This window comes from Citrus sinensis, chromosome 2 (genome assembly GCF_022201045.2).
Source record: "Citrus sinensis cultivar Valencia sweet orange chromosome 2, DVS_A1.0, whole genome shotgun sequence".
Taxonomy (NCBI): domain Eukaryota; kingdom Viridiplantae; phylum Streptophyta; class Magnoliopsida; order Sapindales; family Rutaceae; genus Citrus; species Citrus sinensis.
Window position 1 is genome coordinate 18,308,741 of NC_068557.1, and position 72,089 is coordinate 18,380,829.

At 34.1% G+C, this 72,089-nt stretch overlaps 2 protein-coding genes and 1 non-coding gene across 7 annotated transcripts; 2 read left to right on the top strand and 1 right to left on the bottom strand.

The window, feature by feature from the left end:
- Positions 1–8,807: 8,807 nt before the first annotated feature.
- On the top strand, positions 8,808–11,992 carry LOC102619457 (peroxisome biogenesis protein 22). 2 transcript variants are annotated; one of them, XM_006469655.4, is made up of 9 exons: positions 8,808–9,185; positions 10,123–10,356; positions 10,459–10,506; positions 10,576–10,632; positions 10,715–10,816; positions 11,066–11,131; positions 11,345–11,446; positions 11,559–11,674; positions 11,766–11,992. In XM_006469655.4, exons 1-8 carry the CDS (start codon positions 9,063–9,065, stop codon positions 11,661–11,663), a joined length of 837 nt encoding a protein of 278 aa, XP_006469718.1. In that variant the 5' UTR covers positions 8,808–9,062; the 3' UTR covers positions 11,664–11,674; positions 11,766–11,992. The 2 variants fall into 2 exon arrangements, with proteins under 2 accessions (XP_006469718.1, XP_015382927.1); XM_015527441.3 differs by having other exon boundaries at positions 8,809–9,185; positions 11,559–11,992.
- Positions 11,993–13,074: 1,082 nt separating this feature from the next.
- Positions 13,075–17,961, top strand: LOC102618964 (histone-lysine N-methyltransferase ATXR2). Of its 4 annotated transcripts, XM_015527533.3 has the most exons (16): positions 13,075–13,175; positions 13,224–13,334; positions 13,418–13,493; positions 13,623–13,708; positions 13,804–14,171; positions 14,339–14,451; positions 14,569–14,600; positions 14,713–14,858; positions 15,128–15,245; positions 15,808–15,856; positions 15,960–16,014; positions 16,237–16,306; positions 16,380–16,449; positions 16,957–17,033; positions 17,289–17,345; positions 17,493–17,961. In XM_015527533.3, exons 2-16 carry the CDS (start codon positions 13,251–13,253, stop codon positions 17,601–17,603), a joined length of 1,512 nt encoding a protein of 503 aa, XP_015383019.1. In that variant the 5' UTR covers positions 13,075–13,175; positions 13,224–13,250; the 3' UTR covers positions 17,604–17,961. The 4 variants fall into 4 exon arrangements, 3 of the variants coding, with proteins under 3 accessions (XP_015383019.1, XP_015383018.1, XP_015383020.1); XR_008052431.1 differs by having other exon boundaries at positions 13,097–13,334; positions 16,980–17,033; positions 17,493–17,585; XM_015527532.3 differs by having other exon boundaries at positions 13,100–13,334.
- Positions 17,962–60,177: 42,216 nt separating this feature from the next.
- Positions 60,178–60,281, bottom strand: LOC127900499 (small nucleolar RNA R71). Its single transcript, XR_008052682.1, has one exon. It is a non-coding gene; the product is annotated as a small nucleolar RNA R71 (small nucleolar RNA).
- Positions 60,282–72,089: the final 11,808 nt, after the last annotated feature.

The window sequence follows — 72,089 nt, forward strand, 5'->3', positions numbered from 1 at the left end:
CCCCATATGTTAGAATAGCCCAATTGTGTTTGTCTCGTCTCTATATGTTAAGAAGATTTTTTTTTTAGTATTTTTTTGATATTGTCAAATTAATAGATATCTTAGATTATACTTACAATAGGAAAGCTTATTTTTTAGGCCACTTTTTAATTAATAATTATCCTATAATTAAGAATTTTTACACAAATTCAATATTTGATAGCATTATTGCTAAAGAGCTATAGTTAATAATGTTTTTCGTTATTAGTTATTTCAAGAAAAACCATAACATTTTTGTGAGTTTAAAAAAAATTATTATTTAACATATAAAATTCCTTGCGCCTTTCTCTATAAGGAAATTTATTATGTTTATTTGCTCATTTTTTAAGTAAAATAAAATATTTTCTTCAAATAATAATTTTGAAACAAGTAAAAACAAAAATATTTTCTTGACTATTTTTCTTTTTGAAATTTCTTACTGCCTGGTTGACTATTAGTACTCAAGTTGTCAAAATTTGATTGCATTTTAAGATATTTTATGTTTCTTTAATTGTTAAAACTGAAAGGCCTCGTAAAAAAATTTTTGCCCAAGGCCCCAAGTAATTTAAAACCTACTCTGCGTAGCATAAAGCTAGTAATGTTATCAATAAATCAAAATTGAGATTGTATAAGTCTTATTGATTTTGTTCAATGCTCTGGGTGGCTCGGTTTTCACAGTGTTGCTCACATCGAGCATATTTGCTACCTTGGCAATAGCTCAAGTGGGCAAAAAGGAAATTCATCAGTACGCTAGCTACTAGTTTGCCTCCAAGTCCCCCACTGCTGAGATCAAATTATGGGAGCATTAACTGCTGGCTTCATTGGACTCATTATCTATTTGCTATTGCTTCTCTATTCAATCTACACAAGAGTGCTTAATCCCTTACTTGTTCAAATGACTAGATTCATTGTCTCATGTCATTTTGGTCGCCTAGTTTGAGAATTTGTTTCTTCTTTTTATGATGCTTCCTATACGATAAAAGTGTGTGATTGGGAACTTGTATTTTCAAGAGCCTTACAGAACAAAGACAAACCAAGAAAAGATAAAAACTAATGACATTGATTAAAATTCTGTGTGCTAATTAATCCTACATGTTATTCTTAGTGGTAACTACATTCGGGTCTTGAACTTTGTAGGAGCTAAGATCATGCAGTCTTTATTTTGCATCATCAAATGATTAATCTTAATTGCTATCTTTAATTTCATTATTTTCTTATCAAAAAAAATTTTCTTACCTTACTAATTAGCTGCATAAAAATTAACAAACTAATACATTATCATTTTTAAGTCATCAATTAAGTAAGAATTTTAGATTATTAAGCCAAATAACAAAAATAAAGAAATATCTAAATTTCAGTTAAAAAAACGTATGTTAAATTAAAGCCAAACTTGCCATCTCAAATACATAAAAGAATATATATTTGCATTTAAAAACAATTGATTTAAACCATTTTGAGATTTAAAAAAAATTAAAATGAAATAAAACAATTTAAAATAGAAGAAAGTAAAAAGCCAATATTTTTATTTTCAAGTGACAAACTAAAAATTCTAATTACTGTGATAGTGTGATTTACATTAATTTTGGTTCAGAAGATGAACGTAAATAGCGGGCACGTTCATAAATTTTCTATTCATTTTCTTACCAGTAAATGAGGGTACGTTGATGTTTTCACATTTTTTAGGGGTAAATTAAAGATTCACGGGGCATAAATTGAAGTTTACCCTACAAATAAATTCAAACAGTTTTGTAATATAAGATTTCGATAAAACATAAAAGTTCAATTTTTTTTTTTGGTTCGGATGCAATTAGCCTCACCCTAAAAGAAAATTGACTTAAAATTCAAATATCACAAATGTACTAAGATAGTAATAATGATTGCTTGATCATTATTAGTATTTCAATAGATTGTCTTCTTGTAGATTGATTCAACGACATGTATACAACAAAACAAAGCCAATTCACACACCAAAAACACATGACATAACATTACGTACTCATAATGAATTAATTTCTTATTTTATTAAAACACAGTTTCAATTTCACTGCAATTGATTATTGTTGCAAAAGCACTCATAAAAGATAAACGAAATAACTGAGTATCAAAATCATTTGCATCCCCCCAGGGGACAGTAGTAGATATAGTCTGCAAGAGCTTTCTTTAACTTCTCGATCAAACACTCTTCCCTTGTAAGCCCTGAGCAATCAACAATTTCAGGTGATGCTGCGGGATTATTAGAAAATGAAGCATCTGGGTGATATCCTTGGCTAAAACGACTGGCTGTAATAAGTGTGCTTTTAGTGTTTGCCACTACAAGCAAAGCCAAGATGATGAAACTAAGACTCTTCGACATTTTCTATTTATTAAGTGAATTGTATGCAACTTAATAAGAATTAAAGGAGATGTGTGAAATTCAGAAAGTCATGAGCCTCTATTTATATGAATGAATATTGAGAATCTCGCTACAATGACTTTAATGGAATTGAAAGATTCCTTAAATAAGGAAAATAAAACATGTTGCGTTTGTTTGCATTAACTGTTGATTTTAATATCGTGCCGCATTATGAAGGCAATTTCAGTATACATTTAATTAATGTTATCGTTTTTAGTGTGATTATTTTGTTTAGTTTATTATTAGATTTTTTTCTCTTTATATCAATTGTGAAGCTATTTTCTAATATAAAGACCCTCTACAAGTCTACATTGCCCTTCATTTGGTTTCATTGGGTGATTCGTGCATAAGATTATCTCATTAAATTGCAAGGAAATTATTAAAGAAAACAAAAATCAATTATTTACACTTGGTCAAGTTGGCTTGTATGAATGAGGAGGTTGAGATAATGATAGATCAGCCCTCATGATCCATTAGTAAGATTGCCCTTCATTTGGTTTCATTGGGTGATTCATGCATAAGATTATTTTATTAAATTGCAAGGAAATTATTAAACAAAACAAAAATCAATTATTTACACTTGGTCAAGTTGGCTTGTATGAACGAGGAGGTTGAGATAATGATAGATCAGCCCTCATGATCCATTAGTAAGATTCATTCAACAACTCTAAATAGATCAGCAATGCTCCTTACCGTTTATAGGATTTGATTTTATCATTCCATTAGATTGATTCAGTTTGTTTCCCTATTGTGTCAAATTACTGATAGAGCTGACCAAAAAAGAAAAAAGGCTTGCACATATTGGGTAATCAAAAGTCTATACATAGCTAAAAGAATTGAAAACTTGTAGTGAATGGTGGTGGTGATAGTTGAGCATTTCAACTAACAAATTATCGCAACATACGTGTTCATCTGCCTTCATAACTCTATGTACTCCTGTGTTTTCCATTAGCTAATTAACCTTAAACTTTTTCCTATAGTTTATATAACCCTCATTTGCCAACTCATCAAGTTTGTCACCATAAGTAATTGTGCTATCAAATGCTCATCACGAGGCTATACACTTTTCTACTGAAGCTAATGGCCTTTAGGGCAACTGAAATATAAGTGTGCAACCCAAGAGGGGGGGTGAATTGGAAATTTAAAAATTATCCTAGTAAATCCACACAACAAGCAATCTAATGTCTTAATAAAAATTGAAAGCAATAAGTTTAATAAAAGCACAATAACAAATGAGTAAGGGAGAAGAGAAACAAACACGAATTTTTACGTGGTTCGGCAATCCCCGCCTACGTCCACGCTTCCAAGCGATCCAAACTTGAGGATTTCACTATCCGAGCCTTTCCAAGGCTTCAACCGTTTACAATTGACTTCAAGGTGTCAATGAACCTTTACAACAAAGAGATTATCTCCCAATCTCTTCACTCAAGTGTCTCATACACTCAAACTCTTACAATTAAGATGAAGAAATGAAGATTACAACAAAACTCACTCAAAGAGTAGATATTCAAAAATAAAGAAAAAGAGATGATTCAATGTTTTGTGATTTGCAAATTTAAAGCTCAAGATATCTCGTGTGCTTTTTGTTTATGCTTGCTAGAGAGCTTGAAAATGAGTTGGATTTGAGTTTATATAGTTTGAGCTAAAAAACTAGCCGTTATGCACATTTTAATCATAACTGGCTTGCCGTTTAGGAATCCGGTAAGCCACTTTTATGTTACCGTTAAGGTAAGAATTTGAATTTTAGAATATCCGGCATGCCGTTTTTCATATTCGGTAAGCCGCTTTTGAAATCCGGATTGCTGCTTTGCGAAATCTGGATAGCCGTTTATGCTCCAGAAGCTTACTGCCCAAAATTTAGTTTGTCGTTTACCATATCCGACTAGGCGCTTGCTACAGTAACTGCTACAGTGAAATATTTTCTAAATTTATAGTTTGACCTCAAAACTTTATAAAACTGTAGTATGACCCAAAACGTTATGAAAGCTTTCAAATAGGTCCAATTTCAAAATTTTAAATAATGCTTTGTCAATCCCAAAAATTTTTGAAATTATGATTTCACCCAAACTATGTGAAATTATAGAATGACCCAAAATATTTAAATAGTTTCAAATAGGTCCAAATCCGAAATTTAAAACCCTATCAAAGATTTAAAAATACTTTCATTTTAATCCAAAACTCTTTAATTCCATAACATCATTTTCTTATTATAAAAGCACAATTCATAAATCTTTGCTTAATCAATACATGTGGTTTGTTATCATCAAAATCAACATCTATAGCTACATAGGCTAACAACAACACCTTCTCTGCTACAATTGTCGTGGCTACAAGCCATGAGGCAGCTACCTTCTTTGTAGTGTCATCATTTTAAGCTAAGTATGGTGCCATGTCGCCATTTAAGTGAGTTATATAATTAAATTCAATGTCATGCATGCTTTATAAATTATGATCAGGTTTTTTAACTTGCGTTTTTTAATAGCAAATGAAGTTGTAAGCATCTACGGCTTTATGGTTCTGTTTATTCTTTTCAGATAGTATGATTTGGCAATTAGTTAATCCTTTGTATGTGGTAAGAGCCTATTGCCCATCTTACAGGGGTGGCTTTAAACATAGGTGAACCAGGTTGCTGTCTAGGGCCCCATATGTTATAATAGCCCAATTGTGGTTGTCTCGTCTCTATATGTTAAGAAGATTTTTTTTTTTAGTATTTTTTTGATATGGTCAAATTAATAGATATCTTAGATTATACTTACAATAGGAAAGCTTATTTTTTAGGCCACTTTTTAATTAATAATTATCCTATAATTAAGAATTTTTACACAAATTCAATATTTGATAGCATTATTGCTAAAGAGCTATAGTTAATAATGTTTTTCGTTATTAGTTATTTCAAGAAAAACCATAACATTTTTGTGAGTTTAAAAAAATTTATTATTTAACATATAAAATTCCTTGCGCCTTTCTCTATAAGAAAAATTATTATGTTTATTTGCTCATTTTTTAAGTAAAATAAAATATTTTCTTCAAATAATAATTTTGAAACAAGTAAAAACAAAAATATTTTCTTGACTATTTTTCTTTTTGAAATTTCTTACTGCCTTGTTGATTATTAGTACTCAAGTTGTCAAAATATTTTTTGCCCAAGGCCCCAAGTAATTTAGAACCTACTCTGCGTAGCATAAAGCTAGTAACGTTATCAATAAATCAAAATTGAGATTGTATAAGTCTTATTGATTTTGTTCAATGCTCTGGGTGGCTCGGTTTTCACAGTGTTGCTCACATCGAGCATATTTGCTACCTTGGCAATAGCTCAAGTGGGCAAAAAGGAAATTCATCAGTACGCTAGCTACTAGTTTGCCTCCAAGTCCCCCACTGCTGAGATCAAATTATGGGAGCATTAACTGCTGGCTTCATTGGACTCATTATCTATTTGCTATTGCTTCTCTATTCAATCTACACAAGAGTGCTTAATCCCTTACTTGTTCAAATGACTAGATTCATTGTCTCATGTCATTTTGGTCGCCTAGTTTGAGAATTTGTTTCTTCTTTTTATGATGCTTCCTATACGATAAAAGTGTGTGATTGGGAACTTGTATTTTCAAGAGCCTTACAGAACAAAGACAAACCAAGAAAAGATAAAAACTAATGACATTGATTAAAATTCTGTGTGCTAATTAATCCTACATGTTATTCTTAGTGGTAACTACATTCGGGTCTTGAACTTTGTAGGAGCTAAGATCATGCAGTCTTTATTTTGCATCATCAAATGATTAATCTTAATTGCTATCTTTAATTTCATTATTTTCTTATCAAAAAAAATTTCTTATCTTACTAATTAGCTACATAAAAATTAACAAATTAATACATTATCATTTTTAAGTCATCAATTAAGTAAGAATTTTAGATTATTCAGCCAAATAACAAAAATAAAGAAATATCTAACTTTCAGTTACAAAAACGTATATTAAATTAAAGCCAAACTAGCCATCTCAAATAAGTAAAAGAATATATATTTGCATTTAAAAACAATTGATTTAAACCATTTTGTGATTTTAAAAAAATTAAAATGAAATAAAACAATTTAAAATAGAAGAAAGTAAAAAGCCAATATTTTTATTTTCAAGTGACAAACTAAAAATTATAATTACTGTGACAGTGTGACTTGTGTTGTGCTGCCCAATAATTGTAACTAGCCAACAAATTGTCGATTTCCTTATATAATTTTTTTTTCCTTTTTGAATGTGATTTGTAAATAGACCTTTACAGCATCACCGCAATATTCATCTAATTAAAGAAAGATTTTTGTTTGTTTAGTATATGGGACAAATAAGTGTCAAAAAAAAAAAGAAAAAATTTTATTAATTGGGGGTAAACTTCAATTCATCCCCATCTCAATAAAAATCTTCAATTTACCCTCCAAAAGTTTGAAAATCTTAATTTACATTAATTTTGGTTCAGAAGATGAACGTAAATAGCGGGCACATTTATAAATTTTCTATTCATTTTCTTACCAGTAAATAAGGGTACGTTGATGTTTTCACATTTTTTAGGGGTAAATTAAAGATTCACGGGGCATAAATTGAAGTTTACCCTACAAATAAATTCAGACAGTTTTGTAATATAAGATTTCAATAAAACATAAAAGTTCAATTTTTTTTTTTGGTTCGGATGCAATTAGCCTCACCCTAAAAGAAAATTGACTTAAAATTCAAATATCACAAATGTACTAAGATAGTAATAATGATCGCTTGATCATTATTAGTATTTCAATAGATTGCCTTCTCGTAGATTGATTCAATGATATGTATACAACAAAACAAAGCCAATTCACACACCAAAAACACATGACATAACATTACGTACTCATAATGAATTAATTTCTTATTTTATTAAAACACAGTTTCAATTTCACTGCAATTGATTATTGTTGCAAAAGCACTCATAAAAGATAAACGAAATAACTGATTATCAAAATCATTTGCATCCCCCCGGGGGACAGTAGTAGATATAGTCTGCAAGAGCTTTCTTTAACTTCTCGATCAAACACTCTTCCCTTGTAAGCCCTGAGCAATCAACAATTTCAAGTGATGCTGCGGGATTATTAGAAAATGAAGCATCTGGGTGATATCCTTGGCTAAAACAACTGGCTGTAATAAGTGTGCTTTTAGTGTTTGCCACTACAAGCAAAGCCAAGATGATGAAACTAAGACTCTTCGACATTTTCTGTTTATTAAATGAATTGTATGCAACTTAATAAGAATTAAAGGAGATGTGTGAAATTCAGACGTCATGAGCCTCTATTTATATGAATGAATATTGAGAATCTCGCTACAATAACTTTAATGGAATTGAAAGATTCCATAAATAAGGAAAATAAAACATGTTGCGTTTGTTTGCATTAACTGTTGATTTTAATATCGTGACGCATTATGAAGGCAATTTCAGTATATATTTAATTAATGTTATCGTTTTTAGTGTGATTATTTTGTTTAGTTTATTATTAAATTTTTCTCTTACTGTCAATTGTGAAGCTATTTTCTAATATAAAGACCCTCTACAAATCTACATTGCCTTTCAATTGGTTTCATTGGGTGATTCGTGCATAAGACTATCTCATTAAATTGCCAGGAAATTATTAAAGAAAACAAAAATCAATTACGTACACGCCGGACAATTGCTTGCTCAGAGATCTCGGAGAATGAATCTATCTTTGAGTGGTTGAGCTTGAGCAAGAGTAATTTTCTACCTCTCTGGGTCACTTTCAGTTTCCTTGTTGGAAACTCAGTTTTTTTGTGATAAATATGAAGGTTATGTTTTCATGGAGAGCCAAAAACAAATTAAGGCACTACTTTATGGATTTACGTTGACGTCCATTTGATTTAGAGATTTTGAGTAATTACAGAGGGCTCATTCCAACTCTACTTCACTCTCATCTAACAATAAATAAAAATTGAACTAATAATAAAATTGTTTATAAATTTTATTGCGTTTATGAATTTTGCCTATCCATAAATTTAGTTACCTTAGTTGTATTTGTAATTTGGGTGATGGTTGTGTTATGATCCTAATTGTCCCACGAAAATCAAACCATGAATATACTCATTTGGATGAGCATAAAACTTGGCAACACATAGTGGGATTTCGATAGAATTGAATATTGAAAACAAAAAAAAAAAAAGTGTTGTACGTAATACAGGTGACTATTATTCAAAAGTAAGACGCAGCGTTTTGAATGAGCCGTAGTACTATACATAGCGCTCTGTCGATCACAATCCTGATTAACAAACCATATCGATCCACGCAATCATACAACAGACTGACACCTAACGCAACCAATTAAAATCCGTACCGAAAATTACTAAAACATACCGACTCCAGCAAATAAAACTACAACAAAAATAAGCACTTGAAAATTATACGCACTCTCTCGATAGTTGACGCAAAACAACCTGCATATTTTCTTTTCTATCTAAAAATCAAATAAAATTCACAAATGGCTGTTCTAGGTCTCTGAATATTTTAAAAGCAAATGAAACAGTTGAAAGGAAGAATCTGAAATCCCCAAGCCTCAAGCAAAGCCCTTTTTTATTGTTTTTTTCTTTTTTTGTGGGGGGTTAAACGACGTCGCGTTTGGTATACCATACAAGCCATGGCGGAGTCGTCATCGCCATCTTTATCATCAAAGGAAGACCTAATTCAGCTGATCAAGCGGTTCGGGGCTTATCTCACGGTCAAGATGTCCAATCTCTTCTCGATCTCTTTCCACAACTTGGTACTTTTGTCTCTTGCTTGGCATTGCCGTGAAATTTTTTTTGTGTTTATGGCGGATCTGAGACTGTTTGATTGATAGAAATTTATGGGAGTATGAATTAGTGTAGTGATTTTAGTGAACGTTGTTTAGTTGGTGCGTCAGTGGCTTTGCTACTAGTAATTAGATATTGCCCAAATAAATAGGGATAGCAAAATTAGAATTTGCTTCTTGTTTTGTTTAAATTGGATTAACATATGCGATTAAGTAAAATATATATTGGAAAGATTGATACTGGATTGGTGCTACATTGGAGAGTATTAAGCATATACATGAATTGGATGGAACTATATTGCCGGTTGAATGGCAAGCGAAATTTAATGGAACTGCTGTTGTCTTTTGATATCCTTATGTATATATGTGGTATTTTAGGTCAGAAAAAGAAAAAAAAAAAATTCACCCTCTAGACCATTATAACTATATTCTTCACTGATTCTTAGATGAGGAAAGCGTTTTTCTCTATGGAAAGTTTGTATTTTGCATGATTTGGAACTAGACTTAAGTCCAAGTTGGGATGGGGTTGCTGTGTCTCTAACCACTAATATATAATGTATGTTGGATATGACCAAGTATTGTCATCTGTCCTCATTCGGTATTAGTCCAGTATAGCTTTCTGTAAAAAGAATAGTTATATATTCTTAATAAAGGGTTCCTTCAGTTTTTGGCTTTTGCATTAAGGTTATTGGCAATACAAACCAGCCTGGTGTATCTCGCCCAGCCCAAGACCACTCCACTTGACCTGAGCACAGGAAATCTGGGTCAATCTACGATTGGCTTCAGATGCATAGCCTGAAGCTCAGATTGATCTCCCCAAGTTTTAGTTTTTATTTTTTGAGAATAAAAGAAAAAGTTCTATGTTTTCATTATGTTTTGGGTTCTGACACTTTTATCTTGGTATCAGGATTCACGGTCTGTTGGAGCTATTGCAGGCCTTGCTCTTGCGATTGTCTTTACGTGGAGGATGTTCAGATCTCCAGGTGCTCCTCAAAGAAGGCAGCCGAAAAGACAAGCTCCTTCAACTAGTAATTCTGTTGGCAGCACTCAAGCTAACGCGACTTCGACGCCTTTTGGAGCTAGTTCATCATCAGAAGATTTAAGAACACAAATTGCTGATGCATTATTTCAACCAGTAAAGGTAAGCATGTGTCTTACTTTCCGACATTTGAGTATGTTGTGCATATTTACCTTGTCCATCATTAATTTGCTGCCTCTTCTCATTTTTTCATTTCATTTTCAGCCAACTTTGGGACAAGTAGTTAGGCAGAAACTGAGTGAAGGAAGAAAGGTAACATTCTTGTCCTCTCTGATCTGCTAAACCTAATGGTTTTATGATTTAATGACTCATCTTCTGTAGGTGACATGCCGTTTGCTTGGAGTTGTCCTGGAGGAAAGTTGTCCTGAGGAGCTCCAGGTGATTATTTTATTTTCCTGTGGAGTTCTGTGTTTGAATTAGAATTCAAAATGATTAATTCAATTAATTTTCTTCTTCACAGAAACAAGTAACCGTGAAGTCCTCTGTGCTGGAGGCGCTATTGGAGATCACTAAGTTTTGTGATCTCTATCTCATGGAAAGAGTTCTTGACGATGAAAGCGAAGTGCGTTAAAAACCTTTTTCTTACCGCGTGTCCATTCTTCAGTTCTGTCAATGTTGCTAAATGTGTGGTTTCATAAGTAACACACTTCATTATCAATATTAGCATGTTGGGACTTTCTGTTTCCTTGTTGATTGCTACTGACTTAGAATGAAGCTTACCTTTTAAGCTGTCTTATTGCAGTGTATCCTTATCGTTTATAATTTCCATCTTAGTTTTCTGAGTAAGCACTTGTGGCTTGTTTGTTTGCAGAAAAAGGTTCTTCTGGCTCTGGAAACTGCGGGAGTTTTCACTTCAGGTGGTTTGGTAAAAGACAAGGTAAATCTTAACATCGGGTTGTTGCTTTGGAAAAATTTAATGATGGAGTTCTAGTTAGACTAAATAAGTAAATTGTGCCTAGTACTCTGTGTTGTTTTTGATAGAAATTACTATGGATATTACTGCTGTTGATAGAACCTTGACTAAAGAATTTCAATTAATTTCCATGGCATATGTCTAAATGTCTTTACTTTGTGTGAACTGTGTGTACAGGTTCTATTTTGTAGTACAGAAATCGGGCGGACATCTTTTGTGCGGCAATTGGAACCAGATTGGCATATCGACACTAATCCCGAAATTGTTTCTCAATTAGCTGTACATCTTTTATGAGTAGCTGTGTTTTAATAAATTTGGTTCTGATTTCTAAATTCATTATATTCTGCTTGTTATGATGCCTGTCATCTGAGCTCACTTATTTTTGTTACAGAGGTTTATCAAATATCAGCTTCACATTTCTCCCAACAGACCTGAACGAAGTGCAGCCAACGTGTTCAGTTCTCCATCCTTGGAACAATTCTTTGGATGTGTTTGACTCAAGAACAAGTAAAAGAAAAGAGTTTTTTAATCTTATTTTTATCCCCGTCTGGTTCTTGTGTGTTGCAGCTCGATACATGAAAAAAGTCTTTTTTGGCAGTCGTCTACAATTTGCTTGTTCTCGGAGGAAGGGAGAAGCTTCATTTGTTTGATTAAAATTTGTGAAACAGCGTCGTCTGTCTGTCTGCTGGAATATTTTGAAAGTCTGTAATTGGTGTCGGCAGTCGGTTTAATGATTATGCAATCATGAACAATAATTTTGTTTCACTATTACAACCAACAATCTTTCTTCTACATTCTAGTATAATCCACTATTGGCATTTCCGATCTTCTTCTTCCTTATTCCCTCATTTTTCTGATGCGATTTCAAGCAAGGATTGAATTTCGAATAGAGGCGTGATCTCATTATGCACTCTAATTTAATGTTCTCAAATAATGATTGGGAAAATAAACAGACTCGAAAAATCAATTTCAGCTAAATTGCTGTAACATATGAAATATAAACTTGGGAAAATATCCACCGTCCACTTATTTTTTACACCTTTTTTTAAAATACACAATTCCTTCATTTTTTAGCTGGAATCCATCTAAAGTTACATTTTTTTTTCACTTTTCCACTTCCGTTTGGAATCCGTTAAGAAAACTAACGGAAACTTAATAAAATGACCATTTTACCCCCAAAACGAAAATTACAATTTCATCTTAAAAAATACCAAAAATAATATGATTTAATGATGAATATCATTATTGGTACTTTAATAAAGTACAAAAAAATCTTAACTACTAGAGATTATAACTCAATTAATAATAAAACTCTACTTATCTTAAATTCAATTGATGATTTGTGAGATTGGGCTATTTTTAATACTACTGTTATAATTTAGCATTCTAATTACAGATATATTTAAAAAAAACATGCATTTGATGGTTATGGAATTAATTTATTTATTGACCGATGGGGAAAATAATTAGATTTAATCTAATTATTTTTTGTAATTTTTAAGGTGAAATTGTAATTTTCGTTTTGGGGGTAAAATGGTCATTTTTTAAAGTTTCCATTAGTTTTCTTAACGGATTCCAAACGGAAGTGGAAAAGTGAAAAAAAATGTAACTTTGGGTGGATTCCAGCCAAAAAATGAAGGAATTGTGTATTTTTAAAAAAGGTGTAAGAAATAGGTGGACGGTGGATATTTTCCCTATAAACTTCCAAGAACAAAAGAGAGAAGAAATTCAAGAATATTTTAGAAAAGCCAAATGCATTCTACAAGAGTAATTTATGGATGAGAAAGATGGTTTTTGAAAAATGGTTAATATTATTGGTATCTTTATTATTTTATTACTAATCTGAGCAATCTTAAAATATTTAATCAATTGTTAATTGGGTGTGAAATTAAGGTTTAGTCGTTCACTAAAGAAAGAGCATTTGCGGCGGGCTGGGGGCAGCACATACAAAAACAACATTTACACAGCACGAGCGAGAAGTGAGAGGGTAGGCTTTTTTCACTTTTAGGCTTCAGTGCACGAGTGAGAAGTAAGAGAAGAGGCTTTTTACTTTTAGGCTTCAGTTGGTTGGTTCCATTACAGGATGGAAATTGTTTGCCCGATCGACGAAAAGTGCGCAAGTGAAGTCTCTTGTCTTCTGCGACCTCCTTCACCTCTTCAAGTCCAGGCAACTGTGCTTCTTTATCTGCAAACTTATTGGCACCTTTTTAATTTTCTTATTGACGAATCCTTTTGATTTTCAATCGCCAGGAGTACTTCGACCAGCTTATTTCCACTAGAAATTGCCATGGCATTAAAGTTAAACAAATTAGTGAGCGTGGAAAGGGTATCTAAATTGAATTTTTTTTTTTCTATAGCCTATCTTCGCTTTTTAATGCGCTCTTTTTTCTGTTCTTTTTTTCTTTTCGTTTTTTTTCAAATTTAATTTGTCTTGATCGCAATTTGTTAACTTTAGGTGTCTATGCTGGCATGGACTTTCAAGAAGAGGAACTTGTTTTGAAGGACCAAATGCTTGCCGGAAATCAGCATTCTTCAAACAAGGTCTTTTTATTTTTATTTATTCATTGTGTTTGCTTGCCTTGAGAGTTGAACATTTATGGCATAAATATATTTTTTATTTTATTTCCATGTTGCAGATGGATTGTCTTGTGTGCAGCTTTTGTTTTCGATTTATTGGTTCTATAGAACTTCAAATTGGGCGGAGACTGTATTTGCAAAGCCTAGGTGACTCTGCAAATGATAAATGTCATATGGGGTCCTCTTCACATGCATCGGAAGATTGTTACAATACTGATTCATCCGACATGGAGGACGGTTCTTACATGAAAAATCATGAAGATTATGGAAATTGTGCTCCTGGCAGTTCCAAAGATAATATCTCTCTGCCTAAAGGGTTCATTGAATCATTGATGAATGGTGAACTGGAATTACCCTTTTCTGACAAGTTTCCCTTGCCTTCCACCATTCCATGTCCTGGGGGTTGCGGAGAAGCTTATTACTGTAGGTAAGCATGTTAATTGTTGTCACCTCAACAATACGAACCATGAGTACAATTGACTTTTACCTCAACAATACAAACCATGAGTACAATTGACTTTTAAGTGAGTACTACTGAGACTTCTAAAGATTTTCCATTTAATCCCTTGTAATAATCTTGTCAACATGCTGCAGCAAATCTTGTGCAGAGGCTGATTGGGAATTGTTTCATTCTTTATTGTGCACCGGGGAGAGGTCAAAAGCACTATCTAGGGCAGCGTTATTGAAATTTATAGAACACGCTAATGGTAAAGCTCTAGATTTGTTGGTAATTGCCTCTTAGCATGTACTTAAACCAGGTAAAATGTTCACAGTCACTGATTTCTGCTTCGCTACTGGTTCCTTGTTCCTCTTTTAAACCTCAGGAACAAATGATATTTTCCTTCTTGCTGCCAAGGTATGTTCTGTTGTATATATTTATTGTCCATATATGTTATTTACCATTGCACACAATACAATACTTCAACTACCTGCAATAGAACATACTTTTAACGTTAGTTCATTTTCAGGTGATTTGTTCCATCATTTTAAGATATAGGAAGCTAAAAGCCGCTCATCTTGAAGAACAAGGAAAAACCAATGCAAATTCGAAAAGTTCTAATCTTTCCTTGCTTTTGGAAGCTTGGAAGCCAATATCCATTGGATACAAGAGAAGGTAGTTGCTAATGCTTCTTCTTTATATCTTGTCTAGAGACATTATTTTACTTGTCTTAGGTTAGATTTACAACATTCTACGTTTATGAATCTGTGTAGAAGGTTCTAAATGGAGTGTTAATGTTATGTCAATCTCTAGTTGCTGCAACATCAAAACAGTATTAGTGTTTTATATGATTTCTATACTGTTGCGTGGTTATAAGGTATGATTTTTTTTTTTTTCTTTTTGGGGAGGGATGAGAAGAATTTTTATAAATTGCTTTGTATCAGGAGATTCACTAGCACTTATCATTTGCTTAGGTGGTGGGACTGCATTGCTTTGCCAGATGATGTGGATTCTTCTGATGAAGCCTCTTTCAGGATGAAAATAAGAGAGCTTGCATTCACTGTAAGACAATTTTATAAAGATGGTGCATGCATGAAAAACCTGACTATACATTTCTTCTGATATGTCCTTTTAGTTATGTGTTCAAATACTAAGGAACATTGTACATAGTGGTTGCTTATTGCTAAAGCATATCATAGTGAGAAAACTAGGAGATTTTATTAGATTGAAGAACTAGAAATTATTTGACCCTTTGGAACAATTATTCTCATCATTTATTGCTTTTTTTTCTTAGAGTGAGGGAACTTGCTTTCTTGCTATTTATTTCACCATAATTGAAGGTAGATCTTTGTATCCTTAACTTTGACATATCTCACTTTAAATTCTATAATTGAATTGAAAGGAGGTAGCCTTGGTCTGGTTGCTTATAAAAATCTTGTAATGTTTATCATGTTACCAAGTACATTAATTAATCCCCTCGACTTCTTGTTTGATGCATTTTCTTATAATTATTAACTTCTCATCTTCAGTTTCTTGCATTAGTATTTGGCTGTTATAAATATTAGATAATATCAAAGTTGCTTGTTATCATGTGTCTAAATTTTATCCTTGTGAATTGTTTCAGTCGCTGCAGCTCCTAAAGGCAGCCATCTTTGACAGCGAGTGTGAGCCATGTATCCTTTTCCAAAAGTTCTTATTGAATTGGCACACTTCTTTGAAGTACTGTTGCATTACCATTCTCAGAATTAATAAGTTGAATTTCTTGACTCTACAAAGTATTCTCCCTTGAAATCTACGGACATATTATTGGCATGTTTGAGCTAAATAATCTGTAAGTCACTTTACGAAGGCTTCTCAGGGGACATATTTACGTATTTAGGTAGTTTACTACTCTTGCAGGAAGAATGTTGTTACAACAGCATATTGGCATGGACTATATAGGCTCTCATTTTCAAACGTTTATTTAATTTGTCTTCCAAATAACAATTTGCAATTGTAGACAATGTATTTAATTTTGGCTTCCAAATAATAATTCAAAGTCCTAAATTTACAGTGATTTGGTTGTAGCATCTCCAGTAGAGGATTACTTTCTGTATATTGATGATCTTCTGCATGGTGAAAAGGTTAGAATGAATCTTGTGATTTTAGAGTCCTTTCATTTTTGTATGCGACCCTTCCTTTTATGGTTTGTTGCAGAAAGAGGCTGAGAAAATTACTCGACCAATCCTTGATGCTCTTGGTGATGACTATTCAATTTGTTGTCAAGGTATAAATTAAGCTGCCTGACAGATCATCATAATTGGAGAACAATTTTTCAGTTTATTTCCTTTTTATAAATGCTGAACAACTTGTGCGAAATGTGTCCGTAATAGAAAATGCTTTTTCTTGTATATGCTGTTTATGTAAAACAGATTTTGTTACATAAGATATATTAACTCTTGCACTCCTTGATATATTATTTTTTCTTAAAATTTTCCTCAAATGGCAATTACTAATGCTTTGCATTTTTTTCCATATCTTAATGAAATGAGATAACCAAGATACCAAAAATAAGACTTGTGCTTTGTTTCTTCTGTCCCACACTTGGACTATAGTGTTCTAGTTGACTTTTGATGATACTTGGTGTGGCAAACTGAATTCTTTCTTTCTATCCTTTTTTATATGGCTGGTCATATACAAACTTTATTGTGAAAATTTTTATATTTTTTATTACAAAATTTTTTTCTTAATGAGCCTTTTTTCCCCCCTATTTTGAAATGTTTTAATGCATCAGGGACTGCATTCTTCCCTTTGCAGAGTTGTATGAACCATTCCTGCTGTCCTAATGCAAAAGCATTCAAAAGAGAAGAGGTAATTTAATCTTCCTCCAGATACAAGGTGTTTGTTATTGGTCTCAGTGCAGACACTGAGATGCAGGCAATTTAATTAATTATTTATATGTGAAGGATTCACTACATAGTCCTTCTCACCCAACTAATTGTTAAGTTTCCAAAGTTTACAATTATTCTGGCTTTATGTGTAACATTGGCATATAGGAACGTTTTATTTTAGTTTCTTTCATGATTCTAGACTATATCTCATCTACTTTTTTGTTCTCATTTGCAGGACAGAGATGGCCAAGCAGTTATTATTGCACAGAGACCCATTTGTAAGGGAGAAGAGGTAAGCCAACTCTGTTTTTGTATATTACTTCGGAACCTCTCATGGATTAAAAATCCCCAACTTAAGATTGCAACTTCTGGGGTGTGGTGTGGAGTTATTTTATTTCCATTTGTCTTGAGCAAAGAGTATTTAAATTTGGCATTCCAGGTTACCATTTCATATATAGATGAGGACCTTCCTTATGGAGAGAGGCAGACATTACTTGCAGATTATGGTTTCAGATGTAGTTGCCCCAAGTGCTTAGAAGAAGAGCCATGACCCATAAAAGTGCTTCTAGAAAAGAATACAGAGCAGATTAAGAGCATCAGGCTTGGAACACGGCTATCGGGATACAGGAAGCTGCTCCTTTAGCATATCATGCCTTCAGCCGTTCATCTGCCACCAAATGCTAATCAACGTGCCCCAGTTCAGCTTCACTATTTTCTTATTAAGATTTGGTTGTTATTAATAGAATATTTGATGTATATTTTGTTTTTAAAAAAGACAATTATTTTTGAGTCACTCTTAAGTTAATCTGGCAAGCATCTACAACTTTATTTAAGCTAGAAACTAATTAAAGACCATACAAGCATCGATACGCTATGCCAATGTAAGATCATCTCTCTTCCTTGCTTCAGTTACAAGAAGTTAAATGTTCAATAAGCAATCAAAAGCCTCACAATGCTGATAATAGACGGTCAGCGAATAATCAACCTACCATCTGGAGTTGCAATTTCCTGCAATCATTGCAGATTAATCATTCATGTAGCTAGTGACATGATAATCTTCGTATTTGTTATCAACTCATCGCTCATTCCGTGTATAATGAAACTACGTAACTTGTACTGGAATACACATTCATCTGAGCTTATTATAATTTTGTAGGATGGCAAGTACAAGAACAAGGCAAAGAAGTTAGAAAACGAGGTGAGGTGTTTGATAAACAAAGGAAATGCAGAGCGGTTGGCAATTCTCCTAGATAATCAGCGGGTACCACTTTGTAAATGAGATAAAGTATGCCCTTGACAGAATTTTCTTTTGGGAAGAGTATGATCACATTGATGCATAAACAATCTCCGCGCTGCTGCTCTCAGATTCAGGCTGCTTAGGCAACACGGCTATGAAATTTCTCAAGGTGCTCACTGCTCACTTCCTTAATTACTATTCATTGGAATTGTTCATTCGCATTACAGCTGTTCACCCCCAAGTGCTTATGATTCCTATTTAATTACTTTCAAATCGTATTAAACCAACTAAGAGTTGATAACCCAAGACTTTGATGGACCATGAAGGCAAGTTCACGGCACACTATGAAAACGACGTCTAAGGAATGCTAAGTTTGCTTGAGACTTCACATCTTGCCTTTGAAGGAGACATGATCTTGGATGAGGCCTTAACATTTTCAAGAACACACGTTAATGAACCAATCATAAAAAAGATAGATAACCCAGCCATGTCAGAACTTGTTAGTCATTCACTTGAGCTTCCGTTGCATCATAGAACGCCAAAACTAGAAGCACGGTGGTATATTGAACCTTATAAAACAAAAGAAAAGACTCAAATTACTTGTTACTGGAACTGGCAAAGCTGGATTTCAAGAGGGTGCAATTACTATACCAAGAAGATCTTCAGGTTTGCCGGGACTGGCTGATGGAATGCTTCATTTGGACGATTGAAATGGTTCCTGAACCACAATGTAGTTGTTGAGAATTTGACGTTTGTAAAGCAGATCACTATTCACCCCAAGACCTGATTTAGATTCAAAGAACCAAGACTCACACGCACACAACTCACTCAGATCAAGAATATGACACATAGAAATAAAGAACACATGATTTAAGTGGTTCAGCACAGATGTTGGTGCCTACATCCACTGAGAAACCAAGCACTGAGTTTTCACTATTATTGAGCTCAAAGCGTACAAGAATTAGGCAGTGATTACAGAAAACACAAATGGTTAACACTTTCTTTCTCCTCACACCTCTATTCTCTCTTTTCGGATGAAGAAGATGATTCCAGAACCAGCTCTTATACCCTGCATTCTGGGTTTGTTATCCTTCTTGATTTTCCTCCTAAACCAATGACTTGTAACAGCCTCACACACGTGCAAATAACGTGACTCTTTAAGTGATTCCAAAACGCCAATGTTTCATGTCGTTTTGAGCTAAGCTTAATGAGTCTCTAGCACGTGCTCTGCATGTGTATTACTTATGCCTTTGTATGACAGATTCAATCCTGTCGTTTTCAAGTTAAGCACTTGATGGACGACATGTCATACACTCGTACATTAAGCATCCTGCACGTCGGTCGTGATTATTGAGTTCATACTCCAACAATCTCCACCTTGAACTCAATGCCCTTATTACTCCTTAGTGCTTCCTTTCTCAATACCTGTAGTTGTTTAAAGTCTGCAGATTCTTGCTAAGTTCATACAGAGACTGAACTTAGCATATGATACTACTTTTGTTAGCATATCAGTTGGATTCTCTTTAGTGTTTATCTTCAGCATCTTTACAGCACCCTTTGACACCTCAAGCCTTACAAAATGCAGTCTCACATCACTGTGTTTAGTCTTCTCATAATGTGCTTGACTTTTGCTGAGATGTATGGCGCTTTAGCTGTCACAATACACAGTTGTTGAGCCTTGTTGTACCCCTAATTATGCAATTATTCCTCTTAGCCAAATAGCCTCTTTGAATACCTCTGCAGTTGCTGTGTATTCAGCTTTTACAATTGACAAGGCAACTATACCCTAAAGTGTTGCCTTCCAACTTATAGTACAACCACCTAAAGTAAACAAATAACTAGTTTATGACCTTCTTTTGTCAAGATCCCCAGCAAAGTCAGAATCAACATAGCCTACCAAGACATTTCCTCCCTCATTCAACCCACTATATACCAGATCATACTCCATGGTTCCTCTTAGGTATCTCATTATCCATTTCACTACCCTCTAGTGATTAACTCGTGGATTTGTCATGTATCTGCTCACCACACTCACAACATGTGAGATGTCTGGCCTGGTGAGCACCATGACATACATGAGACTCCCTACAACATTGGAGTAGGGAATCTTGGCCATTTATTGCTGGTCTGCATCTGTTTGAGGCCATTGAGCTGCAGACAACTTGAAATGACTTGCCAATGGTGTTTAAACTGGTTTGGAATTATGCATACCAAACATAAGTAAAACCTTCTTGAGATAGTTCTGTTGTGTTAATAACATAGTCTTCTTTTCCCTATTTCTGACTATCTCTATCCCTAAAGTCTTCCTTGCAGCCCCAAGGTCTTTCATCTCAAACTCACTACTCAATAAACCCTTCAAATGATCAATCTTCCTCATGTCCTGACATGCTATCAGCATATCATCCACATACAATAAGAGATAGATCATACCTTCTTCACTTATCTTATTAAAGTATACACAACAGTTATAGCTGCATCTGTTATAGGCATGACTAATTATAAAGCTATCAAACCTTAGATACCAATGTCTAGATGATTGTTTCAAACCATAGAGAGATTTTTTTGAGCAAATATACACGATCCTCTTTCCCAGGCACTACATACCCTTCTGGTTGTTGCATTATTATCTCTTCTCATAGCTCACCATGCAAAAAAGTTGTTTTGACATCCATTTGTTCAAGAAACATATCTTGAACAACAACAAGTGCCAAAATGATCCTAATAGATGCATATCTTACCACTGGAAAAAAGACTTGATTGAAGTCAATTTGTTCTCTTTGTGTGAAGCCTCTGGCCACCAATTTGGCTTTGAACCTTTCTTTTACCTTAAAGATCTACTTGCAGCTTACAGTCCTCTTCTTTTCTGGTTTTCTCACCAATTCCTGGGTTTCATTCTTCATAAGAGATTCAATCTCTTCATCCATTGCCCTTTCCCAGTTCAGCCTGTTCTTGCTTGTCATTACTTCTAGATAAGTTCTAGGTTCATCATCATTTATTTCATGAGCAGCAGATAAAGCATAGGCAATTAAGTTTAGAAAAATATATTTTCTAGGTGGTCTTATAGTTCTTTTTTCTCTGTCCCTTGCTAATTGATAGGTATCACCTTCACTCTCAACTGATTTCGATCTTATTTCAACATCAGATTCTTCATCAACATTTCCAGATTTTTCAGTAGCAAGTGGTTCAAGCTTCTGTTTATCTCCAGGCTCCACCTCAAACTGAATTGTATCATGTTATGATATTTGTTTGTCTTTAATAGCTACAGTATTTCTTGACTTGTTCAGCATTTCTAATTCTTTGAAGGTGACATCCCTACTTATTATACACTAAGTAGGTTTAACATCAACACACCACTGTTTGTAGGCTTTGACACCTTCAGGATACCCCAGAAACTTGCATCTCAAAGCTCTAGCTTCTAATTTCCCTTGCTTCACATGTGCATAGGCTTTACAACCAAATATTCTAAACTTAGAATAATCAGCCATTTTCCCTGACCACAATTCTATTGGTGTCTTACAGCTTATTGTAGTTGATGGACTTCTGTTCACCAGATAGTAGGCAGTATTCAAAGCTTCTGCCTAAAGAGTTTTAGGCAATTTTGAGTGAATCAACATACACCTCACCTTCTCCATTAAAATTATATTAATCCTCTCAGCAAGTCCATTCAACTGAGGTGTATATGTGGTTGTTTTATGCCTCAAAATACTATTCTTCTCATAGTAGTCCTCAAACCGCTTATTGCAATATTCCAGACCATTGTCTGTCCTTAAAGCCTTAACCTTCAAGTTTGTTTGATTTTCAACTAGAGTCTTTTAATTTTTAAACTTGTCAAAAACTTCATCTTTGCTTTTGAGCACATACACCTAGACTATTCTTGAGAAATCATCAATGAAGGTTAGAAAATACTTACAATCACCTGATGATGTCACCTGTGCAAGGCCCTATAAGTCAGAGTGTATGTAGCCAAGCTTGTCTTTGGCAGTATGAGTTGCAGTCTCAAACTTTAACCTAGAAGCCTTGCCTAGGATACAGTCTTCACAGAATCCCAAATTATCTAACTTGTCATTGCCAAACACTCCTTGTTTTTTAAGTTCCTTTAACCCCTTCTCATTCATGTGCCCCAACCTTAAATGCCACAATCTTGTTTGTTTTCAACGCTGTCAGTCACACTAGCCTCACCAATAGTTGTTTGTCCTTCCATCACATACAAGCCATTTACCTTCCTACCCTTCATGATAACCATTGAGCCTTTAACAACCCTCAAGACTCCTCTTTCAGCCTTAACTATACACCCCATTTGATCTAACATACCAATAGAGATTAAATTCCTCTTTAAATCAGGAACATGTCTAACTTGAGTTAGCTCCCTAACCACACCATCAAACATCTTAAGGCTAATTGATCTAATACTAACTACTTTACACATAGAGTTATTCCTCATTAGCACATACCATTATTTACTGACTGATATGAAGTAAAGTAGTTTCTATTTGGACACATATGAAAAGAACAGCTTGAGTCAAGAACCCACTGACCTTGAACATTATCTTTTGAGGCTGTACTTAACTTAAAATGATGGCACTGCAAAGAAGATAGCTGCCTCATGGCTTGTAGCCACGATAATTGTAGCAGAGAAGGTATTGCCTCAAAGGCCATTCATACAAGACTTATACAATCTCAATTTTGATTTATTGATAATGTTACTAGCTTTATGCTATTCAGAGTAGGTTATAGATTACTTGGGGCCTTTGGCAAAATTTTTTTTTACGAAGCCTTTCAGTTTTAACACTTAAAGAAACATAAAATATCTTAAAATGCAATCAATTTTTGACAACTTGAGTACTAATAATCAACAAGGCAGTAAGAAATTTCAAAAAGAAATATAGTCAAGAAATATATAAATATATATATATATATATATACCAGAAGGAAATAGGATCGAAGGATGGATGTGCTTTCAAAATAATTCTTTATGGATTGTTTTGATTAAAATGAGATTGAATTGCGGTTAATTCGTTTTATACAGAGTGCTTTACCGAATAATATTTAGATTATTTAAATGGAATTGCTTTGCTTTGGATATAACACGGCTAGTCAAAATTTTAAACTTGATATGGTACGTGGCGTTGTTATATGAGAGATGGTTCCGGCTTAGTTATTTTAAAGCTGATTTTTAATAACCCTTTGGACCAGTAGCCCGCACTCTCGAGTATTCCAGCTGATATACCAATTCACTTTTGCTTTACCGGATAATAATTAAGTTCTTTAAACGCGGTTGTCAGATTTTAAACAATTTACCAATTCTTTATTAAATTCTTTTGCAAGCCTAGCAACACATACATCTAAAGGCTTGGGTACAAACACAGTACCAGATCCGGTTCCCAGAAATGGTGCTCTGAAGGAATGGAGGGAGAAGAGAAGATTTTACAACTGAGGATCGAGATCTGGTCTCTTTGCCTCAGAGGAACGTACAATTTATACGGCAGATCTGATACAGATCAGCAGCAGAGCATGCATGAAAGCTTTAAAAAAAACTGAAATTTAAATACTTTAAATGTAAATTGCGGAAATTTAAATGTTACATAAAATTAAATTACAAAAATTTAAATTGCTGAAATTTAAAGTGCGGAAATTAAAATGCTTTAATAAAATTGGAATGAAATGCTTACATTGGTTGGTTTTTCTTTGTAGAGAAGAAAGGGAAATAATGGGAAATTAATCTGAAGACAGGAGAAATTCCTTTTTGTCTTCGGATTCCAGATTCCTATTCCCGGAGGGAGAGAGAGAGAATTCTAGAGAGAAGGGAGAGGAGAAGAGAGAAGTTCTAAACTTAGAAATGAAAAACCTGAGGAGTCTGAGTCTTCCTCTCGGTTTTTATAAAAAGATCTTTAAACTGTTCACTGTAGCGGGATTTTAAGTGCACAGTAACATCTGGAAATCTGCACTGTTCACTGTAGCGGGGCTTTGAGTGCACAGTTATCTTTGGATCGTAGTTTTGAATAGTAGGCTCATTGTACAAATACGGAAATACAGACTGACATAAAATATGGGTGAAGAGACATGTGCGCTCTCACTTGTGTCCAGGGGACCACCCGAAAAAATACTAGAATAAAAATTTCCTTTTTTTTTTTAAGTAAATAATCAAATAATTATTTACAATGCTTTACTGGAGAGAAAATGCCGAAACAATCATCTTCGTTTTCGTCTCCAAGGGAAATGAATGGCTCTTCGTCTTCATCATCATCTTCATCTTCAGAGGAGTCTGCAACTGAGGATTTTGATCTTGAGGCGAGGAGCTGTTCCATGGCTTTAAAATATTCATCTTCAGTTTTGGCGCTTGCCAATAGAGACTGGGCTTTGGATTTTTGGGTTAGGAAGGTCTGTTGGGCTTTATAGGCTTCTAGGGTTGGTTGTAGGAGACTTTTAGAGGAGAGCCAATCTTTGATCATGTTAACAGTCAATTTGGACTGTTCATCAAATTTTGACCACCATTTGACTTTGAAGGTTCTTTGAAGGATGACTTGGGACTCATGGGTATGAAATCGGAGGTTCCACATCCAGACCCATGGTAGGAAGAAGTTTGTACAAAAACAGAGAAAGGGGGGAAATCTTTTCTTTGAGTCAGAAGGAATATAATGGGTTTTAAAGAGGTTTAAATAATTTGTGGCATTTGGAGTTAGGATTTGAGGTATTGGTCCGAAGAAGTTCCACCAATGATGAAACCAATTAGGTAGGCTTTGGACGGTTATTTTTGAATTAAAGAAGAATAACCAAGAATGAGATTTTTTAGGGTTTTGGATAAAAAAGGTGTTATACCAGGCTTGTTGGTAATCCCAGTAGGAAAAAGTCCGACAATGTGGTAAACGGGTCTCAAAATTTAAAGGAAAGGTTTTGAAATTGTGGAGTAGATCACCCCACTGGTTTGGGCTCAAAACTTTTAAGATTGTGGCCGTGGAATAAGCCGGCTCAGAATGGGTTTTGTCAAAAAAGAAATGCTTGAATTTAGCGAATTCAATTATTTCTAAAATGCTTTGATAATAAGACTGGGGTTTTGTCAAATCCCAAGGTTTGAAAAACCAGCCTTTGGGAAAAAACTTTGAAATGCTTTGAAAAGGATCAGTATGGTAAAATCCATTTTCCATAGAAAGAATGTTTTGAAAATGGGTTTTATCAAACCAATCGGAGGTTTTCTTTGAAGGTGTTGGCTGAGAAAGCACAATTTGGGAAGATGAGCTTTCAGCAGACACAACAATATTTTGAGAAGAGGGTTTATCAATTTCTTTTTTAGGAGAAGTTTGGCTTTGAGAAAGGTTTTGTAGGGCGAGCATGAGCTCTGGAGATTTTGTAATGGAACTCATCCATTGCTTTACTTGGTCATCAGAAGAAATAGATTTGTATTGGGCTCCATGTTCTTCAACCATTTCTATCCAAGATTTAATAGGCATGGCCGAGGAAAGTAATTTGTCTTTAGAAGGGGTAGCTTGGGGTTCTTTAGAGGTTGCTCTAGATTCAGAATCTTTAAGAACAACTTTACCTTTGTCTTTCTTCTTTGGCGGCATTATCTGTTTTGAAGAAATTCCCGAGTTAGGAAATCAGGAATAAAATTTGTATCACCTTTAATATATTCAATATCAAAATCAAAAACACTTAAAATAGCTTGCCATCGTGCAAAAATCTGTTTTGATGCAATATTTTGAACATCTTTTTCCAAAACATGTTTTGCAGCTTTGCAATCAATTCTAAGTAGGAATTTTTGATTTAATAAATCACTTTGAAATTTTGTAATGCATAAAACAATGGAAAGGATTTCTTTTTTGATAGTAGAATAATTTTTCTGGCAATCATTCCAATGTGCAGAAACGTATTGTACTATCTGTTCTTTATCATTTCCTTTTTGCTTTAATATGCCTCCATAACCTAAATCAGATGCATCAGTTTCAACAATTTTAGGTAATGTAGGATTAGCAAGATATAAACATGGGATGCTTTTCACAGAATTCTTTATAAGCTTTACAACCTTGGTGTGTTCATCTGTCCAAGGAACATGTTTTTTCTTTAATCTATCATGCAAGGGTTTAGACATCCTATTAATGTTAGGACAGAAGTCAAGAACATAATTTAAACTTCCAAGAAATCTTTGTAATTGGGTTTTGTCTAGAATTTTGTCTGGGAATTTATCTGCAAACAAAAGTGATTTCTCTATTGGAGTGATAGTTCCTTTGGAAATATGATGACCAAGGAACCGGACCTTTATTTGGAATAAAGAAATTTTTGAACTAGAAAGGGCTAATCCAGCCTTTTTTGTAACAAGATAAAAAGTCTTTAAATGTTTGAAATGTTGATCAATACTTCGAGAAAAAATCAACACATCATCAATATAAACGATGCAAAACTCAGAATAGGGATCATAAATATCGTTCATGATTCTTTGAAATTCTGAGGGTGCATTTTTCAAACCAAAAGGCATTACTGTCCATTCGTATTGTCCAAAGGGAACAGTAAAAGCTGTTTTATATCGATCTTTAGGGTGAATTTGTATTTGCCAAAAACCAGACTTCATATCAAATTTAGAAAAAATGAAAGCTGAACAAAGTTTTTGGAGCAAATCTTTTTTATTAGGTATTGGGTACCTAATCCATTTTAAAGCTTTATTCAAAGGTTTGTAGTTTATCACAAGTCTAGGTACGCCTCTTTCTATTTCAGAATTTTTATTAACATAAAAAGCGGCATAAGACCAAGGTGATCTGGATTTTACAATGAGTCCTTTAGTTTCAAGATCATTTATTTCATTTTTACAATGTTGTTCCAATTCCATATTCATTTGGATTGGACGAGCTTTGGTGGGTATTTGTTTTTCATCAAACGAATTTTCATAAGGCAAATCTACCAAATGTTGTTTTCTATTCCAAAAAGCAGGTGGTAAATCGGCACATATTTCTTTTTCAATAAGGCTTTTGAAATCGGAGATTTTTCTTTGTATAAAATCATTTTGTAATTGACTTCCAATTCTTTGGAAATTCAAATCTTTTTGTAAACAAAATAAATCATCTTGTTTGGACTTAAGAATGGCATTAATTTTGTTTTGGTAAACAGAACAAGCTTTGACAATGTTTAAATTCCTTGTTTTAGGTTTTTCAATAAAAGGGAAAACAAGTCTTTTGTTTGTTGCTTTGAAGGATATACTATCATAATTGACAGTATATGTAGTTATAAGATTTATAAAAGGAGTTCCCAAAATGATGGCATGATGAATATCATTTGTGAGGACAAAAGAAGTTTTAAAATCAAAACCATTATTATGGATTGAGGCTTCAACCTTGGAACTGACATTCAGTTTTGAATTATTAGCGGCAGAAAGTCTTTCTTTTGTTTTTTCATGAAATCTTTTGGGGACGATGTCTTCTCTAATGCAATTTAAATCGGCGCCAGTATAAAAAAGGGCAATGGCGTCCATTGTAAAATCATCAGAAAAGATTAAAGTGACTTTAATCAAATACTTTCTTGTGGTGATTTGCTTTAAAACAAATAGAAAATCATTGGGTACTGACTCAATGTTTTCTACTTTAATATCATCACCATCATCAGGATTAGATTCATTGTCTGAATTATCCTGCAAATGTTTTTGTAAAAGAAGTTGGATAGTATCAAAATCACTTTTTTGTTTTTCTTTTAAATCTCTGATTTCACATTTGATTTCTTTTATCTCTTTCTAAAGATCTTGGATATTAGGAACCGTCTTTTTTGTTTTCTTTTTATCCAAAATTTGAGTAAGATCATAAGAATTCTTTTTAACAATTGGGACTTTAGAAGTCTCAGCTTTATTAAAATCCAAAGTTTTCAAAAGTTTATCAAGATATTCTTTTTGAAGGTTTGGATCAGAAATATGCTTTGCAAGTTCAAGAAAAGTTTCTTGGTCTTTAGTCAAAACATTGATTTTCTTTAAATATGAATCAGATTCAGATTCATTACTGCTGGATACAGAGTCATCTGAGTCAAAAAGCTCATCAACTTGATATGGATCACTGTCTTCCGACATGGAAGATTCGGAATCAGAAGATTCGACAAGAAGGGGGGCTAATTTGGAAAGGATCTCTTCATCGAGGTCAAGTTCATGAAGCTTTTTGTTCATCCTGCAATAATTTGCAGTATGACCTTTCATGCCACATTTATGACATATAGCTTCTTTGTAATTGAAAGGGGTCTTTGGTTTGGCTCTAAACTCTTTTCTTTTAGAGAATTTGGGTTTCTTATAAGGCCTCGAAGGTTTCTTATAAGGAAGTTCTCTAAAATTACGAAAGGGTTTCCTAGAATTTTTTGATTTGTAATGTTTCTTGCGGGGTTTAGTAGAACACTCGCCATTACAATCTTTGGAATAAGAAGTTTTAAAGGGGTCATAATTGAATTGTTTGCAGAAACCGCCTAATTCTTGTTTAGACTTCTTAAGCTCCCACTTAAGTCGTTTCTGTAATTTCAAATCTTGACAAATCTTTAAACCTTCTTTATTGACGAAACTGACAAGTTCACCATAGGTAAGCTCGTCATAAGGAATACGATTATCATAAAGGGCTTTGATGGAATTTCTTACTTTTTCACCTAGAAGGGTAGGTAATCCAGCAAGAAATTTTTCTTTCCAGGTTATATGATTTGCATCATCCCTTAGAAATAGTCTGGTGAAAAAAGAGGTTTTGTAGCTTTGGAATTCACTAAGTTTCCTACATCTTAAATTATGTAGTAACTCAGCGTTTTTATCACGAAGGTGTGAAGGGTCACCAATGAAATAGAGGGAAATAGTTAAATATATATATATATTTACTTGTTTCAAAATTATTATTTGAAGAAAATATTTTATTTTACTTCAAAAATGAGCAAATAGACATAATAATTTTCCTTATAGAGAAAGACGCAAGGAATATTATATGTTAAATGATAAATTTTTTTAAACTCACAAAAATGTAATGGTTTTTCTTGAAATAACTAATAATGAAAAACATTATTAATTATAGCTCTTTAGCAATAATGCTATCAAATATTGAATTTGTGTAAAAATTCTTAATAATAGGATAATTATTAATTAAAAAGAGGCCTAAAAAATAAGCTTTCCTATTGTAAGTATAACCTAAGATATCTATTAATTTGACCATATCAAGAAAATACTAAAAAAAATCTTCTTAACATATAGAGCCGAGACAACCACAATTGGACTATTCTAACATATGGGCCACTAGACAGCAACTTGGTTCACCTATGTTTAAAGTCACCCCTGTAAGCTAGGCAATAGGCTCTTACCACATACAAAGGATTAACTAATTGCCAAATCAGACTATCTGAAAGGAATAAAAAAAACCATAAAGCCATAGATGCTTACAACTTCATTTGCTATTAAAAAACGCAAGTTAAAAAACTTGATCATAATTTATAAAGCATGCATGACATTGAATTTAATTATATAACTCACTTAAATGCCGGCATGGCACTGTAATTAGCTTAAAATGATGACACTGCAAAGAAGGTAGCTGCCTCATGGCTTATAGCCACGACAATTGTAGCAGAGAAGGTGTTGCCCCAAAGGCCATTAGCCTCAGTATAAAAGTGTATAGCCTCGTGATGAGCATTAGATAGTACAATTACTTATAGTGACAAACTTGATGAGTTGGCAAATGAGGGTTATATAAACTAAAGGAAAAAGTTTAAGGTTAATTTGAATATAAACATTTAGCTAATGGAAAACATAAGAGTATATAGAGTTAGGAAGGCATATGAACACATATGTTGCAATAATTTGTTAGTTGAAATGCTCAACTATCACCACCACCATTCACTACAAGTTTTCAATTCTTTTAGCTATATATATAGACTTTTGATTGCCTAATATGTGCAAGCCTTTTTGTTTTTTGGTATGCTATATCAATCATTTGATACAATAAGGAAAAAATTGAATCAATCTAATGGAATGATAAAATCAAATCCTATAAACGGTAAGGAACATTGATGATCTATTTAGAGTTGTTGAATGAATCTTACTAATGGATCATGAGGGCTGATCTATCATTATCTCAACCTCCTCATTCATACAAGCTAACTTAACCAAGTGTACGTAATTGACTTTTTTTTTTCTGATAACTCTATGAAAATGAGAGTTATCATGACATTTTTAGACTTAAACCAATATTACTTGGTAGTAAATGACATGTTTTTATTACATTTTTAGTTATATTTTGCTCGAGCATTTGTTTAAGTTTATTTTTAATGAATTGATTTTTTTTTAGATCACTTTGTACTCTGAATATGTCCGTAATTGCATGTGATTAAAAAAAACTCAGGTTTTAGGGATGGAATGTTGTAGCAGCAGACTTGCAGAGTTGAACTTGGCTGCGGATGAACTAAAACAAATCTAAATCAAAAGAGGTGTTGTAGATGTTGTTGCAGTAATCCAGAAGCAATTGTAGACAAGATTGCATGCGTGTTAACTAACATGGTTTCGACAGACAGTATAAACAGATTGTGATCCAAGGTATCCAAGAAAGGGAGGCACGCGGCAATATGCTTTTGGTTGCCTTAATTCCAAGATTGAAGAAGAGCACACATGAAAGAAAAAAAGAGGAGAAAGCCATAACTCAAGAAAAATGACAAAGAAAACAAAGGAAAACAAAGGAAAACAGATAATAAGAGAGATTTGAGCGTTGCAGCAAGGGATTTCAAAAGAAAAAAATGAGAGATTGCAAAAATTTAGCGGAACTCAATTCTCATCTTTATTTTCTTGTTTTTATCTCTTTATGGGAATGTATTCGATGGAAAAAATGATTGATGATATTGTTTTATTGCATATCATAAATAAAACTTTGATGTAGTTAGGTGTTAAACAAGCTTAATGGTTATTTGACTTATATATGTGTGTTGCTTAGAATCTGCTATAACATTTTGTTTGATTTTACTTATTGTAAATCCTTATTCTGGTTAACCACTCATTTAGTGGATACTAGATAAGAAGGGGTCTCAAAAAGGTCTGACTTAGTGGAACAGATCAAGACAATTGAGTTAATCTCAATTTGAGTATGGCCATGTTTAATCTAAAATTAGTGAAGAGCTAGATATAAGGATTCAACTTGTAGGGCGATTAGAACCTAGAACACATAATATTATATCTAATGTTAGCATAATAGCCGGTCACTATTAGGTTACATATAGATATAATATATCCAAAATGCAACAACTGAGAATGCATGAGAGATTTAGCTCAGTGTTGTAGTAGATGATGTAGCAATAATACTGTAATTGAAAAAATTGTCAATATCATTAAGTGAGTTTAAATACTCAACTACTCCTCTCCTATTGATTACATCCTTACGTTTGACTTGAGATTTTTCTTATTGCATTTTGTTCATTGCATTTTTAATTTAGTTAGTTTATTAATTTTATTAGTTATTTTATTTTAATTTGGACTGAAATTGCACTGTTAAGATTACTGAAGCAAGTCTTATAACATCAATCCTTGTAGAGATATTATGAATACTTATCATTCTATTACTTGTTGTGTACACTTGCACATTGATACCTATAGTAATAAGCAATCAACAAGTTTTTGGCGCCGTTGCCGAGGATAAAATGCTTATTGTGATTTATGAAATCAATTTTAGTTGGTGAAAATTTTTAACTTTATATTAATTTGTTTACTGGTTGACTGAAGTGCTCTAACAACCCTTGTATGCACAAGTACAAACTTGTTGAATTCCAATTTGATCCAGAAATTAAAAAACTGCAAGGAGATTTATAAAAGAACATTAGAAATTTAAGATCTACTGCCAACATGGATGATTTGCAAGAAATGGGGAATTTAAACCCTCGAGGAGAAATAGAACCAGTCAATGCATAAGGAGGTTAAGAAGGTCAGAGTAGGCAGATTATTCATGGGCAACCAGGGAACAACAATATATATCTACATGGCAGATGATAGAGACAAAGCCATTATAGATTATGCAATGTTAACCCCTCAAGCCATAAATCCTAGAATAGTTAAACTTGAAGCGCAAGCTGCAAATTTCGAGCATAAACTAGTGATGTTTCAAATGCTTCAAATAGTAGGGCAATTCAATGAACCGCCTTCAGAAGATCCCCACCTCCACCTTAAAATTTTTCTAGAAGTATGTGATGCTTTCAAGATTGTTGGAGCATCACAGAAAGCATTGGAACTCGGACTCTTCCCATTTTCTCTAAGGGATCGAGCAAGAGTATGGTTGAACCCTCTACCACTTAACTCCATTACTACATGGAATGACTTGACTGACATATTTTTAATGAAGTGCTTCGTACCTACCAAGGATGCAAAATTGAGAAATAAGATCACATTTTTCCATCAACTTGAAATGAAAGTTTATATGATGCATGAGAAAGATTCAAAAAACTACTTATGAGATGTCTTGACTATGGTATTCCTTGCTGTATACAGTTTGAAACTTTCTACAATAGTCTTAACCCAAGCACTAGATTAATGGTAGATGCTTCAGCAAATGAGACCTTGTTATCTAAATCTTATAATGAAGCTTATGTAATCTTAAAATAGATAGCCAATAACAACTATTAGTGCCCATCGACCAAAAAAGATACAACAAGAGGAACAACATGAGTTTAGAATGTAGACACCTTAACAATATTATCAGCTTAAGTAACCTCATTAACAAATATGGTGAAGGATATGACAACTGCTCCAGTAACTGTCAACCTAATTGCTGAGGTAACCTCTGTTTATTGTAGGAAAGGGCATCTGTTTGGTAATTGCCCTGAAAATTCTGCTTTAATCAACTATGTAGGCAACTGCAACAGATAGAACTAGAACAATCCTTACTTAAAAACACTTACAACCCTGAATGGAGACAATATCCAAACTTCTCATGAAGCAATCAGAATCAACATGCTTCAGTTTCTAGTGGACAGAATAGGCCTGCTCAACCACCTGAATTTCACCAATAAAATCAAGGGAAAAAAACCAGAAATGATCAACTCAATTCTCTTGAAGCTTTGATTAAAAAGTATATTATGAAGAATGAAACGGTTGTCCAAAGCCAAGCTGTTTCTTTGAGAAACTTAGAAAAATAGATTGGACAGCTTGTTACAGCCTTAAGCAACAGACCATAAGGCAGTTTAACCAACAATATAGAGGATCCAAGAAGAGAAAGAAAAAAACATTGTAAAGTTATTAATTTTAGATCTGGAAATGATGTTCACATTCTAATTGGTGTACTAAAAAGAAAATTTGAATGGCTCAACCCATGAAGAATCTCAAGTTGAAGAAGAATTACAAACTTCCACCTTCCAGCACATTGGTGTAATCAGCAAAGCTACAACATCTGTAGAAAATGATGATCCAACACATGTTGGTGAAGATGTTGCAGCACACCAACCACATCAGTTCTGAACATGGCAAAAGAAAAGCAGTTTGTACAACCTGCTACAGAACAACAATTTAGGCACCTACCACATTTTCCATAAAGATTCCAAAACCAAAAACAAGACATGCAATTCAACAAATTCTTAGATGTGTTGAAGCAGCTACATATCAACATTCATTTTGTGGAAGCTCTGGAATAAATGCCAAATTTTGTGAAAGATATTTTGACAAGTAATATAAGGCTTAGAGAGTTTGAAACAATTGCTCTAACATAAGAACACATCCATATGCTTCAGAACAAGATGCCTTAGAAATTGAAGGATTCAGGAAATTTTACAATCTTATGCTCTATAAGAACTAAATACAGTGGTAAGGCACTATGTGATTTGGGGGCTAGCATTAATCTCATGCCTTTATCAGTGTTCAAACAATTGGGAATTGAAAAAGTTAAACCAACAACAATGACTTTATAACTTGTTGACATATTACATGCTTATCTAGAAGACAAGATTGAAGATATATTGGTAAAGGTGGATAAATTTATTTTTCCAATGGATTTGCTGAACTTTGAGGCATAAAAAGAAGTACAAATCATTTTAAGCAGACCTTTCTTAGCCACATGAAAGACTTTAATTGATGTATAAAAACGATAACTTACTACATGGATTAATGATCAACAAGTTACATTTAATGTATTAGATGCCATGAAGAGTCCGAATGATGTTGAAAAATGTAATTTTATCAGTGTTGTGGATTTTGCTATAACAAAAAGATTAAATAGTTGCTGCAGCAATAAAGAAATCAAGGCTATAACATTTGAAGAACTTGAAGAATAAGATCTTGAAACAACTGACATAGCATGGTGAGGAAAGAAGCAACTCGTGAGAACTGACAAGTAATTTAAATCTTTTGATCTTTCAAACAAGGATTTAAAACTTTATGTTCCCTCGATTGAGTCACTTCTTATTTTAGAATTAAAACTTTTACCGTTACATTTGAAATATGTTTATCATGGTGACAATGACACACTTCTTGTAATCATTTCAACTTCTTTGAATACAGAATATAAGAAGAGCTTGGTGAATATATTGAGGAGAAAAAAAAAGGTCATTAAATGGACCATGACAGATATCAAAAGAATCAGCCCTCCATATGTATGCACAAGACTTTTCTAAAAGATTGCTACAGCAACTCAGTAGAGCAACATAAAAGATTAAATCTCATCATGAAGGAAGTTGTGATGAAGAAGATCATCAAGTGGCTTGATGTCGGAATCATTTACCTAATATCAGACAACTCATGGGTAAGCCTAGTACAATGTGTTCGAAAGAAAGGTAAAGTAATAATTGTAGCAAATGAAAAGAGTGAGCTCATTCCCACAAGAACAGTAACTAGATGGAGAGTCTGTATATATTATAGGAAGTTAAACAAAGCCACAAGGAAAGATCACTTTCCATTACATTTCATAGATTAAATGCTGGACAGATTTACTGGAAAAGAGTATTAGTGTTTCTTGGATAGATACTCAGGCTACAACTAGATTGCTATAATATCAGAGGATCAGGAGAAGACAACATTCACTTGTCTCTATAAAACATTTTCTTTCCAAAGGATGCCATTTGGCCTGTACCATGCTCCAGCAACTTTCCAAAAGTGTATAATGTCTATTTTTTTAGATATGGTTGAGCAAACACTTGAGGTATTAATGGATGATTTTTTAGTTTTTGGGGAATCGTATGATGATTGTTTGCATAATTTAGAAAATGTGCTTAAAAGATGTGAAGAGACAAACTTAGTGTTGAATTGGGAAAAGTGCCATTTAATGGTACAAGAGGGGATAATGTTAGGTCATATGGTCTCTAAAAAGGGAATAAGTAGATAAGGTAAAAATATATGTGATTAATAAACTTCCACCACCTACTTCAGTTAAGGATATAAGGAGTTTTTAAGACATGCTGGATTTTATAAAAGATTTATTAAGGATTTTTTTCCAAAATATCCAAACCTTTATGCATGTTGTTGGAGCATGACAGACCCTTCAATTTTGATGAGAATTGCTTAAAGGCTTTTGTGGAGTTGAAGAGAGCCCTTGTTACAGTGCTAGTTATTATAGCACCCGATTGGAGTATGCCATTTGAGTTGATGTGTGATGTTAGTGACCACTCTGTTGGAGCAGTGCTAGGACAGAGGAAAGGCAAGAATTTTCACTCTATTTATTATGCCAGCAAGACCCTAGTTGAGGCACAACTCAATTATACTACCACTGAAAAAGTGTTGATGGCAATTGTTTTTATATTTGATAAATTCATAACTTATTTAGTTAGTACCAAGGTGACTGTTTATACTGATCACTCAGTTATAAAGTATTTGTTTTCAAAGAAAAATGACAAACCAAAGTTGATTAGGTGGATTCTTTTACTGTAAGAATTTGACCTAGAGATCGAGGACAGAAAAAGAATTGAGAATCAAGTAGCAGATCATCTCTCAAGGTTGGAAGCAGATGCAAACACTTTAACTAAGACATAATAGAAACTTTTCCTGATGAGCGGTTGCTAATGATACAGTATGCATAATAGATGTTGCAACAACATGAATTTCCATGGTATGCAGATATTGCTAGTTAGTAAGCGAGTGGATTACTACCACCTAATTTGAGCTACTAGCAGAAGAAGAGATTTCTCCATGATGCAGAAGTTATCAGTGGAATTATCCTTGTACAAGATGTGTTCAGACCATGTGATTATAAGATGTCTTCCTGATGAAGAAATTTCAAATATTCTGCAGTCTTTTCATGTTGCAGCATATGGTGGACATTTTGGAGGGCACAGAACAACAGCAAAAGTTCTTCAATTAAGTTATTATTGGCCCTTTATTTTTAGAGATGCTTATGAGTTTGTTAAATGCTGTGACATATGCCAAAGAATAGGAAACATCTCTCAAAAGCATAAAATGCCACTAACCAACATCTTGGAGGTTGAACTTTTTGATGTATGGGGAATAGATTTTATGGGATCATTTCCACCCTTATTTGGCAACTTATACATCTTAATTGCCGTAGACTATGTATCCAAGTGGATAAAAGCTACAACATTGCCAGCCGGTGATGCCAAGACAGTGATGAAGTTTCTACAAAAGAATATTTTTTTAAGATTTAACACTCTTAGAGCTATTGTCACTGATGAAGGAACCCATTTTTGTAACAGGATGTTTGCTGCAGCATTAGCTAAGTATGAGATCAAGCATAAGGTTGCTACAACATATCATTAAAAAATAAGTGGTTAGGCAAAAGTGTCCAATAGAGAGATAAAAAAGATTCTTGAGAAAGTGGTGAATCCCAATAGAAAAGATTGGTCTTTTAGACCAAATAACTCCTTATCGGCTTACTGAACAGCTTACAAAACCCCACTTGGTATGTCTCCATACAGAATTGTTTATGGGAAGGTTTCTCACTTGCCCTTAGAGCTGGAGCACCATGCATATTGGGCAATAAAACAATTGAACATGGATATGACTGTTGTAGCTGAGCAAAGGAAGTTACATCTTTGTAAGCTAAAAGAGTTGCAGTTATTCTCCTATGAAAATGCAAGACTCTACAAGAAGTGGAACAAGCAATGGCATGACAAGCAAATTCACCAGAGGGAGCTCATCCCAGGTCATCAAGTCTTGCTCTATAATTCACAATTAAAACTCTTTCCTGAAAAATTAAAGTCTAGATGGTCAGGTCCTTTCAAACTTATTAAAGTTTATCCTTACGGGGCTGTGGAGCTTCTAGATGAAAAGATAGGTAAGCAATTTAAGGTGAATGGACTAAGAGTGAAGCACTACATTGGAGCTTCTATGAACAATCCAAGGGACGATTTGTTTTTAAAGGATCTAACTTGAGCAATCAGAGATGGTCAGGCTAAAGGACCCAAAATCAAGCGCTGATTAGGAGGCAATCCAGTAAGGAAAGTTGTTTAAATTTTTTTAAAAGCATTGAATTTAGTTTTAAAGATTTTTTAATTTGCCTTTTTGTTATTTGAAATTGTGCATCTAACTTCTTTTATTTTCTTGTGTTAAATTGCAGTAAGTAGAAGTTGACTTAAAAAAAAGTGAGCAAAGAAGTAGACAGGAATTGCTGCAACATCACTTACAGCATGATAAAGAGAAGATGGTTCTCAAACGACATATTGCAGCAACGGATTGGTTGTTACAGTAACGATTTTTACCATTGAGCTGTCAGCCTTTTATTTTTACTGTTGGTGGTTGACACGCTTATGTCAGCAGATCAAAATTTGTGATAAGAAAGATTATGCAATCCTTGATTTGTTGTGATATATATCTCTCTTTTTCCATTCAAAAATCTATTTTTAAAATTCAAACTTTTTTCCAAGTTTATCATTTTAATTGTCTCTCTCTCTCTCTCGACTTTCCTTATGTTATAAATTAAGGATTTACTTTTACTATTTCTATTTCACTATTACTTTTTCTCTCCCTGTCTGTAACTCTCAGAATCTTTACATTTCTTTTGCACGTTCTTATCTTTTTCAGCACAACAAAACTTAGTTTGAATTGCTGCAGCAACGCAGAAAATTAAAGCACGTGCTGACATATTGAAGGATCCTAAGTGTTTCTACAGCTTTAAAGTCGAGGAAAAATATAAAGAAATTATCGAGCCTCGAAAAATTTTAAAAGAAAAGGGTTTCTAATTTCCAAAACAGCCAACTGGGATGATCAACAACATCTATACTGCTGTAGCACAGAGAGGATATATCAAGTTCTATGCTCACCCCCAAGGCCCAATCCTCTCAATCATTAAGGAGTTCTACTCAAATATGTTACAGCAAGATCAACACACTATCTAGGGGTGTTCGCAAATTGGATTTTCCATATTAAACATCAATCCATATTCGATCCATGATTTTGCGGATTATAATTTTTAATCCAATTTAATCCATAGATTGATCAAATTCAATATAAATCCAATCCATATGTCTACGGATTGGATGCATATTTGACTCAATCCATATCCAATCCACCATTTTGCGGATTGGTTTGTGGATTAAAAACTTTTAATTCTATCCAATCCATGAATTAATGAAATAAAACAAATATAAGATAAAAATAATTTTACTACCAATTAAATTCAAAATTGAATAAATTTTAAATAAATTAACTATGTAAATAAAGCTAAAATAATACATTCAGAGTTTTAAAATATAATACACCGAGATTAATTGTTCAAACAAAACTACAATAAAACATTCAAATTATCAAAATATAACACACAAAAAGGAAAAATGTCCACCTCCAATTTGTGTTTTGTATTTTGACCTGAACAAAATAGACATAATTGAAATACATAACAAATAAAATTTTTTATTTAATAAAAAATAATAAATATTTACCCTTACTATCCCATCAAATGCTATCAAGCTTCATCAAATATGTTCTTATCAGCTCCCAAAATCTTTGTATGTGTAAGACAAGAAAAATGTCAATTTTAAAAATAGAATAACAATATAAAGTCAAATAATAATCAATAAATAAAATTAAAGTTAAGTTGTTACATTTTAGCTGTCTCAATATGTTCAATCTCATCTATTGCTTCATCCATATTTATCGGAGTTGAATGTAACCAATTTTGTGTGCAAATTAGTGCCTCCACCGTCCTTGTAGATAGTGAGCACCGATGTGGATCAAGAGCACAACCAGCAGTGATAAATGTTGACTTAGATGCCACTGTGGAAACATGCATGACTAAGATATCTCGAGCAACGTAAGACAAAATTAGATATTTGGAAGAATTAATCTTCCACCAATCCAATATATCAAAACTTTCATTTTTTGGGTACTCATATGATTCCATCAAATAAAGATCCACTTATGTTTTGCACTCTACAAAAGTACTATCTTTTAAAATCTTTATATAACCAGAATCAAACACTTGCCTAACATTAACCTTAGTATCAACCTCTAACTCATTTTCATCATTCACAGCATCCATTACTTCCACATTATCGCAATGAAGAAATTTATATTCATCATATAAACTACGTAAATTATTCCACACTTTAACAACCAACTTATTAGCTTTAAATTCACCAAACAATATCTCAAAAAACATTCTTTATGCTGAGGATCAAGCAATTACTATTTCGTAATCTCCCCAATATTTTCATACATGACTGTAAAGAAGTGGGGGGAAGTTTTTAAAACCATAATTGTAGCAGGCAATAAATGGATGAATGATGAGGGTATAGTAGTCAATAGGATAGACTTAAAGCCTATTGCTAAGGTTTGGGTGAAATTCTTGAAATCTAGACTGATTTCAACCGCACACATGACCATAATATCTCAAGATAGACTCATACTTCTTTATGTTACAGTAAAAGGGTTTAGCCATTGATGTTGGATAGATCATTGATTAAGAAATTAGAGAGTGTGAAACAAAGAAGCAAAAGTTTGTTCCCTTGCTATTTTCTTCACTTATCACAGGCATTTGTAAGGCCTCGGGGGTAAAATTTAAGGCAAGTGATGAGTGTGAAGAATGAAGGGGCTATGACAACTAAGACAGTCAAAAGGATTGTTGGGGAATCTACTGTTGTAGCAACCCTAAAACATCCTACTGCAGCTAAATTAGGAAAGTTATAGAGATTGGGAAGATGCTGCAAGAACTCAGTGAAAGCTTGAATACATGTGTCCAAGCACTAAAGGAGAAAAATCAGAGGTTTTGGACTTACTACATCTTGAAGCACTATATCTTGAAGCCCAGAAACATCAATTTGCCATGTATATGAACAACAAACATATAGATTTTCTTAAGTCTCTGCTACAACAGTTTAATTTTCAAAAAGCTGAGAAAACTACTCCAACAGAAGAAAGTGAAGAAGTAGAGACTGAATGAGAGTCAACTGAAGATGATGAAGCAAAGAATGAAATAGAAAGTGAAAAGAATGAAGAAAAAGAGAAAAATGAAGAGGAACATCCAATTAAGACTTCCAAAAGCAAAGGAAAAGAAAAAATTTTGATCGATGAGGAGTCTGAGACAAAGGAAGAGAAAGATGTTGATCAGCCTTAAACAAAGCCATTACCAAAGCTACAAGGACAGAAGAAACAATGAGGAGTTTGAGGGAACTCATTGCGAGCATCACTGCTGAACAATCAAAAGTAACAACACTTTCACTAGTTGCCACAAAGAAAACTCCCAAAAAGTCTCATGTCCCAACTCTAAGGGCATAAAGCAAAAGAAAAATAGCACAACCTTTTGGTGGTACTGCAGCACTGTGAGCACTAGAAGAATTAGAACACAAGAAAACAAAGCCAACTCTGCCTAAAGTTATAGAAGCTTCTAGAGTGCCTCAAACCAGTCCAACCAAAAGCCAGAAGAAGAAACAACTAGTTGTGGCACCATTGGATCCATCAAAAGAGCGTTTGAAAAGTGGATCAAAGAAGAAGTGATTCTTTACAGCATATGCTGCAGCATAGCTTCCAACAACATAGGAGTATCTTCTACTGGCCTAGTTTTACTTTGCAATTTCTGAAACTTTTCTTTTCCTTTATTTATTTTATCTTGTTTCTTTTCCATCTATTTATTTTAAGTATACGCATGTTTGTCTTTAATTTATTTTGAGTGCATATGAGAACACAACACCTCTCAAGTTTGGGGGGGCTGTGTTATAGTGCAATGTGTCTATGAATGTATGCGTTTGTGTTGTGTGTGTAGCTCTGTTTTTCCAACATTTGTATTTGGATTAGAAAATCCAATGAGGATGAATTGAGTGATGAAATGTTAGGTGAATAACTGCCAAGTGGGGACAATTTATAGATGAATTGAGTGATGAAATTTTATCTTAACACTTAGGCTCTAGTTGAATTTTGTGAGTATGCTATAGTAAAACCAAGTAGAGCAATATAGAAAATATCAACAGTCTAAGGTTAAAAATATCTCAAGTTTGGGGGGAACTTGAAAAAATTTTCACAATTATCACAAATTGTGCTGGATATGAAATAAAATTATGCTCCAATGACTTAGTTGTTGAGTATCCAGGACTTAGTATGTACCCTATACGCAGACTTAAGTAAAAAGACAGCAAGAGTTTTGAGCATTATTATAGCAACGCAAAAAGCAAGATAGGTCCTCTATCTAGGATACTGAGTAGACAGGTCTGTTCATAAGCCCCATATTTAGCCTTGAGTCAAAGGTGTCTAAAGATAAGACTAAGTTATAGTATCTTAGATGTTTGTGCTGTAACAACTCTGATCTATACATTGGTTAACTAATTCGGTGTTATTATTATAAGTGATAGGCATTCACATGAAAAATTAATGTTACACTAAAGGATATATAATCTTATAAAAAAATGGAAAGAAAATGATAGTTGTTGTAGCACAATTTGAAGCCAATTTTTTACCCATGCTCCCTCATAAAAAGAAATGTCTGTTGTTTTATCTTTGAGTTATATTTGACGATTGCGTGATGCTGCAGCAACTCTGGAACTTGATCAAAGTGCCACACACACACTTTGGACAGAATAAGACTTAAGTCTAGAATTGGAACTGCTGATGGTAATTTTGCATATTTTAAGAATGAGATATGAGGGTTGATAAATCTTAGCAAGCAAGTCAACAGAGCTAAGTTGTTTGTTGCATGATTGTGTGAGTGAAGTGTTAGTATTATGTGAATGAAGTGTTAGTATTCTTGTTATAACTTGAGGACAAGTTATGTTTTAATTTTGGGGGTGTGATAATTCTATGAAATGAGAGTTATCATCACATTTTTAGACTTAAACCAATATTACTTAGAGAGTAAATGATGTGTTTTTATTGCATTTTTAGTTATATTCTGCATGAGCATATATTTAAGTTTAATTTTAATAAATTAATTTGATTTTAGATCATTTTGTGCTCTGATTATGTGCGTGATTGTAGGAGATAAAAAAAAATCTCAAGTTTTAGGAATGGAATACTGCAGTAGTAAACTTGCAGAGACGACAAAGAACATGGTTGCAGATGAACTAAAACAAGTTTGAATCAAAGGAGATGTTGTAGATGTTACTACAACAATTCAGGAGCAATTGCAGATAAGATTACGTGCGTGTTAACTGACAAGGCAGCAACAGATGACACAAAAAGATTGCGATCCGAGGTTTCTAAAAAAGGGAGACACGCGCAGTGGCGGTGCCAGGAAGTTAATCAAGGGGGGGTAAATTTAAATAATAATATAATTTAAAAACACTAAATTTAAATAATAATATAATTTAAAAATAGTCAACAAGTAACAAATACCAAAATAAAAATTCATTAATAAATTTAATTCAATACATTTATAACTAACCTAAACTTGTTTTCATATGCTAAAAAAAATTAAAGAATAATTTTATCATCAATGATGCGTAAATTAGCAAGGGTACTAGTTGGCACAAGTAATATAATGAAGAGTAGAGTATCGTCCCACAGAGATTGTATAACCTATTAGTTACCGAAATTATTCTAACCCTAATTTATTTGAACAACCGAATAAGTGAATTTAGATTAAAAATTAAAATAAATTAAATTATCTAAAAATTAAATAAAGATGCAGGCAGTAATAGAAATCACCAAGAGATTAAGACACTAGGACATCCGATTTCACCATAACCAATCCAATTTAATCCTCCATCTATGCTATTAAAGTTTATTACCCATGTTGACAGTGAATTTCCTTAATCTATTCAATATCCTCTCCTGAGTAACATCAAAAATAACTCCACATATTAACATACTATATCTCTATGTGAATTTAAATATACAAAGATTCATTAAGCTCTATGGAAATTCTTAGAAAAAACTGCACGAATCATGTTGGCACATCTCTGTCTTTCGTTCAATTCATGGCATCCATTACACAGAGCAAAAATACATAAATCTCCTCTCGGTCTCATTATGTATCCTCAAATCATTCAAATATTGGCAAGATATTTAAAAGCATTAAATACAATAATGAACACTCAATCATGGAATAATAAACTAAAAATAACACAAACTTATAGAATTAAATCTTCATAGTTAGACTACATCGTAGCCCTAGTAAAATAAATTAGTTCATAGGAATATAAAGAGAATCTATTAATTTAATTGGAAACATTCAAACAAGATAATAGAGAAGAGAGAAAGAAAAACTCAAGAATTAATGCGTCTTCCTCCTGCTCCAAATTATTCCTGCTGCTCTTGGTTTTGTGCTTAAAAGTGCGGCTGCTGCTTCCTTTCGGTTTGTGGTTCTTGTGGCTGCCCTCTTGTCTCTTTAATTCTCTTGGCTCAAAAACCTCACGGCTGCCCCCTCCTCTCGGTTTTGTTTCTCTTCCTTTTATATTGCTCAGCCCACGAATCCTTAAATCAAAATGATTTTAAAACAAAACAATTCTAGCCACTTTTTTAAGCCCATGCACGTGACTTGTTCAATTAATAAGCTAATAAAGATTAGGCCAAAGCCCATCACAAGGATGCTTTCTTCTTTTACTTTATTCTTCGTATGATTTGCCTTATTAATTAACTTATTTCCAATGCTAATTCTTCACATCTTCACGTGAACTTCAATTAGGCCTTGGCTGCTCCGATTTTCTTCCATTTTAATTCCCATTACTTTGCTTAAATTTCCAATTAATTTCTTCTTTAACCTCTCCTTACTTGAATATTCGGATTTAATTCCTCTTTATTCCCAAAATGCACCTAAAATAAAAAAATATAAAAATTAAGATAAAATTAACATAATAAAATATAATTTAACCTAAAATTAAGTTATGGAAGCATTAAAATAATAGATAAATTATGAGCACATCAATCAAGAATACAAAATAAATCTTTTTTTGTATATACAATAATAATATCACTCAATCATTGATCTCTTATCTGATTTTATAGATGATTTTTCACAAAATTCATAGCCAAAAATGCTTTTTTGACAATAGTGATGAGAACTAGTAAAAACAATAAATAAATTAATGAATATAATTTATCCTTTTAAGCATCAACTATTTTTCTTGTTAGCTTATCAATTCCTTTCAATTTTTGAAAATTTGTTATCAGAACTCACTTCTATAATGTAAATATTAAGTTGAATTTTAAGTGCTATAAGACTCATTAAAGAAAAATTATTTGAATAAGCTCAATGAGGTGAAATAGTTTCTTTTTTTTTTGTGTGTGAGGAGAGTTAGGGCCAAAGAAACTTTAAAATACAATGTTTCTTTGTGGGTTGGAAGTGTAAAAATAAATACTTAATATATTATTTATTTTTAAATTTTAGTAGGGACTTTCTTAGTAAATTAAATTCAAAATAGGATAAATATATAAATTTTAAAAAGTCTAGGGGGACTATTCTAATGTGGCGCCGCCACTGGACATGCGTCCACATACTTTTGGTTGCCCTAATTCTAATATATAAAAAGAGCACACGTAAAGAAAAAAGAGGAGAGAACCATCACTCAAGAAAAATAACAGAGAATATGAGAGATTTGAGGCTGTAGGAAAGGATTCTAGAAGAAGAAGAATGAGAGATTGCAAAGATTTAGCAGAACTTAATTTCTCATTTGTATTTTCTTGTGTTTATCTCTTTATGGGAATGTATTTGATGGAAAAAGAGTGTTGCTACTGTTTTATCTCATATCATGAGCTAAACTTTGATGCAATTGGGTGTTAAAGAAGTTTAATTGTTATTTGACTTATATATGTGTGTTGCTCAGAATCTGCTGTAGTATTTTGACTTGATTTTACTTATTACGAATTTGTATTTCGGTTCACCACCCATTTAATGGATACTCGTTAAGAAGGTGCCTAAAAAATGTCTGACTTAGTGAAACAGATCAAGACAATTCACAGCTTTACATTGAGTTTCCCAAGTTGAGTTAATCTCAGCTTGAATAGGGTTATTCTTAATTTAAAATTAGTGAAGAGTTAGACATAGGGATTTACCTTGTAGGGCAATTGAAACTTAGAATGTATAATATTATATCTAATGTTAGCATAACAACTGGTCACTATTAGGTTGCATATAGATAAAAGATATCCAACACGCAACAGCTAAGGATGCCTGAGGCATTCTGCCCAGTGCTGTAGTAGATGTTGTGGCAACAGTACTGTAATTGAAAAAACAGTCAATACCATTAAGTGAATTTAAACACTCAATTATTCATTTCCCATTGATTACATCATTGTGTTTAACTTGAGATTTTTCTCATTGCATTTTGTTTATTGCATTTTTAATTTAATTAGTTTATTAATTTCATCAATTATTTTATTTTTATTTGGACTAAAATTGCACTGTTAAGATTGTTGTAGCAAGTTCTATAACATTAATTCCTAAGGATAATTAAAAAGCCTGATGATAATTTATAAAGTATGCATGACATTGAATTTAATTATATAACTCACTTAAATGCTGACATGGCATTGTACTTAGCTTCAAATGATGACACTGCAAAGAAGGTAGCTCCTAATGGCTTCTAGCCATGACAATCGTAGCAGAAAAGGCGTTGCCCCAAAGTCTGTTAGCCTCAATAGAAAAGTCTATAGCCTCGTGAAGAACATTTGATGGTACAATTACTTATAGTGACAAACTTCTTGATTCGACAAATAAGGGTTATATAAACTAAAGAAAAATGTTTAAGGTTAATTTGAACCAAAACATTTAGTTAATGGAAAACTCAGGAGTATACAAGGTTAAGAAGGTAGATGAGAATGTATATTGCGATACTTTCTTAGTTGAGATGCTCAACTATCACCACCACCATTCACTACAAGTTTTCAATTTTTTTTTGGCTAAATGTATAGAATTTCAATTGCCCAATATGTGCAAGCCTTTTTTTTTTTTTGTTGTCGGTTCTATAAGCCATTTGATATAGAAGGGAAAAAATTTTAATATATCTAATGGAAGGATAAAATCAAATCTTATAAACAGCAAGGAATATTGATGATTTATTCAGAGTTGTTGAACGAATCTTACTAGTGGATCATGAGGGCTGATCTATCATTATCTCAATCTCCTCATTCATACAAGCCAACTTAACCAAGTGTATGTAATTTATTTTTGTTTTCTAAAATAATTTCCTTGCAATTTAATGAGAAAGTCTTATGCATGAACCACCTGATGAAACCAAATGAGGGGCAATTTAGGCTTTTGGAGGGTCTTTATCTTAAAACAATAACTTGACGATTGATGTAAAGAGTAAAAATCTAATAAAAAAATAAACAAAATAATAACACTAAAAATGATAATATTAATTAAATGTACACTGAAATTGCTTTCATAATGCAACACGATATTAAAATAAACAGTTAATGCAAACAAACGCAGCATGTTTTATTTTCCTTACTTATGGAATCTTTCAATTCCATTAAAGTCACTGTGGCAAGTTTCTCAATATTCATTCATATAAATAAAGGATCGTGACTTTCTGATTTTTAATTTTCACACATCTCCTTTAATTTTAATTAAGTTGCTTACGATTCACTTAATAAATAGAAAAATGTTGAAGAGTCTTAGTTTCATCATCTTGGCTTTGCTTGTAATGGCAAACACTAAAAGCACACTTATTACAGCCAGTCGTTTTAGCCAAGGATATCACTCATATGCTTCATTTTCTAAAAATCCCGGAGTATCACCTGAAATTGTTGATTGCTCTCGGAGACTATAAATACTACTGTCCCCTAGGGGGATGCAAATGATTTTGATAATCAGTTATTTCATTTGTCTTTTATGAGTGCTTTTGCAATAATGATCAATTGTAGTGAAATTGAAACTGTGTTTTCATAAAAGAAGAAATTAATTCATTATGAGTACGTAACGTTAGGTCATGTGTTTTTCGTGCATGAATTGGCTTTTTTTAATTTATTTTGTATGCATATCGTTGAATCAATCTACGAGAGGGCCATCTATTGAAATACTAATAATGATAAAGCAATCATTATTTCTGTGTTAGTACTATTTGTAATATTTGAATTTTAAGTCCATTTTCTTTTAGGGTGAGGCTAATTGCATCCTAACAAAAAAAAAAGAAAAAAAAAGCTTTGAACCTTTATATTTTATCGAAATCTTATATTACAAAACTGTTTGAATTAATTTGAGAGTGAACTTCAATATACGCCTCGTGAATCTTTAATTTACCCCTAAAAAATGAAATCATCAACTTACCCTCATTTACAGCAAAGGAAATAAATAAATAAATTTATCAACGTGCCCGCTATTTACTCTCATCTTCTGAAAAAAAAAATTAAAGCAAATTGAGGTTTTCATTCTTTTGGAGGGTAAATTGAAGATTTTTATTGGCAGGGGGATGAATTGAAGTTTACCCCAATTAATAAAATTTTTCTTATTATTTTTTACATGTGTTTGCCCCATCTACTGAACAAACAAAAATCGTTTTTGAATTAGATGAATATTGTGGGAATCCTGTAAACGTCCATTTGCAAATCGCATTCAAAAAGAAAAAAATATTGTATAAGGGAATTGACAATTTGTTGGCAAATTACAATTATTAGGCAGCACAAGATTAGTCACACTGTCACAGTAATAAGAAATTTTATTTTGTTACTTGAAAATAAAAATACTGGCTTTTTACTTCCTTCTATTTAATTTTGTTTTATTTCATTTAAAAAAAGTTTTTGAAAATCACAAAATAGCTTAAATTAATTGTTTCTAAGTGCAAATATATATTCTTTTGTTTATTTGAGATGGCTAGCTTGGCTTTAATTTAATATATGTTTTTGTAACTTGAAATTTAGATATTTCTTTATTTTTGTTATTTGGCTAAATAATGTAATATGCTTACTTAATTGATGACTTAAAAATGATAATGTTTTAATTTGTTAATTTTTATGCAGCTAGCCAGTAAGATATGAAAAAATATTTTTATAAGAAAACAATAGAAGAAGGGATAGCAATTAATTTATAATCATTTGATGATGCAAAATAAAGGATGCATGATGTTGGTTCTTACAAAGTTCAAGACCCGGATGTAGTTACCACTAAGAATAACACTTTATCACAAAGACAAACGCGTAGGATTGATTAGTACAAGGAGTCTTAATCAATGTCGTCAGTTTTTAGCTTTTCTTGGTTTGTCTTTCTTCTGTGATGCTCTTGAGATGTTATGAATTAAACAAATACAAGTTCCTACTCCCAAACTTTTATCATATAAGAAGCATTATAAAACGAAGAAACAAATTCTCACACTCGGCGACTAAGAGGACATGAGACAATGAACAAGTAGGGGATTAAGCATTGTTGTGTAGACTGAACAGAGAAGCAATAGCGAATAGATAAGGTGTCCAATAAAGCCAGCAGCTAATGCTCCTATAATTTGATCGTGGTACTGAGGGCCTTGGAGGTAAACTATTAGCTAGCCTACTGATGAATTTCCTTTTTGCCCACTTGAGCAATACTAAGGCAGCAAATATGCTCGATGTAAGCTACACTGTGAAATCCGAACAACCCAGAGCATTGAACAAAATCAAAGGCTTATACAATCTCAATTTTGATTTACTGATAACGTTACTAGCTTTGTGCTACGTAGAGTAGGTTCTAGATTACGTTGGGCATTGGGCAAAATTTTGTTTCGAGGCCTTTGAGTATTAACACTTAAAGAAACGTAAAATATCTTAAAATGCAATCAATTTTTGACATCTTGAGTACTAATAATCAACAACATAGTAAGAAATTTTAAAAAAGAAAAATTGTTGAGAAAATATTTTTTTTTACTTTTTTCAAAATTATTATTTCAAGAAAATATTTTATTTTACTTCAAAAGTGGGCAAATAAACATAATAGTGTTCCTTATAGAGAAAGGCGCTCAGAATTTTATATGTCAAATAATCAATTTTTTTAAACTCATAAAAACTTTAATGGTTTTTCTTGGAATAACTAATAAAGAAAAATATTATTAACCATAGCTCATTAGCAATAAAGCTATCGAATATAGAATTTTTGTAAAAATTCTTAATAACATAATAATTATTAATTAAAAAGAGGCCTAAAAAATAAGCTTTCCTCTCGTAAGTATAACATAAAATATCTATTAATTTGACTATATCAAGAAAAAACTGAAAGACAAAAATCTTCTTAACATATAGAGCCTAAACAACCACAATTAGGCCATTCTAACATGTGTTTCAAGCCCTAGGCAACAAACAGCTTGGTTCACCTATGTTTAAAGCCACCCCTATATGCTAGGCAAGAGGCTCTTACAACATACAAAGGATTAACTAATCCCCAAATCAAACTATCTGAGAGGAATAAACATAACAATAAAGCCATAGATGCTTACAACTGCATTTGCTATAAAACAATGCAAATTAAAAACCTGATGATAATTTATAAAGCATACATGACATTAAATTTAGTTATATAACTCACTTAAATGCCGACATGCCATTGTACTTAGCCTCAAATGATGACACTGCAAATAAGGCAGCTCCTCATGGCTCGTAGCCATGACAATCGTAGCAGAAAAGGTGTTGCCCCAAAGGCCGTTAGCCTCAGTAGAAAATAGTATAGCCACGTGATGAACATTTGATGGTACAATTACTTATAGGGACAAACTTGTTGATTTGGAAAATGAGGGTTATATAAACTAAAAAAAAAGTTTAAGGTTAATTTGAACGAAAACATTTATTGAATGGAAAACACAAGAGTATATAGAGTTAAGAAAGCAAATGAACACGTATGTTGCGATACTTTGTTAGTTGAGATGGTCAACTATCACCGCCACCATTCACTACGAGTTTTCAATTTTTTTTTTTTTTGGCTAAATGTATAGACTTTCGATTGCCCAATATGTGAGGGCCTTTTTCTTTTTTCTTTTTTTTTTGTCGGCTCTATCAGCCATCTGATATAAGAGGGAAAAAATTTTAATCAATCTAATAGAAGGATAAAATCAAATCCTATAAACGGTAAGGAACATTGATGATTTATTCAGAGTTATTGAATGAATCTTACTAATGGATTATGAGGGCTGATCTATCATTATCTCAATCTCTTCATTCATACAGGCCAACTTAACTAAGTGTACATAATTGATTTTTGTTTTCTACAATGATTACCTTGCAATTTAATGAGAAAGTCTGATGCACGACCCAACTTATGAAACCAAATGAAAGGCAATGTAGACTTGTGAAGGGTCTTTATCTTAAAAAATTGCTTGACGATTGATATAAAGAGTAAAAAACTAATAAAAAACTAAACAAAATAATAACACTAAAAATGATAATATTAATTAAATGTACACTGAAATTGCTTTTATAATGCAACACAATATTAAAATGAATAGTTAATGCAAACAAACGCAGCATATTTTATTTTCCTTATTTATGGAATCTTTCAATTCCATTAAAGTCACTATGGCAAGTTTCTCAATATTCATTCATATAAATAGAGGCTCGTGACTTTCTGATTTTTACACATCTCCTTTAATTTTAATTAAGTTGCTTACTATTCACTTCATAAATAGAAAATGTCGAAGAGTCTTAGTTTCATCATCTTGGCTTTGCTTGTAGTGGCAAACACGAAAAGCACACTTATTACAGCCACTAGTTTTAGCCAAGGATATCACCCAGATACTTCATTTTCTAATAATCCCGCAGCATCACCTGAAATTGTTGATTGCTCAGGGCTTACAAGGGAAGAGTGTTTGATCGAGAAGTCAAAGAATGCTGTCAGAGACTATAAATACTACTGCCCCCCGGGGGGATGCAAATGAATTTGATAATCAGTTATTTCATTTGTCTTTTATGAATGCTTTTACAATAATGATCAATTGTAGTGAAATTGAAATTGTGTTTTAATAAAAGAAGAAATTAATTCATTATGGGTACGTAACGTTAGCTCATGTGGTTTCGGTGTGTGATTTGGCTTTGTTTTTTGAATGCATATCGTTGAATCAATCTACGAGAGGGCAATCTATTGAAATACTAATAATGATAAAGCGATCATTATTTTTGTGTTAGTACTATTTGTAATATTTGAATTTTAAGTCCATTTTCTTTTAGGGTGAGGCTAAGTGCATCCTCACCAAAAAAAAGAAAAAAAAAGCTTTGAACCCTTATATTTTATTGGAATCTTATATTACGCCCGTGAATCTTTAATTTACCCCTAAAAAATGAAATCATCAACTTATCTTCATTTACTACAAAGGAAATAAATATAAAATTTATCAACGTGCCCGCTATTTACGCTCATCTTCTGAAAAAATTAAAGTAAATTGAGGTTTTCATTTTTTTGGAGGGTAAATTGAAGATTTTTATTGGGAGGGGGATGAATTGAAGTTTACCCCAATTAATAAAAATTTTCTTATTATTTTTGACACATGTTTGCCCCATATACTGAACAAAAAAATATTTTTTTAATTAGATAAATATTGTGGGGATGCTGTAAAGGTCCATTTACAAATCGCATTAAAAAAGAAAAAATAAATTACACAAGGGAATGGACAATTTGTTGGCTAATTACAATTATTAGGCAGCAAAAGACAAGTCACACTGTCACAGTAATCATAATTTTTATTTCATCACTTGAAAATAAAAATATCGGCTTCTTACTTCCTTTTATTTTATTTTGTTTTTATTTCATTTTAAAAATCACAAAATAGGTTAAATCAATTGTTTCTAAGTGCAAATATATATTTTTTTGTTTTTTGAGATGGCTACCTTGGCTATAATTTAATATATGTTTTTGTAACTGAAATTTAGATATTTCTTTATTTTTATTATTTGGCTAAATAATGTAATATTCTTCCTTAATTGATGACTTAAAAATGATAATGTATTAATTTGTTAATTTTTATGCAGCTAGCCAGTAAGATAAGAAAATGCTTTTGATAAGAAAACAATGGAAGCAAGGATAGCAATTAATTTATAATCATTTGATGATGCAAAACAAAGATTGCATGATGTTGGCTCCTACAAAGTTTAAGACCTGGATGTAGTTACCACTAAGAATAACATGTTACCACAAAGAAACACGCATAAGATTATTTAGTACAAGGAGTCTTAATTAATGTCATCAGTTTTTAGCTTTTCTTGGTTTGTCTTTCTTCTGTGATGCTCTTGAGATGTTATGAATTAAACAAATACAAGTTCCTAATCACACACTTTTATCATATAAGAAGCATCATAAAACGAAGAAACAAATTATCCCACTCGGCGACCAAGAAGACATGAGACAATGAACAAGTAGGGGATTAAGCACTGTTGTGTAGAATGAATAGAGAAGCAATAGCAAATAGATAAGGCGCACAATGAAGCCAACAACTAATGCTCCTTAAATTTGATTGTGGTACTGGGGGCCCTCGAGGCAAACTATTGGCTAGCCTACTGATGAATTTCCTTTTTGTCCACTTGAGCAATTGCCAAGGCAGCAAATATGCTTGATGTGAGCAACACTGTGAAAACCAAGTGACCTAGAGCATTGAACAAAATCAATAAGGCTTATACAATCTCAATTTTGATTTACTAGCTTTGTGCTACGCAGAGTAGGTTCTAGATTACGTGGAGCATTGGGCAAAATTTTTGTACGAGGCCTTTGAGTATTAACACTTAAAGAAACGTAAAATATCTTAAAATGCAATCAATTTTTGTCATCTTAAGTACTAATAATCAATAACATAGTAAGAAATTTCAAAAAGAAAAATTGTCAAGAATAGATATTTTTTTTACTCTTTCAAAATTATTATTTCAAGAAAATATTTTATTTTACTTCAAAAGTGGGCCAATAAACATAATCATGTTCCTTTTAGGGGAAGGCGCTAGGAATTTTATGTCAAACTATCAATTTTTTTAAACTCATAAAAACTTTAATGGTTTTTCTTGTAATAACTAATAACAAAAAATATTATTAACTATAGCTCATTAGTAATAATGCTATCGAATATAGAATTTGTGTAAAAATTCTTAATAACAGAATAATTATTAATTAAAAAAAGGCCTAAAAAATAAGCTTTCCTCTTGGAAGTATAAAGTAAAATATCTATTAATTTGATCATATCAAGAAAATACTAAAAGAACAAAATCTTCTTAACATATAGAGCTTAGACAGCCACAATTGGGCTATTCTAACATATGTTTAAAGCCCTAGACAACAGACAGGTTCACCTATGTTTAAAGCCACCCCTGAATAAATGCATATGTCGTACCTGCATTCAGTGATGTAATACAATATAGGTACTCTAAAATCTCTCGGGTGAGAGAAACTTGCATTCACCAATGAATAATAGATTTCAATGATGAGAACTAGACTTATTTTTTATTTAGGCAAATAATACATGCACCGCTTACTTGGCAATATATTTAATTTTTCAAATTTCTTTATTTAGTCAACAAATTTGAAATTAAGTCTTCTCGAATATTAAGAAATGTTGATGATTTTTATATTTTTGTTATGTAAGTTGGAGTTTGTTATTCATTTTGTTAATTATTTATTTTCTTAATATTCTTATGATTCACTTCCTTTAGGGGCTGAGTTTTGGATTCATCATGATTGTATCGGGGTCCGGGTTTCACACGCTCGTTTTGTTATGCCTTAGTCTTTGTTTTGTTTTTTTTTTAAGGGAAGCAATTTCATTAAACCAAAAACGAATTACAGACTATGTAATAACCACAAAGGTGGAACGAAATTCCACTCTTGGGGACCTGACATAGAACCTACTGCCCTTGCAACAGAGTGAGCAGCCAGGTTCGCAGACCGACGTACAAACGACAATTGCCTTCTCCTAAAGACTTAGCTAAAGCTCGACATTCATCAACTATTAAACCAAAACCGTTAGGCCCTGAAAACTCCTCAACTAGAGCTTGAAATACTTGTAAACAATCAGTTTCAACAATGACACAAGGAAACTGTAAGCCTTTAAGCCAACTAAGGGCCTCCCGAATACCAAGAGCTTCAGCCTCCCTTGCTCCAAAAGTTCCAGCCATTCTAGCACATCTTGTTGTTAAGAAAACACCCTCTGAATTTCGAAGCACACACCCAAAACCAATCTTTCCCTAAGATGAAAACATAGCAGCGTCAACATTACATTTGACCCAACCAAACTTTGGCCTCTCCCAACATATTGCCCCATAGACTAGCTTATGGACATCAGCATCAGCATAGAATTGTTGCTTCTTTGCTACTTGCCACTGATAGAGAAGTTGCCCAGCAGAATTGAGCACTTGATTCACTGAACCAGTTTTGTTATTCCATACTTTGTCATTACGATTAATCCAAACTCTCCAGCAGATCATCATGGCAACATGGCATTCTTCTTTACTGCAGCGTGTAAAGATGTGATCAAGCCACTCTAAGAAAGAATAACAATGGCCAACAAAACCCACAGAGGAAGAAATCCAGCAAGCCTTAGCAACATTACACTCAACCAAAGAATGGAGAGCAGTTTCATCAGAAGCAAGACACACAGCACAAGTAGGGGGGATATTCACCCTCTTAGAAATTAAATTAACTGCAGTAGGTAGCACATTAGTTGCCGCTCGCCAAACAAAATTCTTAACCTTATGCGCCACATTCAAGTTCCATAGCTTTCGCCACACACCTATGAAAGGGCCAGGGGTAAGAGAGTGTAAATACTTATAACAGCTGCGGACTGAATAGCATCCGCAAGAATCAACCAACCAATACCACACATCATCATTTCGGCAGGAACTAAGGGGAATTTGAAGTATCAACTCCTTGTCTCTTGCGTTGAAAAGATCCGAAACAAGATCATAATCCCAAGCTCGTTGATTAGGCACCATTAAACTACTAACAGGAGCTGCAACAAGCACTGTATTGAGATTAGAAGAAACAAATCCATTATTAATATCAGGAAGCCACGGATCCTTACCAATGAAGATCGAATTCCCACAGCCAACTTGCAGTCTACTCCCTTGAATTACCACATCCTTTGCAGCAAAATAGAGCGCCACACATAACTAGGATTATGCCCCACAGAAGCTTAAAGAACAGAGGTGCGCGGATGGTAGCGAGCTTTAATTATCTTGGCCACAAGAGATTTCAGACAAGTTAACAGCTTCCACATTTGCTTTTTTAACATCGTTATATTAAATAAATGAAGTTGTTTAAAACCAAGGCCACCATATCCTTTTGGTTTGCACAGATTCTCCTATTTGGACCAGCTTATTCCTTTCCCTCCACTTCGATTACTACACCACCAGAATGAGTTCATTAGCCCTTCTAGTTCTCTACATAAATCCTTTAGCAGTAAATAAATACCCATAACATAATTAGGCATCGCAAGGGCTACTGTCTTTAACAAAATCTCCTTTCCAGCCCAAGAAAGCATTCGCATACTCCATCCCTGAAGGCGTTGCCAGAGCTTGTCCCTAATATACCTGAACACCTCTTTCTTTTTTCTGCCAATATATGATAGAAGACCAAGGTAGGCTCTATGATTAGAGGTCATGGTAACCGCAAGAATATCACAAACCTGCTGAGTAACAGATGCAATCACATTAGTGCTAAAAGAAATTGAAGACTTGTTGAAATTAACCTCTTGGCCAGAAGCTCGACCATAAATCTCCAGCAGCTGCTTGATTAAAGAAGCTTCATTGTTATTTGCCCTGAAAAAATGAAGCTATCATCGGCAAAAAATAAATGCGAGACCGATGGTGCCCCTCTCGCGATCCGTACACCATGAAGTAAGCCATTCCTTTCTTGTCTTCGAATTAAAGAACTTAGCCCTTCCGCACAAAGAATGAATAAATACGGAGATAATGGATCTCTCTGTCGAAGGCCTCTACCCGGAACAATCGGCCCAATTTCCTTTCCCTCCCGTAGCACATGATATCTGACAATAGATACACAGAGCATAATTAACTCCACCCACTTGGCATCAAACCCCATCTTAAGCATCATTGCTTGAAGAAAATTCCACTCAATCCTGTAATATGCCTTAGACATATCAATTTTCAGAGCAGCTACCCCATTTTTACCTTGTCTCTTCCGCTTCAAGAAATGCATAATTTCAGCCGAAATGATTATGTTATCCGTGATAGCTCGACCCGGGATAAAAGCGCTTTGAGAGTCTGAAATAACCACATCAAGTACTGATTTCATGCGATTAGCTAGCATTTTGGATATTATCTTATACAACACATTGCATAACGCAATTGGTCTCGTATCTGATAATAATTCAGGTTTGTGTTTCTTCGGTATTAGCACAATTGAAGTGTCATTCAAGCCCACTGGGAAAGAGCAATCATGAATAAATTTTAAACAAGCCGAAATCACATCTTTACCTACAATATGCCAGAACTTTTGGTAGAAAGTAGGGTTCATCCCGTCGGGTCCTGGAGACTTTTCCAGATGCATTTCAAAGAGTGCTTCTTTAACCTCAATGTCAGAAAAAGGAGCTAAAAGCATTGCATTATGCTCGTTTGTAATTCTTGTATCCACACACTGGGTAACTTCAGCAGTATGACACCTACCGGAGGTGAAAAGGCCCTGGAAATAGTCTACAATCAAAGCATCCACCTCCTCTGGGTTGGAACACCAGTCTCCTTGATTATTGCGAAGAGAATCGAAGGAATTCTGCCTTCTCCTGGCTGAGGCCGAGGCATGGAAATAATGAGTGTTCCTGTTACCTTCCTTTAACCACAAAGACTTTGCTCTCTGTTTCCAAAAAACCTCATGACTATGCAAAAGTTCATTATAACGTTGTCTCGCTTCTGAAAAAGCAACCACACCCTCACTATCTCGCCTACCCCGTAAAGTAGCCATACAATTCTTGCATTCCCGAATTCGCTTTCGAAAATCTCGAGCAAAATGCCCTCCCTACTCCATAAGAGCAGACCCACACATCATAATTCTATGTTGAATAGAATCACCAGTATAGGAGCTCTAGCTATCCCAAATAACATTACTACAGTCAGCCTCACGCAACCAAGAATTCTCAAAACGAAATCGGTTATGCCTCGAAATAGGCTGGGTCGGGCTAGGATCCAACAAGACAGGAAGATGATCAGAGCAAGAGGAGTCTAAGTTATAAACTTTCACCTTGTTGAATCGCTGAATCCATTCCTCATATGCAAAAGCTCGATCAAGCCTTTCTTCAACCCATTTATTAGTGCCCCTAGCTCTCTCCTATGTAAACTGATACCCATCGATTCCAAGATCAACTAAATTGCAATCGGTAATAGCTCTTTGAAAACCTACCAGCTTCCAATTTGGGTGCGCAATACTACCTCTCTTCTCATTTGTCACCAGTAAATCATTAAAATCACCTATACTCACCCATGGGAGCGAAGAGGAAGAAGCAAGCAAACGGAACAAGTTGTTGAGTGTTAGAAAATGCATATTTATAAAAGAGAAAACCGTCATTTTACATTTCAAGTCTTACTAACAACCCTTACTTTTTATGTATTTAACCTTCTTGTGATTTAATTACATGTGTTTTATTTTAATTAAGTATTTTATGTATTTTAGGGGCATTATAGTCATTTCACAATAAAGGAGAAATCAAACGGCAAAACGGACATCACTTTTGAACTCAGGACGGTCAAAAACCTTAGGAGGAGCATAAAAGGAAAAATGGCACTATTCACATGTATGGTACTATTCACATGTACGGTACTGTATACGTTACTGTTCACGACACTGTTCACATAGACGGATGATGACGTGGCATTGACTGATGAGGTGTCACGATCCTGTTGGACTAAAATTCTTATGTACTATTGATGGTGACGTGGCAGCATATCAGTGGACGAAAAATCTCGCGTACGGTGCATGCATCACACAGGATTATTTTCAACCAAACCGCGTTACTGTTCATCCGGGTCAAACCGCGTTACTGTTCAAAGTCGGGTCAAACCGTATTACTGTTCATCCGCGTGATCAAACCGTGGACTGTTGACTGATGACGTGGCGCAATCCTGAGCGTCCAAACTGTTTTTAATCCGATGGCCATGATTTACTCCATGTATCTATAAAAAGGGGGCCTCTCCCCCCTAATTTGATATCTTTGAATCCATTTTTGGGATCCATTTTCTGTAATTCCTTCTCCATCTTGTATTTTCTTCGTATTTTAATAAATTCCCATTTTGCCCCTAGTTCAATTATGAGTGGCTAATTTTCTTTCAAGCTTGGGTTGAAGGTGAAGTCTCAACATGTGTCATGGGCTTAATTTGGTAAATTTATTTTCTCTTCCCCTCTAGTTTTTGTGGATGTTTTGACTTCTCGTCGACAAATAATAATATTCTTGTCTAGTATCGCCTTGGTTTCACCGGCCCTCTAGTACAAGGTTATTATTATTTGGTACAATAAGCCCTTAGCACCATATTGATTAGAGTGTGGTTCATGAGGTGTGGATTCCCCCCTCATGATTTAATTGGCATTAATACGGATTATTTAGCCCATGATGCATGTTGATACGGATCCGAATACCCAAGTACGTCAATTTAATAGATTTTCTCTTCAATTTATTCTCGTCATTTCAATTCCAATTTTAGAATTTATTCTTGCCATTTTAATTTAAGTTTTTGCATATTTCAAATCATTTCCACCATAAATCCAACCACCCATTTACAAAATTAATTCTATATATAATTAAAATCCACCTCCTCGTGGGATCGACACTCAACACCATTGATCTATACTACAATAGATTCGTGCGCTTGCGAGTACATTAAAATTTGCACAACAAGTTTTTGGCGCCGTTGCCGGGGAGGTAAGTAATTTTAATTAATAGAATTAATTTTTGTGAATAATTTCTTTTATTTGTTTTCTTGTATTTTTTTATTATAAAAAAAAAGAAAAAAAAAGAGTGAATCTACATTTAAAGGTTAGTATTTCTTTTATTTTTTTCTCTCTTCTTAAAAATTCTGTAATTTAATTTTCAATTTATTTTTCTTTGTAATTTTTTTTGTTGTTTATTTTATTAATTTAATTTTTAGTTAATTTATTTCACGTATTTGTTTTTGTGTATTTTTATAGAAAGATTTTAATAGCGCAATAAGGTTAGTATCGTAATTTCTCCCTCTTCTTTATTTTTATTTGTTTTGTTCTCATCCTTATTTTTATTTTATTTGTTTTGCATGCATGGTCGTAGGTCATTATTACCTAATCTTAAACCTATAGACCTTGAATTAGAAAAAACACTTCGCACACACAAACAAATTAAAAATAAAATGGATTTACAAGCACCACAGGAGAGGCCATTTAAGGACTATTTTAGTCCCTTAGCTAATTTGAGCACATCATGCATAAGATACCCAAATGTAGCTGCTAGGAGTTTTGAACTAAAACCTAGTGTGCTAAATTGTCTCCCCACATTCTATGGCCTAGAAAATGAGGACCCATATAATCATTTGAATGATTTTCATGCAATTTGTCAAACATTTAAATATGAGAATTTTTCAGATGATGATGTTAAACTCAGATTATTCCCATTTTCTTTAAAAGATAGAGCTCGTTCATGGCTTAATACATTACCTGCTAATAGCATTGCATCATGGGAACAAATGGTAACTAAATTTTTAAATAAATATTTCCCAGTGCATAAAACCAATGCTATTCGCAGGGAAATCTCAGAGTTTACCCAGAGAGAGGACGAGCAGTTTTTCGAAACATGGGAGCGATTCAATGGGCTACTCTTGAAGTGTCCACATCATGGGTATGAGAAATGGCACCAATGCCAATACTTTTTGGAGGGATTATTACCGAATGTGCAAGAATGGCTAATGGCAACAAGTGGAGGAGAGCTAATGTCAAAAAGTGCATCAGAGATTTGGGAATTCTTCCAGCGACAAGCGGATAATTCCCAACAACGGAGTCGATCACTCAGGAATACTAGACGAATTAAGGGAGTAAATGAGGTTCAAATTGGCGAATCAACTTCGGGAATCAAAGAAGTCAAGGAGATGGTTGAAGGCCTTGCTCGACAAATAGCATCGTTATCGACTGCTAAATCAACTGAACCACATGACCTTGACTCATACTCAGATCAAGCCAATGCCATAGGTATAATGAGAAAACCATCAAATTACAACCCATACTCCAACACATATAATCCTGGATGGAGAGACCATCCCAATTTTTCATGGTCTCAAGGATTCCAACAGAATGGACCAGCAACTCTAGCTCCACCAATGCAACCAATTCCACAAAATCCTCAAGCCTCTCAGCCCCCATTTAGACCATACAATCAGAACCAGAACTACTCTCAACCCAGACCATGGGAGGATGCATTCCAGAATTTCAAAAATCTTACTCACTCCACGATTGAGCAACAGAATCGCACCATTGATGGACTACGAAATGAGTTGAGAGCGAGCTTTAATTCACAAGCCCAATCAGTTTCAAGCCTCGAAAAGATGGTGGGACAACTTGCTTCTTCAATTCAGACATTGGCAATGACTGTTGAGAAAGGCAAATTTCCAAGTCAACCAGTGCCTAATCCTAAAGGAGTACATGAAGCAAGTACCAGTTCACCACAGCAACATGGAGAGGTCAAAGCAGTAATGACCTTGCGAAAAGGAAAGGAAGTCGACAACAAAGTGGAGATGCCGGTGACAAAAGAAAATCAAATTGTACCTGTGAATGTTGAGGAATCATCACCGGAGGAGAAAGAAGAAACCAACCCACGAGAATACGTTCCGAAAGCTCCATTTCCTCAGAGGTTAGCAAAAGGCAAAAAGGGAAAATCCACAGGTGAGATTCTCGAAATCTTCAAACAGGTAAGTGTTAACATCCCTTTGCTCGATGCTATTAAGCAAGTTCCATCTTATGCCAAGTTTCTTAAAGACCTTTGTACTAAAAAGAGAAATATGCATGTTCAAAAGAAGGCATTTTTAACAGAAAACGTTAGTTCTATACTCCAACATAAAATTCATTTAAAATGCAAAGACTCAGGCTCCCCCACTATCTCATGTAGTATAGGGAACCACACAATTGAGAATGCTTTGTTGGATTTAGGAGCTAGTGTAAATCTGTTACCATATTCAGTATTTGTGAAACTTGAACTTGGAGAATTACACCCAACTCCAGTGGTGTTACAGCTTGCAGATCGGTCCACAAAAATACCTCGTGGTATTGTGGAGGACGTGCTTATTCTGTTAGACAAGTTTTATTTTCCTGTTGATTTCATTGTAATTGACACTCAACCTATACAGGATTCAAGGAAGCACATTCCCATTATCTTAGGCCGACCTTTCTTGGCAACTGCGGATGCTCACATTCAATGCAGGACTGGAAATATGCAGTTGTCTTTCGGCAATAGGACTATGGAGCTAAACATTTTCAACATTGCCAAATAACCTCACAATGCAGATGATGGAATTGTTGATGTGGATTTAATTGAAGCATTAGTTGATGATACTTTTGTTTCAAACCTTAGTGATAATCCTTTACAAACATGTTTAACTCACTTTGGTTTGAATTTTGATATTGACAGATCGGTCGATGAGGTCAACGCTCTACTTGACTCAGCACCATCCATGGACACTGATAAATGGAAGTCAAGAGTTGAACAACTAGCACCATCAGAGAAGAAACTCATCCCATCATCAGAATTACCACCGAAACTCGAGCTCAAACCATTACCCAACACATTGAAATATGCATTTTTGGGAGAAGAAAGTACTCTACCGGTAATTATCTCAGCATCCCTCAATGACGAACAAAAAGGTAAGTTGTTAGATGTTTTGAAAGAGCACAAAGGGGCATTAGGATGGACCATAGCAGACATAAAAGGTATAAACCCAGTAGACTGCATGCATTACATTCACCTTGATGAAAATGCTAAAACTACTAGGGAGATGCAACGTCGGTTAAATCCTAACATGAAAGAAGTTGTTAGAACAGAAGTCCTTAAACTATTAGACGCAGGTATCATTTATCCAATTTCTGATAGTTCATGGGTCAGTCCTGTACAAGTTGTCCCCAAAAAGTCAGGAGTCACAGTAGTTACGAATGCTGATAATGAATTGATACCCACTAGAGTAACTACAGGATGGCGTGTATGCATTGATTATAGAAAGTTGAATTCTGTCACACGTAAAGACCATTTTCCTTTACCATTTATTGATCAAATGCTTGATAGATTAGCAGGCCATGAATTTTATTGCTTTCTAGATGGCTACTCAGGATATAATCAGATTCCCATAGTACCAAAATATCAGGAGAAAACTACTTTCACTTGCCCTTTTGGCACATTTGCATATAGGAGAATGCCATTTGGATTATGTAATGCACCTGCTACATTTCAACGATGCATGTTGAGCATTTTTTCTGATATGGTTGAACGATTCCTTGAAGTCTTTATGGATGATTTTTCTGTCTTTGGTGATTCGTTTGATCAATGTTTACATCATCTAACACTAGTTCTGCAGAGATGTATTGAGAAGAACTTGATCTTAAATTGGGAGAAGTGTCATTTTATGGTAAAACAAGGTATTGTTTTCGGTCACATCATTTCGAGCAAAGGTATTGAGGTTGACAAAGCCAAGGTGGATCTCATTTCTAATCTTCCTCCACCCAAAACAGTCAGAGAAGTAAGATCTTTCCTTGGGCATGCTGGTTTTTATAGACGTTTCATTAAAAATTTTAGCAAAGTTTCTAGACCCTTATGCAATTTACTTGCTAAGGATGTACCTTTTATCTTTGATGATTCATGTCTAGTGGCATTTGAAAAACTAAAGCAATTGTTGATATCATCACCCATCATTCAGCCCCCAAACTGGAGTTTACCATTTGAGCTCATGTGTGATGCATCTGATTATGCAATAGGAGCAGTATTAGGACAAAGAGTTGATCGAATTCCCCACGTTATTTACTATGCTAGTATGACATTGAATGATGCACAGTTGAACTATTCAACTATTGAAAAAGAAATGCTAGCAGTAGTGTTTGCATTAGAGAAATTTCGATCTTATCTCATTGGTTGTAAAATAATCGTGTTCACAGATCATGCTGCTCTTAAATATCTTCTCACAAAGAAAGATGCAAAAGCTAGACTAATTCGTTGGGTGTTACTTTTGCAGGAGTTTGACTTGGAATTCAAAGATAAAAAAGGCACAGAGAATGTTGTGGCGGACCACCTCTCTCGTCTCCATTTTGACACAATTACAGAATCATTACCATTGAATGAGTCATTTCCAGATGAACAATTAATGAATGTGGAAGTATTACCTTGGTATACTGATGTAGTTAATTATCTTGTTACAGGTAAACTTTCAGAGCATTGGACCAAGCAAGACAAGGCTAAATTCTTTGCAGAAATAAAGAATTTCTTTTGGGATGACCCGTATTTGTTCAAGTATTGTGCAGACCAAATTGTTAGACGATGTGTCCCAGAAAATGAAAATCAGAATATTCTTTCATTCTGCCATGAACAAGCTTGTGGAGGCCATTTCAGTGCTAAGAAAACAGCGACTAAAGTTTTACAATGTGGTTTCTATTGGCCATCTATATTTCGAGACGCTTACACTTTTTGTTCTTCATGTGATAGGTGTCAATGAATGGGGAGCATTACACGAAGGAACATGATGCCACTAAATCCAATTTTAGTGGTTGAGATTTTTGATGTATGGGGTATCGACTTCATGGGACCCTTTCCCCCGTCTTTTGGCCATCAATACATATTGGTTGCTGTTGACTACGTATCCAAATGGGTAGAAGCAATTTCATGCAGAACTAATGATCACAAAGTGGTGATAGGATTTTTGAAAAGCAACATTGTTTCACGCTTTGGATTCCCTCGAGCGATAATCAGTGATGGTGGTGCCCACTTTTATAACAAAGCATTTAAAGCTCTTTTGACAAAGTATTCAATCACACACAAAGTGGCGACCCCGTATCATCCGCAAACCAGTGGCCAAGTTGAGATCTCCAATCGAGAAATAAAGTACATATTAGAAAAGACGGTGAGGCCAGACAGAAAAGATTGGTCATTAAGACTTGATGATGCCTTATGGGCATATAGAACGGCTTTCAAGACCCCGATTGGGATGTCACCCTACAGGCTAGTGTATGGAAAAGCTTGCCACCTACCTGTGGAACTCGAGCATCGTGCATATTGGGCCATCAAGAAATTCAATTTTGACATGCAGCAAGCCAGCTCAGAAAGAAGATTACAGCTGGCAGAACTTGAAGAAATTCGCAATGATGCATACGAAAATGCCAAGATTTACAAGCAACGAATGAAAGTCTTCCATGATAAGCAAATTATGAGAAAATCGTTCACTCCAGGTCAGAAAGTGCTTTTATTCAATTCTCGCTTACACCTATTCCCAGGTAAGTTACGCTCTCGTTGGTCTGGTCCCTTAATTGTTCATACTGTTTTTCCACATTGGGCAATTGAAATTAAGGACCCAAAGAACGGTGTCACGTTTAAAGTTAATGGTCAAAGATTAAAGCCATATCTAGAGTACCAACCACATGACGAAGACACCGAAATAAATTTGAGTGACCCACCAAATTTGAATTGATTTTTTTTTCTTTTCGTTGATTTGATTTTTCTTTATTTCTTTTTATTATTATTCTTTTGCTAATTGAAATTGTTTTTGCATAAGTGTGTTTATTTTACCATTAAGTTTTCTCTTATCATTTTTAATCATGAGTCTCATACTTAGACCGTTCCTTCTGAACATTCTTAAACCACTTCAACGTGTCAAAACTCATCTCAAAAGGCAGATTCAATTTTGTAAAACACAACGCATTTGGGCTCTACAACCACCAGAGTTAGTAGCCTATGGTGAGGGTTTAGAACGCCAACTCAGAGACATTGAGAGAAGTGTTTACGACATCCAGTTGGAGCTTGAGGTAAATTCAATAAGAGGACGATTTTAATTTTCTTTGTGTGTTTTAATTTGTTTTTCTATTTGTGTGCTTTAGTTTGTTACCCCGGTGAAGTGGCGGATAACGGTACTCCGTGACAATCAAGTCGGTTACTTCAGTTTCCCATAATAACTGATATTCTGAGGCGAAAGTATGGACAGAAACGAGATTCTAGCGAAGCTTCACAAGCGATTCCCTTCACTTCCTCAGAATGCCCTCCTTACGATCTATAAAGCTCGGTCCGAACGCATGCGATTACTCATGAGGAATAACATACCTGCTGACATCCGTTGGTTAATCGAGGCTAAAGTACGATTGGCAGGTGAGTTACCTCCAAAATTTATTGCATACATGTCTGGTTGTGGTAAAGGAAATTATGCAAGAAAACGACGAGCTCGAAGAATTTCTGTTGCTTGTCATAAGTGTGCCAGAATGAGTTGCAATAAAAACCCATGTTCTTTAGGAATGGTGTCTGATAACAGGAAAGATAAGATTCAATTCATTAGGGATGGCTTGAATAAGGAGTCATTGGATGATATCCTTCTGTCTCTTGAAACGCATCCCAGTGGATATGTGCAAGGAGCGATTCTCCAGTTATGGCCATTATTCCAGAAAGAGCGTGCACGATATAGTCTCAAGAATCTGACTATAAACGACCCTGTTTGCCAGTTTATAAGAAAACTGGATAGGAAGCCTATCCTCGACCCATAGAGGGCGTTCAAGCCGTTTCTGGACGTAAAACCAGAGGAAGATGTGAGCCACAGTCGCAACTACCTGTAAATATCCTTTCACTTTACTGTTATTTTATTTCACTATTGTTTTATTGTGTGTATTATTGTCCTTAATAATTTTATTACTGTTTGTTTTTTTCTTATTACTGTTTGCTTTTTCCTTTTTACTGTTTTCTTTTTGACTTGCGAGCCACGTGCTTTACGCGTTATTTGACACTAACATATTACCTCATACACAACCATGACCCACTATCACCAAGACTCTTAAATGTGATTTCTTTTTTGTCAAGCACTCACAAATTATTTTTGAGAAGTATCACAATGTCAGCTACTCCCAATAGACAATTCAAGAACATTTGTGTGCTTTCTGGATTTACATATGGCAAACATAAAGAGTTCGTTGAAGCAGCCATAGATCTTGGTCGAAGCATAGCAGCGAGAAAATTACACTTGGTGTATGGAGGAGGTAATCGAGGGTTATCAAAAATGGTCTCAGAAGCAGCTTTTATCAGAGGAAGTCAAGTGTTAGGCATCATCCCAAGAGTCTTAAAACCATTGGGCAGTTCGTCTGACTCATCAACTGGAGAAGAGTTAGTCATCTCAGGTATGCAAGAAAGAATAACTGAAATGCTTAATCATGCTGATGCTTTTATTTTCCTTCCAGGAGATCTTGCAACACTAGAGGCACTTATCACGCTAGCATCTTAGGCCCATCTCCACATCCACCAGAAACCCATCGGTTTGTTAAATGTCAATAACTTTTATGATGGCTTTATCGCATTTCTTAACCATGCAATAACAAACTATTTCATTCCCGCTAATGTGAAAAAACTCTTTATTTGTGCTCACACTGCTAATGAGCTACTTGATCTGTTACAAGCTTATAGACCGGAGCCAGACCCCTGGACCTTTGTGTTGGAGCGTCCAAATAATGATGGTAACAGTAGCAGCAGTAAGAAGTACAAATTAGATTTAACTCTCCGCCTGTAAATATTTTCTTCTGTGTTGCACCACCCAGGTGATGTCTTCTAAACTCTACTTCTTTCCTTTCAAACATTGAGGACAATGTTTCATTCTGGTTGGGGAGAGGGAATAGTCGACAATTGTGGAATCTTGGTTAGGTTTTTACTGATTTTTTGTTGTAGAAACTAACTGTTGCTAACTTTTTGTGTTGAAGATGGCTGAATATGGAGTGTAGTTACTCTAGAAACGCATCTTCATTGTTTGAAAAAAAATTCAAAAAAAAAAATTAGACATTTTCTTTTTCTTTATTAAGTTTTGATGTTTATTTTTCTTCTTTTTAATTTCTCCTCTATGAATATACATTTTCCAACTTTTGAGTTGAAGATGGCTGAATATGGAGTGTAGTGCCTCTAGAAACGCATCTTCTTAGTAAAAATAAAAAATAAAAAAAATCATTTTCTTTTTCTATCATTTTAAGTGTATTTTTTCTAATTTATTTTTTTTGCATCATTTTCACATTTCTGCATGCATATTTTCCTTTCATGTTTAGAATAGGTTGGGGGGTAGAATGTTGTTTTAAAAAAAAAAATTGTGTGATTTGTTTTAACATTGGATGACATGATTAATTTCAAATTTTAGTATTTGTATTATCTTTGGTCTTAAGTGATGTTACATTATGTTTGCTACTCTACATGTTGATGTTAGAGACAAATATGAGTTGCTTGAAGGAATGAACATGTCATAATAAGTACCAAGTGAGTTTTTGAGCCTATCATTTTTCTTGGAGAGTAACCCTTTTGCCCATTCTTTATATAGCTTAACAGTTTATTATTTTATATACGATCTTTAGATTTATTTTGAGTTAACCCTTAAAAAAAAAAATGTGTGTTGCTACATTGGGAGGCCCATCTAACTAGTAGATATGGATGATTATTTAGAGCCCTAAAAGACGATGGAAATGCCATCTTTGTCCCGTTTGAGCCTTTTTAGCCATCCCTTTTGTGATATATCCATAGTTAACCCTTTTGAGCCTTAAAAAAAAAAAAAAAACATTTTCTTTGTCAACTTATCATCTTGACCCACTCCGATTTGGAGTATTACCCGATGTCTTATAAGGTCCATCACCTATTTATGTTTGAGAAAAATGTAAATAATTATTTTGTTCAGTGAAGTTGTGCCAAATAAAAGCAAAAAAAAAAAAAAACAAAACAAAACAAAACAAAAGTTGTTGTTTCAAAAGAATAAAAATAACAATAATAGGTGAAATCCACCTTGCAACTTCCAAAAAAAAAAAAAATTCTCTGCATTTTTCTCAAACATACACTTTGTTTTCCTTATTTCCCTTCTTTGTTAACCATGTCCCTAGCCTACGTTACGTCCTAATAAAAGTCCTTCTTGATTTTAGGGAACTATAGTTCGAAGTAGAAGCTAGTTATATGGGCTAAAAAGATGTAGTGATGCATAATTAAAAAAAAAAGATAAATAAAGTGGGTTGACTAACATTTTATTTGACTTGAGATCGTATTATTTCTAAGCTGATGGCATATTTATTTCATCTTGGTGAGAGCATGTGATATCACTTCTTTATTATTTTCTCTCTCAATTACCATTCATTGGAGTGACTATTTTTATTGGGTTTAATTTATTTGTGAGAGTGTCACTACTTCCAGTGAGATTTTGGGGTTTGACATGTCATTCTTGAAAGTAGCTATAACAAAGTCTACTGGGCTAATTCATGTGGATGGTTGATGTGGGTGTGATGTTGCTTTAGACTGGAGATAATGCTTATACTTTTATTTGATTGCTATCATTAATCTGATTGAATAAACACGAGTGTTTCTAAAAAAAAAAAAAAAATCATTTTGAATTTGAATTTTGTTTTCGCTTTATTTGCTAGGGACTAGGAATAAGATGGTTAGGGGGTGTGTTGAGTGTTAGAAAATGCATATTTATAAAAGAGAAAACCGTCATTTTACATTTCAAGTCTTACTAACAACCCTTACTTTTTATGTATTTAACCTTCTTGTGATTTAATTACATGTGTTTTATTTTAATTAAGTATTTTATGTATTTTAGGGGCATTATAGTCATTTCACAATAAAGGAGAAATCAAACGGCAAAACGGACATCACTTTTGAACTCAGGACAGTCAAAAACCTTAGGAAGAGCATAAAAGGAAAAATGGCACTATTCACATGTATGGTACTATTCACATGTACGGTACTGTATACGTTACTGTTCACGACACTGTTCACATAGACGGATGATGACGTGGCATTGACCGATGATGTGGCATTAACTGATGAGCTGTCACGATCCTGTTGGACTAAAATTCTTATGTACTGTTGATGGTGACGTGGCAGCATATCAGTGGACGAAAAATCTCGCGTACGGTGCATGCATCACACAGGATTATTTTCAACCAAACCGCGTTACTGTTCATCCGGGTCAAACCGCGTTACTGTTCAAAGTCGGGTCAAACCGTGTTACTGTTCATCCGCGTGATCAAACCGTGGACTGTTGACTGATGACGTGGCGCAATCCTGAGCGTCCAAACTGTTTTTAATCCGATGGCCATGATTTACTCCATGTATCTATAAAAAGGGGACCTCTCCCCCCTAATTTGATATCTCTGAATCCATTTTTGGGATCCATTTTCTGTAATTCCTTCTCCATCTTGTATTTTCTTCGTATTTTAATAAATTCCCATTTTGCCCCTAGTTCAATTATGAGTGGCTAATTTTCTTTCAAGCTTAGGTTGAAGGTGAAGTCTCAACATGTGTCATGGGCTTAATTTGGTAAATTTATTTTCTCTTCCCCTCTAGTTTTTGTGGATGTTTTGACTTCTCGTCGACAAATAATAATATTCTTGTCTAGTACCGCCTTGGTTTCACCGGCCCTCTAGTACAAGGTTATTATTATTTGGCACGATAAGCCCTTAGCACCATATTGATTAGAGTGTGGTTCATGAGGTGTGGATTCCCCCCTCATGATTTAATTGGCATTAATACGGATTATTTAGCCCATGATGCATGTTGATACGGATCCGAATACCCAAGTACGTCAATTTAATAGATTTTCTCTTCAATTTATTCTCGCCATTTCAATTCCAATTTTAGAATTTATTCTTGCCATTTTAATTTAAGTTTTTGCATATTTCAAATCATTTCCACCATAAATCCAACCACCCATTTACAAAATTAATTCTATATATAATTAAAATCCACCTCCTCGTGGGATCGACACTCAACACCGTTGATCTATACTACAATAGATTCGTGCGCTTGCGAGTACATTAAAATTTGCACAACACAAGTCCCACGATTTGTGACGTCGGCTAGACTCAAGATAGCCGTAATAACCAGTTAATCTCCATTTTCCTAAAACGAGCACTTCAACTTCAGCATCTATAAAGTTGTTGGCAAATTGCAACAGATTAACATTACTAATTACTTTCTAAAGAAGCGCGAGCCCACCACTCCAGCCAACTCTATCAACAACAAACAACCCATCATAGCCCAATTGAATTTTGATCCTCTCTAATTTATTTCTACTGCATAGCGTTTCAATAAGAAAAATGAACATAGGCTTCTTGCTATAGACAACCTCTGCCAACATTTGAACTGTCCGTGGCTGGCCCAACCCACGGCAGTTCTAGCTTAAGGTACTCATTGCTCTCAGTGGGCCTGAAATACAGGTCCCACCGCTAGCCCCTTTTTTGGATCCACCACCATAGAACTCACATCCACCTCTGTTTGCACTATACCTTCTAGCCCCATATCAGCTCTTCTTCTTTTAGCTTTCTTTAACACTAACTCTTTCTCCCCATACCTTTCAACTACTTGAGTAAAGTCCAGCCCATTTGCAAATGAAGCCACGTCTTTGCCCTTATCAAGCCGTTGACTGCTAGTGGCCTAAACAACTGGCAATGCTTGTAAACTCATTATATTATCCATAGAATCCCGCCCGTCACTCCCTATATTGTTGGCAAATTTCGTATTATTGGAAATTCCTGATTTGGAGGCATTCATCTCATTAACCACGATACCACTTAAGGAAGCTTTAAAATTTCCAGAATTAGCCACACTTTCTTCTAACAGTTCCGAACGTAACCACCTTTCACCGGAGGACATGGCATTCCGACGAGTTGGAACCTTCATCTCTGGCCCATATGACCTTGTAATATCAGCAACATCACAATCATACAACTTCGGACAAAGTTTTTCTGAGTGCCCAAGGAGTCCACAAATGAAGCAGAAAGTATTTAATCATTCATATTTGAAATCAACCCAGAACCAATCTCCTCCCTCCTTCTTTAGTCGCAATCTTCGCTTCAGGGGTTTCCAGACATCAATGGATACCCTTATGCGCATATAGTTTCTCCACACTCCCATGAGATTATTAGGATCTGAAGATTGAAACTCACCAATATTGTTACCAATATTTATCAATACTTTCTCTGACAGAAACCCAATGGGTAAGTTGTACACCTGGATCCAGAACGAAGTATGGAATAAAGAAACCATATTCGGTTGTTCATTCTCCCCCAATCTCTTTAAAATTAGAATATGTTGGTCGAACGTCCACGGTCTCGAATCAATCACACGCTTGAGGTCAACTTCGTGGAAGAATTAGAACAAGAAAAAAGAAGGTGATAAATCTTTGATGCACACTCCCTTCCCTGGACGCCATAATGCCGCCATAGTGTTTTTCATGACCGGAAAATTTATCACCTTATCAGTTAAAAACCTCCCCACCAAGCAGAATCTAAAATCAGTCAACCCTGCATTTCCAGCGACAATATCCTCGCTGTGAAAAACAAGACCATCCTCATCTTCCTCCCCAATAGAAACCTTTTCATATGCATCATTCATCTCATGCTCCCCAAAATTTCTATTGGTTGTCATAGTACTCGTAATAAGCAGGAAATATGGCTATCTACCCGGAAATATCCT

Bases quoted from the DNA above. Each gene is read 5' to 3' on its own strand.
- LOC102619457 (XM_006469655.4), top strand. From the start codon at position 9,063: ATGGCGGAGTCGTCATCGCCATCTTTATCATCAAAGGAAGACCTAATT. The intron at 10,817-11,065 runs GTGCGTTAAAAA...GTTTGTTTGCAG, and splicing joins TTCTTGACGATGAAAGCGAA to AAAAAGGTTCTTCTGGCTCT. The intron at 11,132-11,344 runs GTAAATCTTAAC...CTGTGTGTACAG, and splicing joins GTGGTTTGGTAAAAGACAAG to GTTCTATTTTGTAGTACAGA.
- LOC102618964 (XM_015527533.3), top strand. From the start codon at position 13,251: ATGGAAATTGTTTGCCCGATCGACGAAAAGTGCGCAAGTGAAGTCTCT. The intron at 13,709-13,803 runs GTCTTTTTATTT...TCCATGTTGCAG, and splicing joins ATCAGCATTCTTCAAACAAG to ATGGATTGTCTTGTGTGCAG. The intron at 17,034-17,288 runs GTAATTTAATCT...TCTCATTTGCAG, and splicing joins AAGCATTCAAAAGAGAAGAG to GACAGAGATGGCCAAGCAGT.